At 36.3% G+C, this 70,173-nt stretch overlaps 2 protein-coding genes across 2 annotated transcripts; one reads left to right on the forward strand and one right to left on the reverse strand.

Moving 5' to 3' along the window:
* The first annotated feature begins 40,134 nt into the window (after positions 1–40,134).
* On the forward strand, positions 40,135–46,300 carry LOC141592042 (uncharacterized). Its single transcript, XM_074412596.1, has 8 exons — positions 40,135–40,582; positions 41,346–41,558; positions 41,646–41,846; positions 43,292–43,399; positions 43,504–43,641; positions 44,925–45,176; positions 45,530–45,850; positions 45,941–46,300. The coding sequence occupies exons 1-8, from the start codon at positions 40,235–40,237 to the stop codon at positions 46,103–46,105; spliced, it is 1,746 nt and encodes a 581-aa protein (XP_074268697.1). The 5' UTR covers positions 40,135–40,234; the 3' UTR covers positions 46,106–46,300.
* Positions 46,301–46,832: 532 nt separating this feature from the next.
* LOC141592043 (uncharacterized) lies at positions 46,833–60,571 on the reverse strand. The gene is made up of 19 exons (XM_074412597.1): positions 60,362–60,571; positions 59,300–59,957; positions 57,680–57,880; positions 57,000–57,083; positions 56,470–56,529; positions 55,914–55,958; positions 55,539–55,738; positions 54,836–55,321; positions 54,298–54,388; positions 54,011–54,205; positions 53,844–53,933; positions 52,706–52,768; positions 51,761–51,835; positions 50,206–50,256; positions 49,698–49,775; positions 48,492–48,626; positions 47,761–47,868; positions 47,615–47,680; positions 46,833–47,240 (listed from the first exon to the last, which is right to left on the reverse strand). Exons 2-19 carry the CDS (start codon positions 59,627–59,629, stop codon positions 47,166–47,168), a joined length of 2,433 nt encoding a protein of 810 aa, XP_074268698.1. The 5' UTR covers positions 59,630–59,957; positions 60,362–60,571; the 3' UTR covers positions 46,833–47,165.
* Between the last annotated feature and the right edge of the window lie 9,602 nt (positions 60,572–70,173).

Genomic DNA, 70,173 nt, shown 5'->3' on the forward strand with positions numbered 1-70,173 from the left:
GCCCAATACCGTCACAATTCACAAAAGTGGGAGCATATTGTTGATAGTTTCTTGGAGGAGAGCTTGGTTGAGAGTAGGTCCTTGGTGGTGACCTAGGCTTTTAAACATAGTAGACCTTGGGGTTATTTGGTCTTTCTTCATGATAAGCATTTTTATGCTTCCTCTCCACCAAAAAGCTATCAAATTTCTTTGACAATTCATCCAACTTGGCTTTGCTTTCCAATTCTAGCTTTGAAGGTCCTTCACTCGTGGACTCATTTTCTCCCCCATAGTCACCTTCTCTACCTCCATAGCTAATTTTCATGTCGAAAATATTTTGAATCAACTCTGTGATTTGGTCATTTTTCATCTTGTCAAAGTTGCCACCAGAGGCTGCCACAATCATATCCTTAAACCTTTGCTCAAGGATTTTAAAGAAGATTTGGGTTGTCATCCATTTTGGGATTTCATTATGTGGGTAAGAGGTAAAAAGATCTCTAAATCTTTCCCATGCTTCACTCAATGTTGTAAGATTATGTTGCTTAAAGGTTTGGATTTCATGTCCCATTCTAGCGGTTTTTGAAGGAGGGTAGTATTTGTTGATAAAGGCTTTTGACAAGTTTTTCCAAGTAGTAAAAGTACCCGGTTCATGTGAATTCAACCATTTTCTATCATTGTCCTTCAAGGAAAGAGGAAAGAGCATAAGGAGAATTTGCTCTTCCGTGATGCCATCATACTTGATCATACCCGCTTTTTCCTTGAATAAGACAAGATGTTGATGAGCATCTTCACTTTTCAAGCCATGAAAAATATCTTGTAGAATAAAGGAGATTGTATGATGGCGGAGATCAAAAGTATTAGGATCAAGAACTCCATAATTAATTGTCGAATAAGATCGATTATGATCCGGTCAATGGTAATAACCCATTGGTTCGTCCATTATCTCTTTGTCAATGAAGTTGGTTCTTGGTGTATTTGGTGGGCTAGGTGAGTTTGAATGTTGTGAATTGGTGGGTGAGTAATTTGGAGAGTGGTTTGGTGAATGGTTTGGTTGAAGGGTGCAGATCTCCTTAGAGCTGATAGTGCTAACCATCTTCTTACCCGGAAAGACTTCTCAATCTCTCGATCAAGACGGGAAACAGGACCGGTGTTGTACCTATACATACACTAAAAAAGAGATCAAATGGTCCTAATGCAAAGAATGAACTAGGACAAGGATGTACAAACAAACAAATAAACAAACTAAGCCTAGAAACAAATAATCAATCTAATCCAATACCGCCGTCCCTGGCAACGACGCCATTTTGATACCGAGTTTGTCGTACTCCTCGGTACACAAACAATATTTGTAAAACTCAATACCAAACTAATGAATGTAGTAGGGTAAGGAGGTCGATCCACGAAGACGGGATTATGGTTCTTAAATTGATCGTGTTTGTTTCCTAGTTTAGATCTTGCAATAGTTGAATGATTAATAAACTAACTACCAAAACTAGCTACAACTAAAAAAAGTGAATTAAATAGGCAATTACTAATGCGAATAGAATGACGAGTAAAGAGACTAAGGTGTCAGGTTTACTTATGTAGACAGTGGTTCAAGTAGTGGCATAGATTAACAAGTAATTAGCGTAATTTCAAAGGCAAATCTTCACCTCTCGATGTGAGATTAACCCGAGGCTAGGCATAATCAAACTCTCGCTCTAATTACCCATAACCCACAAATCATTATGAATTATGTAGGTATAAGTCAAGATCTCACCCAACAAGTTCTAGGATAGTGAAATTGACTCGAATTCTCATTGAGATATTTCCACAAACACTTTGTATGCATGACAATTAGAGGAGAAATTACCCATGACATGACACCAACGGACATGCCTCCATGAAATTACCTAAATGATCATTTATCTTCTGGGTAGTTCAGTTTCAAAGACTATTAACTAAAGATCGTATGGTTCAGATGGGATTTGGGCAGGATACTGTATGTTTCCTATGTACTGGAGTAGATGAGTCATTCTCATTTGTTCTACCAATGTTAGTTCAGTACCAGGTGTAACAATGCTTTGTAGGATCAGTTGGGAGTGAAAATTCACGACATTAATCTATGTCAATGGGCCTCAAGTGGAAGGGATAGGAGTCAGCTACAAAGGAAGATTATTTGTGCCTGTCATTTAGGTGTTACTTATGTTATATGGCATGCTAGGAACAAAGCCAGATTGGAGTCCTATGTAATACTACCTAAGATCATTGCCATGAAGGTCATTAAAGATGTAAGTGCTAGATTTTGGGCAAGAAATACCAAACCAATTGCGAGTAGAGAAGTTAGTTGGATTAGTCAGATTTGCTCTTAAGGTTTTTTTTTCATGCAAAATTGTACATTTCTCGAACATTATGATGCAATTATTTTTTGATATTAATATACTTAACTTTTACCAAAAACAAATGTGAGGAGGAGAAAGAATAGAAGGAACACATGCGATTCACATCCCGATTAACGTTTTGCTTTATAATCGGCGTAAGTAATTTAATCATCGATCTTTATTTATGGGTTTGATATCAAATGTTACCATTAGACATAATTGTACCATAATCCTATAGTTATACCCTATAAATGAACCGAATAGGGGTTTAATTGTATTGTTGTGTAATCGATTGAATTATACCATTTAGGGCACCTCAAAAACCTTGACCCAAACCGTGTATGATGCCATGGCCAGGCCATGGTTAGGCCTTATGGGTGCACCGTAGGTGGTTGGGTGGTGATCGTTGTTGTTGTTGTTGTTGTTGTTGTTGTTGTTGTTGTTGTTGTTGTTGTTGTTGTTGTTGTTGTTGTTGTTGTTGTTGTTGTTGTTGTTGTTGTTGTTGTTATACCGTCTAGTTGTTGATTATATGTTATTGTGAATGCGTAATAGGTGGTACATTTGTAGAGGAATGGTTTTAGTCTGTGTTTGCTACCTTGCTTGCGATCTTGCGAAATATACTATCAAGGTAGGGATATACCTACTCAATCCTTCATTGATTATCATAGTATGTTGTAATAGAGATGGTTTATTGAGTTATTCTATTGATGATTGACATTGAGATAGTTGGTTGATGTTCTCTGTTTATATATTATTGTTGTTATTATAATTATTGTGATTGGGGCGCGGTGACCAGAGATATGCGTCAGTGAATGGTGTGTATGAGGTACGGTGACCATGGAGTTGTGTCATGGCGATGTAATGTGTGGGGATGAGACGGTACGATGACCAAGGAGATGTACCATGTGAATATGAGCACGGTGACCATGGAGTAGTGTCATATTATGTGTGGGGGTGAACGATTGGCCTGTGTTGACAAAAACCGTACACCTTGTGATTATATGATGTGGTATTATAAGTAATTCTACATTATTGATCATTTCATTGTTACTTAATGTTCTATTTTATCCCTAATTAACTTGCCAGGATAAGAAGAGAGGGCCACTTGGGTGAGACGGGTTGATACCAATGATTGACGTTTGTTTGTCTTGTGTCAAAATTTTCACCTAATTGTCACCTATTTTCAGGTGGTCTATGTTGATCCATTCAATGATTTCCGCTTGAATGTGGAGCAGTCAATTTAGCAGGTACTGATTAGTGGATGTTGTTGTGAGCTACGATGTGTTGGGAATGGACGAGTGATGACGAGATTATATGAGTCTAGCTATCACCATTTATTAGCTGATGTCAGATTGTCAATAGTTTAACTTTGTCATACATTATATCATTTCATTTATTTCGTATTTGGTTTGGGAGTTGTAAAGCCATTTTGGCTATTCATTTCATAACTATGTAAACTTATTTAAAGCATCTTTTGATTGTTCTACTTTGTTATTCACTGCCTCGGTTTACTGTGATGGTAACACATTCATTTAGTCGGGAATGCCTTGTTAAGGCTTCTTACTAAATGGAGGTGTTATAGAGGGTTTAAGTGTATACCCTTTGGTTCCCCTTTTCCTTTCCAACAACAACCACCACGACCTCAGGTATTTTTTTTCCCTTCCTCTTATTCAACTTTTCGGTCTAATTATGCGAGTCACTTGTCATATATTTGATTGTGATGGTATTTAACTGCATATAGGGCATGTAAATTAACCCTGTTATTCCAATATTTGAAATTATTAATACGAAGTAGGTTTTATTTCATGTGGCACTACACATTACATAATTGCAAATTCTCATTTGTGACGATTGTAAGTGACGACGAGATATATGTGAATATGTGATCATTCTATAATATGGTCGCTTTTTAATAAACCACAATTTTTGCTAAAAAAAAAATCTTTATGTTGATAAGGGTTTTCAAAGTTCGTACCTTGGGGCAGTTTGTATTATCAACTGGCTGCTAGAAGTTTACTCCTTATTCCCCGGTGAATACTTTACGTTTGCTTTATTTTGTGAGGGGTAATAAAGTAAAAGTAAACTATTGACTAGGACGGATGGAGTACAACATTAGGGCAGGTTTTATCATCAACTAACATTGGAGAATTTGATTGAAAAGAGTTTTTAGTTGGACAATGTTTTTTAATGAATGGGGCAGGGGCTAGATTTACAATGGCTGCACAATTGGCTCGTCAGTGGACTGGAATTCAGCAGTTCCCATCTGCTACTCAAAATAAGTTGTTTGAATTGTTGAAAAAATTAAAACAAGAGGTTAGTTGGTTTTAATCCCATATGAAAATTATTGTTAGGTGTTTTGGTGTGTCTTACTTAACACAAATCTTTGCATTCTACGCAAGGTAGAATTTGTATTCCTTGACCAGCCTTGTTTTGGGAAAAGACGGTGTTGGTAAATCGTCGACTGTTAACTCGATTATTGGTGAAAGATTGGCTGCTATTACTCCTCTTGGTGTTTTTCAGATGTGCTCTTCTTATCTTCTGCATTTTTTCCCTTTTTGTTTGAGGCAAGTCTTTATTTCTCATCTTTTTAAAAAAATTGTAACCCTAATTTTTATTTTGTGTAATTGTTCAGTTAGGGTTTCTTAATTTAGCTCATAATCTAGGATTTCGTGTAATTATGAGTAATTGTTCAATTAGGTTTATTTGATTTAGTTCATAATTAATTTGAGTAATTTGAATTCCGATAACTAAATAGGATGAGAAGGTTGCTGAGTGTTGATATGGGGGAACTTACCCTATAATTCCCAATATTTAAGTCCTGTTATATGATGTTTCAGTCAGCAATATAATTAAAGAATCCATTAGATTTCTCAGATAGGTCAGTGTAGAGCATGCTTATTCCCCATGATCTCCTGCAACTTATGCACACCGGGTGTAGTACAGACATGTTAGGTAAGCACTTGAGCATAAGTAAATAGTTTATACGTTTAATTCTTCAACCTCAAACTAATTGTATGTCAATCAAATAATTTTTCTGCAGCAAGCAACAATCAGTAATTCAGCAACTTCGTGCTCGCAAAGGCCTAATGGATCCTGTCATGTCATTGAAGTTCTTCTGATTGTGGACTGCCTTAAGCCTGTGATTAATGTGGTTCCATTGCAGGTAATTACTTCTCTATTTGATGTGAATAGTTTTGTGTTTTTCCCCTCTTCTTACACCATAGGTTTCGCTCCGGCTAATATCTTTTGTAGAAATTAGGATATAGGAATTTAGAGGGGAAAGGAAGGGAACATATGCATATTTTGGCCAATAAATAGGAGGGATCCATTTTTTCTCTATAATTGTAATATAACTCATTCAACAAAGAAATAATAAGGTAGCAAGTTTGTTATGGACACTTCGGGATGAAAATTAGTAAATTTATTCATTGACAGAGTGAGTTGCTGGTAACTTTAGAGTTTTGATGTTGGTTTGATAGATTTGAAATTCGAAGTTAGATGTCTTCTAATCTGTAAGCTTAATCCATTTGCATGCATATATATTTTAATTTTATTACTCTCTACAAAATAGTAATTACTCCCTAAGAGTTTACTCCGAATAGTAAAGAGCAAGGCCGGCCCAATGGGTTGTTTGGTGGGTTTATTGACAAGGGCCCAAGTGCAAAGGGGGCCAATCGTAAAAAAAGGTAAAAAAAGGAAAATACAAGTTACAAGTTACAGAGTAGTATGTATCGAGCAAAAGGGAAAAAAGGAAATTGAAAAAGTCCAACACTACTCTTTTCTTACTCCTGTTATATGTCAGAGTGTCACACTTTTAATTTTCCAATCCCCAAGTTACTTTTTCTTCAAAAATATTTTAATCTCTTCAAAAAAGCAACACTTAATCTCCAAAATTGAAATCCGATTAGTCTAGCTGTAAGCAATATATTCGTGTAAAGATATAGACGGGTCAAATATGTCACCACCTTCATAATAAAACAACCTTCATCATCCCACTTGTTGTTGTATCTTATTATAAAAGTGGTGACATATTTAATCCGTCTACAATTTTAGAGGATAATGTCCGTCTAAAGTGAGTTTTTGTGATTGAAAATATTGTAAACAAATATAAAAATATATAAATATTTGGCAGAAATCAGTGTTTTGGAAATAAGTAAAGGGCTTGCGTCGTTACCGTTCACCGACCTTCAAAGTGGACTGTTGTGGTGTCGTCGATCAAGGATGCAGGTGCATTATTTGAACTAAGATTTTCAACGAGACCCCGTTTTACTATTTCTTAATATCATGTTATAGAAAATGACATAAATTACTTAGACTACGAATTTTAAAGGGGCCCCAAATTAATATTTTGCCTAGGGCCTTAAAATATTCAGGACCGGCCCTGGTAAAGAGCATTTGTAATTTGCAGAAGCTACGACACATACACCTAAGTGAGACAGTAGTGCATGTTGGGATATGGGTTAAATCAGGCTGTAACCAAGGAATCTCGTGAAACTAATTAAACTCAAAAATCAGATCAATGATAGCCCTTAATGAGTTGTGCTTGCATTTGAGGAGTCTTATTAATGCATGCTCTTAAAATACTCACTATGAGTCTGTGATATGTTATTTCTAATTTGGTGACTAAAATACAGTTGCCAACATTTTGTTCCTGGATGCTCCTGTTAGAGTTGGGTATTCATATTCCAACACTTCATTTGATTTGCTAACTAATGGGGATAAAAGGGCATGCATTTAATAACAACTTGTAAAACATAAAAACTTAAATAAGACCGTCTCACATGTGAGACCAACCTATTAATCCCAAAGAATTCAGATTAGTCATATGTGAGACCACCTTAGACAAGATTCACCTTTGTAGACAGGTTTACGCTAAACTGCTAAAGAACTACTCTTAATATTGCAGTTAAGGACTCTTTAAAGTTTTTGCTAGCATTGTTTGAGCGCTTCCCAGAATATAAAGGGAGGGATTTCTACATCGCCGAAGAGAGCTATGGAGGTTGATCTGATCTGATTGCTTCTTTCGCACCTTAAATTATACCTGCAACTTGTCTGATATTAGCGGTCAAAAATGGTTCCAATGGTTTACTTTTTGAATGCTTAGTATTTTTTACCATTATTGATATTGGTATTGTTAGTTTTTTCCGTCCCTCACATTATTCACGTCACCTACCAGAATTTGTGGTGTTTTGATGTGTTTTCAATTCAAATAGTGAGTGATTTTTCACTTTTAGAATACTTTTAAGCTTTTATTTTCTTATTTAATCCTGCATTTTTTCGCTTTCAAACGAGCGAGGTTTTCGAGGGAGAGATATTTATTGCTTGATCATCGTTCGATTTATTAGAACCCTTCCATTTTCTTGGGAAAAAGGTAGTTTTGGGTTGCTTTATTAGGTCAAATCATTGCTTACAGATCGATTGATTATAGCCTTTCAACATTGTTATTTAACTTTGGTGCTTATCTGTTGTTATATTGGTGCTAAAGGCCTACATGTTCAAGACTACAAGTATGGCAGTGTTCATGGTCAATGGAAGCACCCTGACATCAAGGTCAAGGATAAGAAAGCTATTCTCTTTGGTGAGAAGGATGTGACCGTTTTTTTGTAACAGACTAACAGGTGTTGTTCATGTTTTTGACTTAAATCTTGTTTCTATCTACTGTTTGAGATGGGCGTTCCCCTAGCTTGCTTTGTTAGGGCTTTCAATTGTTGTATGAAAGTATAAGGCTGCCTATATATGCTATTTCCGATGTTATTATCTATGGCTGAATTATGACAAATATATTTATTATCGATACATGAAGTTTAAGTGTTGTAGATGAATGATAATTTTGTATCTCATTCTTGTGTTTATGTTATGTATATGACAGATCCCATGGGGGCTAGATTGGAGTTGATTACGTTGTTGAGCCAACTGATGTTTTTACTGACAAGGACAAGACCGCTCCTCACTTGAAGGTACTTTGTAAGCCCTTCTCAGGTTGAAGATGTTACTCAATCTCATCCCTCTCGGGAGGAGGGGGTGGGTAGAGATCATGGGGTGACATTTTAATTTTGAGACTTATTTGCTTAGAACAACAACGCCGGAATCTTACCCAAAATGCTTTGGGGTCAGCTGACATGAATCATCATCTGAAACCTTCGAGGCATGCAGTTATTAGTTTATAGTTCTCTCCTTTTTAAAGAGAGAAGTTATTCAATTACTTGAGTTGTAGGGTCCTTTCTGAGGATAAATGGGTTAAGCATGATACTGATGTTAATTTATTATACCTCACAAGTGTACGAGGATATCGCAAGTACGTGAGGGTCGAACCCAAGAGACGGTTTATATGGCACTAGGATTGATTGTTAGACTACAAGTTTAGTTCAACTAAAGATGAAAGATGATTGATTTAATTAACTAAAGATGAATGCTAAACACGATGATTAAACAATTGCTATGGATGATCTTTGACAATAATTGGGAGGCTAGGATGTTGGGTTCACTCACATGGGCACATGGATGAGGGGAGACATGCAAAGGGTGGTGAATTCAAGAGTAAAAGCAAGACAAGACTCTATCTCTCGATACGATACTAATCCTTAAGCTAAATCGACTAAGTCCTCACCTAATCAACTCAACTACAATCTTATCATGCTAATCCTACTTACTAGCCAAGTTCTCACTTAACAAGCAAATATAAATAGTGAAAGTACTCAAATCCTCATTCAAGCATCAACACAAACACTTAGCATGCATAACAAGATTGAAAGCTTAAACTCAAGAATTACATCCATTCTATGATACACCCTCATGAACCCATATGAGATCCCCCTCCATCCTAGAAGAGTACTACTCACACATGGGGATGTAAACAAACACAAAAGATGAAGAATTTAACATAGACCAATAAAGGGAAAGCATGTTTGCATTACTACTAATTAAACTAGTCAAAATGTAAAGAAATGAAAGATGAACAATAGTAGAGAAGATTTATACCAAATATATAGGCAAAGTTGCAATCTTTGAATAGATGGAAGGACAATCTTCAACAAATTTCAAGTTACAACCCAATACTCAAATGTAAACAACCCAAATAAACTATTTCTAAACTATAATAACAAGTAATTGAAGAATTATTGAGGAAAGATTGGAGTTTTGATTAAGGGTTTGCATATGATTAGGAGACTAATAATAGATCTAGGGTATTGTGTACAATTGATTAAAGGAGGGGGTATTTATAGGTTGCACTCTGATTAGGGTAGAGTTACAAATGGGCTTTTAAAATGCGGAGATGCACTCCCAGCGTAAGGCCGGCTGGGAGACTTCTGGAAGATTTAATGCATTTTCATATCATCAGGTGGTCACAGCCGGGTGGCCGGCCGCCGGTGCCTGACCGGCTGGGACTGCGTTTGACTTCCTCTTCTTTTGTTGACCTTTAAGCTCTTAGGTGTACACCCAGCCAGGCAACCGGCTGCCGGCCTTATGGCCGGCTGGGATATTCCTGTAACTTTGCATCATTTCTTCACCTTATTTTTCTCCCAGCCGGTCAGCCGGCTGCCTGTCTTATGACCGGCTGGGAGTCTTCTGTAACTCCTTCACAAAGTCTCATTTGTATACATTTGGGGGCTCCCAGCCGGCTGACCGGCTGCCGGCTGGGAGTGCAGTTCAGCTTCTTTTCTTCCTTCTTCCATGCTTAGTCTAAACAACTCGTCTTCTTGCTTCAACTCTCCCGTTCCCGCCTCGATTCCTCCAAGGAGGGCACAATGTCATAGGCACGGGAATCGGGGCATGGATCGCAAGCAAGGACCTATAAAACCGACTCAAATGGAGTCGGAAAGCATGAAAATATAGGGGAAAAAGGGTGCAAATGAATCCTATATCAAACCTCCCCACACTTGAACGTTACTCGTCCCCGAGTAAGTTCTCTATCAATGTACAAGACACTACTATAACAAGTAATAAGAGTGAGTGCACAATATAAGCATCACTCAATCATTCTACTACATAAGTCGATCGAGTATTAGCGCACTCAACGCCCTTTCAACTCATGTAGTTGTGCTTATGAGGTAAGGCACGACTCATGAGGCAAGTGAGGTCTTGCAAGAAAAATGCGACGCACTCAAGCATGTAAGCACACAAACAAGAGGTAGAATGCATCAACAAAATGGCTCACTTCCTCATCAAAGTGGCCGAATTTTCAGCTTCAAAAACACGATTTCGGTCGAGAAATGCCGTCTCAGATTTCCAACGGAGGTGCCAACTAGGCCTGGGCAAAAAAACCCACACCGCTTTTTTAAACCGAACCCGAACCGAAATCCGAATTTAGGGACCCGAAAATTCGGGTTTTTTCCGGTCCGGCGCCCGAACCGCATTTTTTTGGAGTAAAAGAGGTTCGGTTTAGGGTCTGGAAAATAGAAAACCGGAACCCGTTTTTGAACCGGTTTAATTAATTAAAATAAAAATACGAAAAATGCAACTACAAAGACACTGAGTACTGAGTAGTAGAATACAGTGGCAATCAAACAAAATCTTAAAAGTTCAACATAACCCTAATTTTCTAAATCCTCACCGCCTCCTCACTCTCTCACTATTTCACTCCTTTTTTCTAAGATCTGTTCATCAAACATTAAGCTATCATCAACCAAACTTCAAGATATCACAAAGCAAGGATTATATTTATCCCCTATTTTATTTATACTGGTTTTCTCCTTTGTATTTATATATTTTTTCGTTTGTATTGATTCTATTTCTTTTTTTGTTATCGTATTTATTTTTTGTCGTTTTTATTGTTATTGTTGCGTTTTATTTATTTATTCATATGGGTTGTTGTAGTCATGGATTTGTGATGGATATTTAGGAGAATTTGCAGTAGGGATGGTTAACTAGTGAAAACTTTTAATCAACATATCGATTTGTATGTACTCATTACTCTTTGTCTTAATTGAATAGTAATTTCTTAACATTATTTGAACATTATTTTGTATGGATGTACGAGGACTATCAACTTTGGACAATGGATGACTTTTGTATGAAAGAATTTTCTCTCAAATTTGACAAAACAGAAAGTTCAAACTAATCTGGAACAAGAAGTTTAAACTCAGAACCGGGTTTGAAAACCGGGTCGGGTAACCGGTTTTCGGATCCAGGTTGGAAAACTGAAAAAAACCGGTTAACCGGATTCAAAGAGGTGCAGTTTAGGTTTACGAAATTTATGGTTTTTGAAACCGGGTGCCCGAACCGGTTTCCAAAATCGGGTCGGGTACCCGCTTTTGCTTAACCCTAGTACTGCCAACTCCCTAAGTGTCGCGTCAAGTGACCAAGTGTGACCACTGACCGCTAGAGCTCAAGAAACAAATTCAAGAGCGGGGAAAAAAGAAATAGAGCTGGCTCATCGAGTCCACGAACTAACACAAGATTCAATCAAGGCCCATGACTAAGAGGACCTAGGTCAACGACATCCTCACGATTTCACTCGTCACTCAATTAAGGACCGGGTGTTTTTGTACAAAAGGAACCAAAACACTCCCCTGCTCTAACTCGTGAGAACGTGCCCGCAAACTAATGTGTAAGACCGTCCTGTGTCCAAATAAGATGCAAAATGTAACAATGCACAAGCCATGAAATAAGGGTTGTAACGGGGCTAAGGAGTAGGACGAAAGGGGATTGGTGCAAGCACCGTTTGGACATGTGGAGTTCAAATCAAGAATTATCGACACATCACATCCCATTTCTTATTGCAACAAATGAGACACGTCTATGCCCTAACATAGAATGGATCACCAAAACTAGGGATGGCAGTGGGTCGGGGACCCGACCCAGACCCTTAGGGTCGGACCCTAATGGGTCGGGTCTGGGTCTCATTTTTTCAGACCCAATGGGTATGGGTCGGGTATGGGTCTTAGATAAATATTTCGGGTCCGGGTAAGGGTCTGATTTATGGGACCCGGACCCGACCCTTAGACCCTAATAATTTTTTTTTTAAAAAAAAAAAAAAACTTTTAACCTAACAAAAGACAGCCGTTCCTCACTTCCTCTCACACCCAATTATTTCCTCTTTTCTATTCTAACTTATAACCCTAAATTCACCTTCCATCAATCTCCATTAATTCACCTCCAAAACCACATCTAAAATGGTCACCTTCCATCAATCTCCATTAATTCACCTTCAAGTGTGTCGGCTCTATCAACAAGGATGTAGTTTTTGTCATACAGATAGTCATCATCTCCTCTCACATTTCTCTCGTTTTTCTGTATTGTTCCTTCATCTTCCTTAACTCTCAGGTCCTCAAATTCCTCTTTTCGTATGGTTATGTATCTTTTTCCTTATTGGCCCTTTTGCTCCTCTTTCTCTTACTACTGGAGATATAAGAGTTGGGCATGAACAAATAACTCATATTGAATTGATGATGATGAATGAACGAAAAAATTGATTAATAAAAAAAACAAATGTAAAAGATCTTTTATAAGGAATTTAATCTTTGAAATCTCACTGTTTAATCATGTATTTTTGGAATTTAATCATATATTTTTGGACTTTAATCTTTGAAATCTCACTGTTTGTGTTTGATTTCTAAAGTTAACATGGAGTTTTGAAGCCCCTGGTAGTATATTTACTTGGTACACCATTGAAATTACAAAGACACAATATTTACTCTAGACCCGCGGGTAGACCCGACTTGGACCCGGACCCATTGGGTATGGGTAAGGGTCTGATAATTTTAGACCCTATAGGGTCTGGGTCGGGTCCGGGTCCAGAGTTGGGGGTCCGGGTCCGGGTCCGGGTTTTACTGGACCCGACCCAGACCCGACCCATTGCCATCCCTAACCAAAACTATGCAAAAATTGCATAAACCCAACTCAAATTGGAAAAACTTGAAAGTACTCCTCTTATTTCAAAAAATGGTAACGTCTACACCCTAACAAAGACTCGGTTTCCCAAATCTTGCAAAAATTGTGTAAACCCAACTCTTTTTGGAAAAATATCAAATCGCCCCTTTATTAAGCAACGGCTTTTTCTACCCCTTTAAATGATGAGTAGAGGTGTTGCTTACCTTTTTCTTTTCTTGACAATATATATACACAACACAAGTAACTCATTTTTTTGGATTTTTTAGAACTTTTTCACTTTTCTATTTTATTTTTCATTTCTTTTTCAAAACCTCTTATTTATATACAATGCCAAATGCATACCAAATTCCGATCCAAGTGGATATGTATACTATCCACCACTATGACCCAAATCACCTCCTACAACACTACTACAAAACCGACCAATTCTTGATCAATGAAGAGTGGTTATGGAATGTAGCTATTTTAGTGGGTTTGCTAAATGAAAAGGCTAAGGCTCAAGGGGGTGAATAAAAAAGGGGATAATGGAAGAGACAAAACAAGGCAATTTGGCTATGTGAGGTTCATATTCATGTGAAAACAAATTTTATTTCATAACTTGTGCACAAAAAATGAAATGCAAATCATGGCCTAAGGACGGAACGGCACACTTATGCGTCTAGACATAACACGTCTCGCGAGGAGACCTACTCACAATCCTAAATAAGGGTCGGGTAGGAATGTACCGACCCCGTGGAGGCTCTAATCCTCACCTTTGAGTAGCTAAGTCGAGACTTAAGCCTAGTCTATGGCCTTTAATCTCACAAGGTAGTCAAGACTCAATAAATGGACTTCATTCCTTATGGCTAACCAAACGGTCACGGGCACGAGCCACGGAGAGGGAGAAGGCACAATCGGAGCATAATCATCCTATGGGCATTTGATCCCTTCCTAGACCATGTTCTTTCTTTAAAACCTTTATTTACAAACCGATGCAAAACTTGAATTTGAAAACATGTATATACACGAACACATGCATGCAAAATTTGAACATGACAAGAATAGAAACATGCAACAAGTTGACTAGACCTAACAGCACATCAACACTAACAATCCAATAGTTCCCCAAAGGAACATCCAAGGCACAAAAATCCCGTCCTCCTCCATATTATACAACAATATAAAAAGAGAGAGAATGGAAAAAGGAGAAAGAGATAAGAACGTGTATACCAAGCGGTCTTCTAGTCTCCTTTTTGTCTCAAACGGTCAATGCATATGCCAAATGTTAGCCAACATAAACAACAAATATATACAATGCAATGTTTTTGTGATTTTTTTGAAAGTTTTTCTATTTTTTTTTTTTTTTGAATTTTTTGAAATTTTGCCAAATTTACAAGCTATTCACAATTTATTTACAAATATATACGAAGTAGATATTTTCCTCCTCACACTTAAGACTTTCATCGTCCTCGATGGAACGAAATGTAGGGAGGAAATAGGAAAAAGGAAAGACATATTTTTGTATTTTTGCCATTTTTTCTCAAAATGAAATAACGTGTTTTTGGTTTTTTTTTATTTTTTTTTGGGGGGGGGGGGGGGCTCCTCCCCACACGTGTTATATACAATACCCGGTGACAGGGAAGTGTGGGTGGGAGGCAAAGAGAATGAAAAGAACGTGTTTTTGTGTTTTTTGTTGATTTTTTTTTAAAAATAAAGAACATGTTTTTTTTGAAGTTTTTTTTGGTGAATATATAGAATATCCTCCCCACACTTATCTATGTACATAATGTATGGAGGAGATTCGGAAATTAAAATGCGTGTTTTTGTAAAATTTTCAATTTTTTTCAATTTTTTTGTGTTTTTATTTGGGGATGCAATGCTTGAACTAAGCTAAATGCAATATTGAAATAACAATGCAACTATGCTAAATGAATGCAATTTCTATATGTGACAATATATTACAAAATTTAAATCTAATGCAAGCTTAAATGAATGCAACTACATGATTCTATTCTACATATTATACAACTAACTAAATGCATACGAAATTGAAATATGAATGAGAAATTTGGATTGTAGGGAAACATACTTGCCATTTGGATTGAAAGGGACATAGTAGAGCCCTCATCACTAGGCCTACTTAAAGTCGGTATCATCACCCTCTTCATTATCATCACCATCATCATTGCCGGCTCCAAACTCGGACTCATGAATAAAATCATCCGTGTTCATTGGAGCATCCGAGCCAAACTCTCCCGTCATGTCAATAAATGCCCCTTGGCTCCCTCCAGCACCACTAGAACCCTCCTCTCCAAAGATGGAAGGGGAACCCCCAAACCACCGAGTATCATGTCCCTCTCCTTGGGTGGAAGGCGGGGTAGGGAAGACCGGTGCACTATAATAGTCGGGACGGAGGTTAATATCGCCATAGAGGATCCTCCCGTCTTCCGGATGTCCACCATCCGGGGCCAAATAGTAAGAGGGGTGTAGGTTGGAGGGGTGTTTGTCTTGCCTCCTCATCATGTCGTCGTAGACCGGGAATTGACCAAGAGAGTGGTCGTAGTAAATACGGTCCATGCGTTGTTGGAGACCGAGGCTCTCACTAGCGGCGGAGGCCGTGCTAATCCTCATCTCATCCATGAAAGAGATAAGGTCACTATGGAGGGGCGGAGGTTGTTGCGGTTGTTGACTAGAAGAACCTTCCCCTTGTTGGAAAGGTCCGGCACCGAAAGGGGAGGAAGGTGTAGCATACCGTAAAGTGGGTGTTGCAGGGATGATAGGCCGATCACGGGTGTAGAGAAGGTTGGGGTTTTGGGTTTGGGGAATGGTGGGATCCTTGGGGTCCTCAATTTCAAGCAAGTAATATGGTGAATTAGGCACCACTTTCATTTTCTCGGGGTTGGGAAGGGCAATGGAATTTCTATCAATACCATCCACTCGGATTTTCCAATAGTCTTGATTGTCATTCGGGTTGGTTTTTAGCCAATTGAGGTTGTGGTGGATGTAGTTCTTGAACAACATGGTGTCCCCTATAATGTACCGCATCCCACCCAAATTCACCCTCCGGTTGAGTCGCTTGGCTAGGGGAGTGATGAGTCCACCCACCACAATGGACATCTTTTGGCCCAGGGAATTGTTAAGACGATGAAGGTTTAGGGCCATGTGATGAGCAATGTCGATTTTAAAGGTAGTGGGGTTGGAGCGAAGGTAAGACCCAAGAATTTCCAACTCCTCCGTGCGGAAGTTGTGATTCTCCTCTCGGCCAAAAACGGTCCACCCCTTGTACCGGTGCCAAACCCGAATGGCCGTATTATGGACCGTATTAGCCGCTCTCTTGAAATGAGGGTTATCATCTAAACCGGTAATAGCCTTCCATATGGCCCCATGGTCAAAAGTTTCGAGGGCCTTGTGAGGAGTACTAGTGTCTAACCCAAAATGAGCGACGAAGGTCGGCAAGGTCAAGGAATAGTCCTTGTTCATCAATTGAAAATGCAAGAAAGCAACCTTTTCGCTTTGGCGGTGTTTATCAATTCTAAGCGAGCTCAAGAATTCCCATGTGAGACGGGCATAAGTTTTCTCATGAATACCATACATGTACCTCATTCTTACTCCTTCAAACAAATCTAAAGTTACTTGGTCTATCCCTAAGTCCCCCATGCATTGTCTAACAATGAAACGGGTCGGGGTAAGGGGACGTTGTTTGAAGAGAACAAATTTACCTTTCATGGTTATGGATGAGAACCTGAGGTCCGGGAATGCCGGATCGGAACTCATGTCGTGAGCCGCGGCCGCCACCATCTCGGTTTGTTGTAAAGCCAAGTCTCCCTTCCTCACTCTCTTTTTTGGTGCCATTTGTGGTGTTTGAAAGAGGGTTAATGAAGGGGAAGGTTATTGTGGTGGTTTGCTGGTGGTAGAATGGGTGTTGGAGGTGGTGGGAGGTGGTGGGTGGTGATTTTGAGGAAGGAATTTAGGGTTTAGAGGGAGGAATGAGAGAAGAAGAGGGTCGAAATTTGTGAAAACTTGGATGGTTTTTTGTGTTTTAATTCACGACAGAACACTCCCAGCCGGTCAGAACACCGGCCGCCGGTCACCCGGCTGGGAGAACATACCCTTTTCGAAAATTTTCAAAATTTCACAGAACACTCCCAGCCGGTCAGAAGACCGGCCGCCGGTCACCCGGCTGGGAGAACGTCCAACACTTCATTTCTTCACATTTGCATTCCCAGCCGGCTGCCGGCCTGCCGGCTAGGACTCCTCTTTTGCCTTTTTTCACCAATTCCACGTGTAAATGCATTCCTAGCCGGTGGACCGGCTGTCGGCCGACCGGCTGGGACTCCCTTCAACTCTCAAATTTTCAACAAATTTTCCAGGAACTTCCCATCCGGTCAAAATACCGGCCGCCGGTCACCCGGCTGGGAATTCCCTCTTCTTTGAAACTTCAAATTTTCACAAAATTTTTCAGAAACTTCCCAGCCGGTCAGAAAACCGGTGGCCGGGCACCCGGCTGGGAATACGCTCAAGCCCATTGTCTTCATTATACCCCTAGTTTCACATAATCACATCCAATCATCAATTGGCCTTAGTTTGCGTGTTTTCGTCTTTCAAAGCCGATTCATCATGTCGGGAAAAGGCCAATTGATGATCATACACTTGTTCTTGATCCAAAATCCCAATTTCTTCAAGATGACAACCACCATCAACCCAAAATGTCAAGTATTATCGATCCAAAAATTCTCATAAACTATCTAAATGCATGCTATTTACAAACGGTGGTTCTTGTGGGACTCCACCAAACTAATGTTTGTTCAATCTTGAAATTAGTCGTCCCCCAAGGATGGGGGATCTTCTAAATCAACCTCATTTCGGGTCTCGATGGGTTGACCCTCATAGAAGTACTTAACTCGATGATCATTCACTTTGAAACACTCTCCCTTGTCATTCTTCAACTCAAAGGAACCATAAGGAAACACGGTGACTACCTCAAAGGGTCCCGACCACCGAGACCTCAACTTCCTGGGAAATAGTTGAAAACGGGAGTTAAAGAGTAATACCTTGTCTCCCACAATGATCTCCTTCCTTGTAATTTTTGAGTCATGTCATTGCTTGGTCCTTTCCTTGTAAAGTTTTGCACTTTCATAGACATCCATCCTCAACTCGTCAAGTTCATTGAGTTGAAGAAACCTCTTGTTTCCCACGAAATCTAAATCATAGTTGGGCTCTTTGAGAGCCCATCTTGATTTGTGTTCCAACTCAAGAGGTAGGTGTCAAGACTTGTCATAGACCAACCGGTAAAGAGTAGTGCTGATTGGGGTCTTGTATGCAGTTCCTAGAGCCCACAACACATCATTGAGCTTAGCACTCTAATCTTTCCTAGACTTATTCACAACCCGCTCCAAAATAGCCTTGATTTGTCTATTTGAAACTTCCACTTGCCCATTGGTTTGGGGTGGTATGCAAGATCTACCTTATGCCGGACACCGTACTTCTTGAGGATAGTGTAGATGGTGCGGTTGATGAAATGTGACCCACCATCACTTATAACGGCCCGGGGTACTCCAAAGCGGGGGGAAAATGTAGTATTTGAAAAGTTTGGAGACTACCTTGGAGTCATTGGTAGGGGCGGTGATTGCTTCGATCCACTTGGACACATAGTCCACCGCAACTAATATATATTGGTTGCCAAATGAAGATGGAAATGGTCCCATGAAATCCACCCCCCATACATCGAAAAGCTCAACTTCCAAAATGTTGTTCAATGGCATCTCATCTCTTCTCCCAATGTTACCTCTTCTTTGACAAGAATCACAAGAGTGTACCATGACATATGCATCTTTGAACAAGGAGGGCTAATAGAAGCCACAATGAAGAACTCGGGCTTGGGTCCTAGAAGTGGACAAGTGCCCTCCATAAGTGGTAGCATGGCAAGCTTGAAGAATTGCTCGACCTTCTTCTTGAGAAACACATCTCCGGTAAATGCCATCATTACATCTTCTATAGAGGTAAGGATCCTCCCACACATATCTCCTTGATTCATATCTCAACTTCTTCCTAACTTGGTTATCAAGTTCTTCAGGGATAAAGCTAGAGCTCAAGTAACTAGCTATATCCACATACCAAGGGTCGGAGTGCGTGATAGCTAAGATAGAATCATCGGGCAGCCACTCATCAATGGGGATACCATCATCTTCATCCCCTCGGAATTCTCTAGTTAACCTTGATAAATGATCCGCAGCAAGATTCTCGGACCCCCGACTTATCCTTGATAATAACATCAAATTCTTGCAACAACAAAACCCAACGAATCAACCGTGGTTTAGCATCCTTATTAAGCATGAGTTGCTTGATGGCGGTGTGATCCATGTAGACAATGACTTGAGAACACAAGAGATAAGACCGGAATTTCTTAAAGGCATACACCACCGCCAACATTTCCTTTTCCGTGGTGGTGTAGTTGCATTGTGCATTATCAAGAGTCTTGCTTATGTAAGCTATCACATGGAGCTTGTTATCATGTTTTTGCCTCAAGACCGCTCCTAGGGCGAAATCACTCGCATCACACATTAGTTCAAATGGGAGATCCCAATTAGGCGGTTGCACTATTGGAGCCGAAACCAATGCTTGTTTAAGCCTACAAAAACTTTCAAGTCAAGCATTATCAAATACGAAGGGAGTGTCTTTAGCCAAAAGGGAGGTAAGGGGTTTAGCGATTTTCGCAAAGTCTTTGATAAAACGTCGATAGAACCCTGCGTGACCCAAGAAACTTCTCACACCCTTGACATTTGTGGGTGGGGGAAGTTTCTCAATCACCTCCACTTTTGCTTTATCCACTTGGATCCCCTCCTTAGAAATTACATGACCCAAAACAACACCTTTTTGTACCATGAAATAGCACATCTCCCAATTCAATTTCAAGTTATATCGAATGCATGTTTGGAGAACAAGAGATAGATTCTTTAAGCAATCCTCAAAGGAGGTGTCATGGACACTAAAGTCATCCATGAACACCTCCATAGACTTCTCTATAAACTCGGAAAATATAGACATCATCGCCCGTTGAAATTTTCTGGGAGCATTGCACAACCCAAACGGCATTCTTCGATACGCGAAGACACCGTAGGGGCAAGAAAAAGTAGTTTTTGCTTGGTCATCCGGGTGAATGGGTATTTGAAAAAACCCGGAATAACCGTCAAGAAAGCAAAAATACTCATGGTTTGCAAGTCTCTCGAGCATTTGGTCAATAAATGGTAAGGGAAAATGATCTTTGATTAAAGCGGAATTAAGATTCCTATAATCAATGCACATTCTCCATCCCATGACCGGTCGGGTGGAGATGAGTTCACCATCCTCATTCTCAACCACGCTCATACCGCCCTTTTTGGGGACGATTTGAACCGGGCTAACCCAATTGCTCCCGGAGATGGAGTAGATAATTCTGACCTCAAGCAAATTATCAACTTTCTTTCTTACCACCTCCTTCAATTTGTCATTTAACCTTCTCATAGGTTGGGCGGAAGGTTTGAATCCATCCTCAAGCGTGATACGGTGCATACACACTCGGGGATAGATTCCCATGAGATCATCAAGGCTATACCCAATGGCTTTCTTGTTTTTCTTAAGAACTTTCAAGAGTTTTTCTTATTGAGAAGTCGTTAGGTCCGCATTGATGATCACGGGGAAGGAGTGTGCCTCATCAAGGTAGGAATATTCAAGGGATGGGGGCAAAGGTTTAAGGTCTACCTTAGGAGGGCTTGGGCCCTCAACTTCATCCAAGATAGGTGGCAAGACTTCATAATCTTCCTCTAAATGCTCCCCCGAGCACTTATCTTTAACTTCTTCAATTGCTTCTTCCAATATATCTATAGAATAGACAGTCTCAAACATTGGTTGTGATATGGCCCCGGTCAAAGAGAATTCAACAAGATTCCCTCCGACCTTGAAGGTGAGCTTCCCCTCTTTGACACTAATATTGGCATCCCCGGTTGCTAGGAAGGGCCTTACTAGAATGATTTGTGTTTGTTGATCCTCTGGAATGTCAAGTACAACAAAGTCCACCGGGATAAAGAAGTTACCAACCTCGACCGGTACATCCTCAATCACACCCATCGGTCTTTGAACCAATCTATCCCCGAGTTGTAGTGTCATTGAGGTGGGAATCATGTCATTCAACCCAATCTTCTTGGCAATGGGAAGAGGTAGAATGCTAACACTAGCACCAAGATCACAAAGTGCCTTTTTGATACTCACATTACCCACCGTGCATGGGATGGAAAAACTACCCGGATCTTGTAGTTTTTCCGGCATGGGGTTGAGTAATACCGCACTACATTCTCCTCTAAGAGAGACTAGACTATTTCCTACAATGCTTCTCTTCTTGGTTAACACATCCTTCAAGAATTTTTTGTAGAGTGGCATTTGTGTCACTACCTCGGTGAAAGGCAATGAAACTTCAAGCTTCTTCAACATATCCAAGAATTTGGAGAATTTCCTCTCCTCATTCATTGCTCTACCTCTATTAGGAAATGGGATTGGAGAGTTAATGGTCTTTTTGGGAGGTGAGACTTGCTTGGTGTTAGCTCCCTCACTTACTTCTTTACCTTTCCCTTGGTTTCTTTCAACCACTTCTTCTTGGTTTCTCTCAACCACTATCTCTTCCAATACAAAGTTTTCATCATCCAAAACATAGTCATTCACTTTCCCTTTCTTGGTATGATCAACCCGACTTGATGGTGAGGGAGGTGGACTTTCCTCACCATCTCTCATTACATCCCTCTTCCTCTTAGCTTCACAATCTTTGTAAGAATCCTCCAAATCTTTACCGCTCCTCAAAATCACCACGTGAGCTTGTTGGTGTGGTGGCGGTCCATCTCTAGGATGGGAGCCTTGAGGAGGCAAGGAATGGGGGGCTCTTTGGGAAGAAGAGGGGTTTCGGTTAGCCATGTAAGAGTTAAAAGTCCTTTGGTGAGCTTGGACGTTTGACAACTTGGTTTTCAAGGTTTTGAATTGGTTGTCTACCTTAGCATCCATATCCCTTAACAATTTTTCAATAGATGCATTGGGGTTGGGTGGATCTATGCATAGTTGGTTTTGAGGAGCTTGGTTGAGGTTTTGTTGTTGATACCCTTGTTGGTATACTTGTTGGTAGTATGGTTGATGGGAATGTTGGTTTGATTGGTAGTTTTAGTGTTGATATGAAGGGTTTTGATTTTGATTACGGAAGTTATCTCGTTGATGTGGTGGAATGTAATTTGGGTTGTCGCATTGTCGTTGGCTTCGGTAATTGAAACCTTGGCCTTGGTAGTTGGAACATTGGCCTTGGTTTTGATGATATTGCCTAGAGTGGTCGGGTTTAGGTGGGGCATGTATTGGGGTTGTTGATACTTGGGATCTAAGGGTTGTCTCGCGTATGAGAGCTTAGGATCTTGATTAGGGAAGGCACGGTATAGGGCCTCATGCCGTTGGTAAGAAACCCTAGGTGCACCTTGACCTTGAAGAGCAAAGAACTGTTGTAGGTCCTCTTGAGAGATAGACGAACAATAGTCAATTGTATTCCCCATACCGCCACAATAGTCACAAATCATTTGAGGAGGAAAGTGAGAAGGTGGAGACCTTGGTTCTTGGACATAATAGACCTTGGAGTGGCTAGGTCCACCTTCAATAGCATGCTTTGATTCTCCTTGCTTCTTAGCCAACTTGAACTCTTCAAATTCCTTTGTCAAGTTATCCAACTTTGCCTTGTACTCCAACTCTACCTTGGAAGGTCCTTAACTCTTGTAGTCCACATCTCTAGCATAACTACTCTCCATCTCGGAAATGTTTTGAATCATTTCCGTGATTTGAGCATTGTTCATTCCATCAAAATTTCCACCCGATGCCGCCACAATCATGTCCCGGAACCTTTGCTCAAGAGTTTGGAAAAAGGTTTGGGTGGTCATCCATTTTGGAATGCCATGGTGTAGACAAGATGATAGAAGGTCTGGAAAACGCTCCCAAGCCTCACTTAGATTCTCCATTGGTCTTTGTTTAAAGGTTTGAATCTCATGGCGAATTCTTGCGGTCTTAGAAGGTGGGTAGAATTTGTTGATGAAGGCCTTGGATAGAGCTTCCCAAGTAGTGAACGTGCCCGGCTCATGGGAGTTCAACCATTTCTTAGCATTGTCTTTCAATGTGATGGGGAAGAGCATCAGCTCCTCCGTCACACCGTTATGCTTGATGGATCCCGCTTTCTCTTTGAAGGTGGTAAGATGTTGGTGTGCATCCTCACTCTTCATGCCATGGAAAGTGTCTTGTTGCATGTAGTTGATCACATGGTGCCGGTGTTCAAATGTGTTGGGAGCAAGGGCTTCATAGTTAATAGCTGAACATGCCCGGTTGGGGTCCGGTCTATTATAATATCCCATGGGTTGGTCCGCCATGTCTTCGTTTATGAGATTGTTTTGTGGAGATTCGGGGTCGTTTGTGTGGTTAGAATGTTGTGAGTGACTTGGTGAATTTTGTGGTGTCTCGATGGGAGAGTTATGAGGTGGAGAATTATGTGGTGGAGGGTTGTGTGTAATGTGAAGGGGTGATAGGGTGGAATAAGAGGGTGGTTGGTCTAGGTTATCAATTGTGGAAATTGGAGTAATCGGTGGGTTAAGAAGGAGTGGAGATCCTCGAATTGCCGAGAGAGCCAATCTTCTTAATCTTCTTCTTGCCCGAAATGTTTTCTCGGATCTCTTGATCAAGTGGGTAGAGAGGTCCAATGTAGCACCTATTCATGCACTCAACAAAAGATCAAATAGTCCTAATGCAAGAGTTGTACTAGGACAAGGGGAGAAAACAACAAGCAAACAACAAAATAAATGAACTAAGCCTAGATGTAAACAACTAATCCTATCCAATGTTGTCGTCCCCGGAAACGGCGCCAAAAACTTGATGTTTAATTTATTATACCTCACAAGTGTACGAGGATGTCGCAAGTACGTGAGGGTCGAACCCAAGAGACGGTTTCTATGGCACTAGGATTGATTGTTAGACTACTAGTTTAGTTCAACTAAAGATGAAAGATGATTGATTTAATTAACTAAAGAGGAATGCTAAACACGATGCTATGGATGATGATTGACAATAATTGGGAGGCTAGGATGTTGGGTTCACTCACATGGGCACGTGGGTGAGGGGAGACACGCAAAGGGTGGTGAATTCAAGAGCAAAAGCAAGACAAGACTCTATCTCTCGATATGAGACTAATCCTTAAGCTAAATCGACTAAGTCCTCACCTAATCAACTCAACTACAATCTTATCATGCTTATCCTACTTACTAGTCAAGTTCTCACTTAACAAGCAAATATAAATAGTGAAAGTACTCAAATCCTCATTCAAGCATTAACACAAACACTTATCATGCATAACAAGATTGAAAGCTTAAACTCAAGAATTACATCCATTCAATGCTACAATTCACCCTCATGAACCCATATGAGATCCCCTTCCATCCTAGAAGAGTACTACTCACACATGGTTATGTAAACAAACACAAAAGATGAAGAATTTAACATAGAACAATAAAGGGAAAGCATGTTTGAAATTACTACTAATTAAACTAGTCAAAATGTAAAGAAATGAAAGATGAACAATAGTAGAGAAGATTTATACCAAATATATAGGCAAAGTTGCAATCTTTGAATAGATGGAAGAACAATCTTCAACAAATTCCAAGTTACAACCCAATATTTAAATGTAAATAACCCAACTAAACTATTTCTAACTATAATAACAAGTAATTGAAGAATTATTGAGGAAAGATTGAAGTTTTGATTAAGGGTTTGCATATGATTAGGAGACTAATAATAGATCTAGGGTATTGTGTACAATTGATTAAGGAAGGAGGTATTTATAGGTTGCACTCTGATTAGGGTAGAGTTACAAATGGGCTTTTAAAATGCGGAGATGCACTCCCAGGCAGGCAACCGGCTACCGTCCTTAAGGCCGGCCGGGAGTCTTCTGGAAGATTTAATGCATTTTCATATCATCAGGTGGTCACAGCCGGGTGGCCGGCCACCGGTGCCTGACCGGCTGGGACTGCGTTTGACTTCCTCTTCTTTTGTTGACTTTTAAGCTCTTAGGTGTGCTCCCAGCCGGGAAACCGGCTGTCGGTCTTATGACCGGCTGGGAGATTCTTGTAACTTTACATCATTTCTTCACCTTGTTGTTCTCCCAGCCGGTCAGCCGGCTGCCGGTCTTATGACCGGCCGGGAGTCTTCTGTAACTCCTTCACAAAGTCTCATTTGTATATATTTGGGGGCTCCCAGCCGGCTGCCGGCCTACCGGCTGGGAGTGCAGTTCAGCTTCTTTTCTTCCTTCTTCCATGCTTAGTCTAATCAACCCGTCTTCTTGCTTCAACTCTCCCGTTCCCGCCTCAATTCCTGCAAGGAGAGCACAATGTCATAGGCACAAGAATCGGGGCATGGATCGCAAGCAAGGACCTATAAAACCGACTCAAATGGAGTCGAAAAGCATGAAAATAGAGGGGAAAAAGGGTGCAAATGAATCCTATATCAGATACTAGCAGCCTTGACTAGCAACTGATAATACATGATCTCGTTACAGTTAATTGACTATCAACACTGTTCCGACTTTGTAATATCTGTCTTTATTTAGATATTCACGGTGCTAGACAATATGTCATTAGATTTGGAAGTTCGGATTCTGCATTGAATCTGACCCTGGTAAAGAGGTAAACATGTCATACTCCTTTGAAAAATAAAGAACAAACACAATATGTGACCAAGACATCCGTCATTTATACTTCTGGTACCACCAATTCATATTTGCAGGTTGAGGAGTTAGAAATTGCTCGCCCACTGGCCTTTTTAAAGAGAGTTGTTGTGTTAGCTTTAGCGGTGTCGCTGGATAATGACTATTTCTGAAGACATGGGAGTTGGTAAGCTGATATGTTAATTTAGTTGTTGCTTTTTACATGGTACTTGTTTAAGCCTATATGATTATCCCAACTTAGGGTGTCTTTCTTAAGGGAAGAGCGTGAGCAGAGGGCAATCAGTTGGCCGATGTAATAGCAGTGAAAGAGAAATGAATAACACGTCTTGACCTTCACACTGTGACACATGCCACCCTTGTTAGTGTTTTCTTCGCATTTTGGTAGATATGTGACTCTATATACAATTTTATATTAACCCTAAATCCAGGATGGAAAAATATTCTCAAATTGCAATCTAAATAATGAAAGGCCCTTTAAATAATGAAAAAACATCTTCAAATTACTTCGAATATTGCACCCGAAAATATTTTGATGTGAGTCTTGGGGAAGATAAAATTCAAGTTTCTTTGTCGAAGTTGTTTTTTTTCGTATACTGCAATCAATGTTTGGAATGGACTGGAATTCTCATATAAAAAAGTCAGATGAAAGGAGAGAGGAAAACTAAAAGGAAATGAGGAAAAAAGGGGGAAGAAAGTAGTGAATGAGTTGTAGCTTCTGGGTATCGAGATAACTATACTAATACTCCCTCCTGCCCAATCACTTATTTACGTTTGAGGTTTGTTGGTTATCTATGATTGAGACGGAGGGTGTATAAGCTTTTGTGTATTGATATATGTTGACTATTATTAATTTTTAGAAAGTTTAAGTTTTATTGGTTATGTTGAAAGTTAGATCCTAAATGAATCAACTTATTTTCTTACCTAAGATGATCACTAGGATGTAGGTTTCTCCTTATTTGAATGTTTTCGGTTAAGATTTAATGTAGTATGCCTTATAAAAGTATTTTATGCAAACTATCACTACTACAGATACAGGCTATAACAACGGTTAAAAACCGTTGTTATATAAAAAAGCGGACGTTGTTAAAGCGTCCGTTGTTAAAAGTTTTAACAACGGTTGGTTTTCCTAAGAAACCCGTTGTTAAAACTATTAACAACGGTTTTAAGTATAAAAAACCGTTGTGGAAAGGGTGACTAAATTTTGGTGGGAAAGTTATAACAACGGTTACAGTATAAAAAACCGTTGTTATAACTAAAGACAACGGTTTTTTTTAAATAACCGTTGTTTATTTTTAAAAAAAAAAATTAAACTAAATATTACTAGATGCATGCATAATTACGGCCCGTTATAATTCCGATGCATGCATTATTACTGTCAATCCTGCATATGAATGGACAATATATGGAATGAGAAGGGTTATAAGATTTGAAGCAGAGATATGATGGCACAACTTCCTAAACATATATTAATTAAAAAACAACTCAAACAACACATTACTTAGTATAAATACATGCATTATCTCAACCACCATTCCATTATTATCTCACTATTTCATCCAAACCCTAATTGCTAAAACAAACTCCAAACCCTAAATCTTTCAAACAAACTCCAAACTTCATCAACAATGAATGATACCATCCGTAAGACTGTTACTATGACCGAGCACAACAAGAGTTTCATCCGCCGGTTGCTCGACATCGAGGACAGGTTCAGGAGCTACCTTGTTGAAGCTCGATCCGCACTCAAGGACGCCAAAAAAAATGGTTTGACAGAGCAGCAGTTGTTGCAGCTATATGACGATATAGCAACTGCTGAACGAAACCTCCAAATAGCTAAGGAGGAGAGGATGGATATCATAGAAGAGAATAAGACTCTCTATGCATATCTAAGAATTGCATTTTTATCAATGTAATTCGTTTTTTAATTTATGTATATATATATATATATATATATATATATATATATATATATATATATATATATATATATATATATATATATATATATATATAGAAATTGCATCAAGTGAGTCTAGGTATCTTAGGTGAGTCTAGCATTTTAATCTCATCCATTAGATCTACTCCTAATCAACGGCTGAGATTAAATCTCGTAAATTAAAACTAACCTACATAAACCTCGTTTCACGCTTCTATCCTCATAATTCAATATCACTTTCTCTCTCTTTATTTATTCTCTCTCTACGAATTCCCCTCTTTTCCCTATCTTCGTTCTCCCGTAAAACAAATATCCCAAATATACAAACCTAATTTTAATTTTCAATTCTGGAATCAATTAATTCAAGAATTCAATCAACTCCTGCCATACGATTCAATTTATTCAACTTAATTTTGATTTTCAATTTGATTTCCAATTTCCTCCGCTTATTCGATTCCTTTTTTCCATGTGTTTTTCGATTTATCGTTGCTACTATAGATGCAGATTCTACAGACATCAACATGCGTGCAGTAATTTTATTGATCCTTTATCTTTCAGTTAAATTGATGTCGATTTACGCTTTTAACGATGATTTTTTTCCTCCTATTTAAATTTTCGTTATCACTAATTTAATTCAAGCAACGACATTAATTTCGATTTCATTCATCAATTGATTTTCGGATCTCAAACATTTAGCTTATCCTTCAGGTGAATCATCTTCACTATTTCTTCATGTTTAGTTTCCTCTTGATTTTCCTATGTATTTTTTATTTTCTCAACGATTTTTCATCTCAAGTAAACACCTGGATGTTAAACCCTAGTTTTCGTGTGTTTTAGAGTTCATGAACATAGTATTTTACGCCACTATTATGATTCGATTTTAATTCCAGATTTGTTGACTTTTAATTGATGTGTGTTGGATCTTTAATTAGAATGCAAACGAAAAAAGAAATTTAAGATTGATAATAGAATTTTTGTGGTTGATTAAATTGAATATTTAATTTTCTAGATCTCGTGGTTAACTAGAGCATGATTCTAATTCCATTTTTGTTGACTTTTAATTGATGTTTCGTGTTATAACACCATCTTCACATTGTTTACGGTCTACTATATGTGTTTTTAATGTTTGTCAAAAAATTAGGATTATGACATAGTAAAATTTATAACTGGATTTGTTTTCATGAAAATTGTGATAACTGTAGGAATTATATTAGGTTTCGTAAAATAATCGACGCATGTTATCAGAATAAATAACGTTACTATAACATTAAAATTGCAGAACAAAGCTGAACTTGAAATAATTGTAATACAGTGTTATTGTGTGAGTGTGTTACAGTAACAGTGAAATTGTGTTCTAATATCTTTATAATTGTATAACTAGTTTTGTACCCGCGAAAATCGCGGACTTGTTCTATTTGTTCCATTTATTTGCTTTTGTTGACGTCCATCTTTAACTAAAATATAAAATATTTTTTTAATCGCGAATAAGCTATAAACCGAACATTTGTAAATATTTACTTCTTTTACATTATTTTTCATGATCATAGTAATATAGATAGAAGTTTTAATTTGAATTTTATTTCCATATATTTTAATACATGTTAATATTATTCATGAATATTTTGTAGTTAACAATTTAATGTAACTAATTTTATAACTATAAATGTTTGTTTAAATTTTTTACAAATTTGTTATTTTTATATAATTATGATGTACGTCACAAATAATTAAGCTAAAAACGGCTGCGTCGTTAAATCGATAAACAAAGAACTCCAAGATCGCAGTTACATATCTAATAGGTTTTTTTAAGTAAGTTAAATGGATACTATTAATTTACTTTTCCTCAAAATCTATACTTTTTTTATCAAAAATATACATGTAAAATAGAGAATCTCGCCGATAATGAATGGTGATACTTTGTAAGCCAACTAAAAGAGTAAAAAATATGTTTTCGTTTTTCACATTTAGATCCAAACATGTAATCTCCACTTTTTAATAGCCTCCTCACAACCAATAATCTGCTAATTGAGATAGTTAAAATTAAAATTAAAATTAAAATTAAAATTAAATAAGCATCATCTTAATTACAAAACTAACTATACAACTTATTTAACGTTTAAAATTTTAAAATCTTAAAAGATAGAAATATGGAATACTTTAAGAAGACTATGAACATTTGAATCACATGCACATATACACCTTATTTTTCACTTTTTCGTAAGTGTGCTAATTACAATATTTAATAAGATGGTTTTGAAATAAATCAAAAGTAACAATATGAGAAATTGTGAACCTTTATAATCCAAGATATATTGGATTTTTCATTTACCACATATAAGACCTTTTAGCTACTATTTTTATTACTAATGAGGAATTATATGGATAAATTTTACGATTTAAATTTTAATAATGAGAGTAAATTCTTAATTTATTTTTGTAATTTAGTACATGATCTTCTGGTTTCCACTAAAAAATATTATTAGTAACTTTATAATCCAAATTATTAGACTTTTTATTTACTACATATAAGACCTTTTAACTACTATCTCTATGGTTAATGAAGAGTTAGATGGATAAATTGTACGATTTAAATGATAAGAGTAAATTGTTAATTCATTTTTATAATTTAAATCATGATCGGTATTATGATTTCCATCAAAAAATATTAATAAATCTTATGAAGAATTTTAATAAATAAGTCTGATGTAACCTTAATATTAACCAATACTATAAAAATGACATGTGAATTAAAATTAGATGTTTTAAGTAGCCTTTTAACTATATTGTATTTTTTTTTTTTTTACAAAAACAGAGTTATATAAAAAACAATTTACTAAGATTCTCTAAATTCGAATTAAAAACTAAAAATGTTTGGTTTTTATATCAAGTGAGACAATTACGTACCAAATAAGTTTTAATATCATTAGAACATGGCTCAAGGACGGATATCAAGTTTTTGTTCAACTAAATCCTTCTGTTGTCTACACATTTCCATGTAGTTTTTTTAACACACTATGTTAATATTATGAGAAGACAAAGGAAACATCACCTACAAAAATGGAATAAGAAACAAACATACATTTAACGATAATTCAATTAATCTTTTAAGAGGGTTTACATAAAGATAGTATAAAATAAATCTATCACAAAGCGATATTAGTGGATAAATTACAAAGAACTGTGCATTTTACAATAAGTTTATATAAATTACACAAACAAAACTCGTAGAACATACCTTATGTATAACGTAATTAACTGCACAATCCAACTTTTCAATAATAAAAAAAATTGTACCATTCCATCTGCAAAAATAAATCAAGGTGAGAAATACAAATTGACATCAATAAAAGTTATTTAAACAATACCAAATAAAACACAAATCTTATGTATGATATAACTTTATTTTTTTCACAAATGCAAATGATTAATAAAAATTATATGTAATGGAAAGTTTCAATAACATATGAATATGCCAAATGCTTAGAAAAAAGGGTAAAAAATAAAAGTGCTTATTTTAAAGACTTTACTTATATTAACTTAGCTTCAAATAAGGAGTTAAATTTTAGGGGGAGAAAAGAATCATCAAAAAGAAAAAGGAAGAGCTAAAGAGAAAATGAAGAGTTAGAGATGAATAAGGGGTCATAAACGTGATAATAAGTATTCTATCTTAATTCTATGAATGAATATTATTAATTAGTCACACATTATCAAATGAAATTTTCTTAGTAATTCTACGCTATCGCATGTCTTATACATATGCTCAAGGTAGCCTATTTATATTATTGTATAGATATGACATGTAGATTATGATAGGTAATTTAGCATGCCTTTAAGTTAGATATATAGATTTTGTATTTAGATTATAGAGTTATTGATTTTACATACATAAATATGGAGCAAGGAGAAATGTAATGTAAAAGGTTTGCATGAGAATGGTTTAAAAATTATCTTATGAAATTAAAATAAGACATATAGTTGATGGTTGATAGTTTAGCTTACTTTTTAATTATATTTATAGATTATTATTATTATTAAATCCACTTTGCATGAGAGTGATTTAAAAATTATACTATGACATTAAAATTATTTAAATTTAGTTTTTTACTATTAATTATGAGAGTAACTTTTAAATGTGGAATTGATATTTTTTTTTCATGTGTAATACTATGCTAGTATTTCCACGTGGACTATATTTTGCCACGTCACAATTAATTATTGCCATGTCACATTTGTCTACGTGGCGTTTAATGTCTAGCCTTTTAATAATATTTATAGATGTTATATTTAGCACCTTCTTTTGATGAAGTTGTTTCATTATATTATTATCATTTATTATCGATAAACATTAGAAAAGTGATTTGTTGTTTCAGTGCTTGCATCTATGCCATATAAAAAAGAGTAGCCCCTGATTTTTAGGTTTTTTTTTTCTAGATCTACACCTTTATAGTTGCTTTTAAATTTTTATTCAATTACAGCAACTCGATTTGGTTATTGAATTTTTAATTTTCGTAACTGATGTTCAACTTATAATTTTTACGATACGTTTTTTTTTTCATCGGATTTTATGTTCATTAGTTGTATGGATCGTAAGAATATGTGTACAGATAATTTTGTTACTCCTTTGCATCTGAGTTTTTTTTTGTTTGGCGATTTTCTTTTTATTTCATCAATGTCATACGATGTTGATATTTTATTGTCACATTGTTACAGTAATACTAGGTCTCCATAACAGTAAAACATAACTTGTGTTTTCAATATTTACAGTAACAATAACATTGTTACTGTAATACGAGTCTTTCATAATAATAGCAATATAGTTTTATATTAACCGTTGTCAATGTTTTTCATGCTCAGAGGTGAATCAATTTACCAAGGATTGACTGTTATATCATATTTATACCGAAGAAGGGGCTGTAATATTAGTGAATTCGATGAGGCTCATAATCATCGGTCATCCTCTGTTAATGATCAAGACCTCCGAACATTTTCGAGTGATTTTTTCTTCTTTTCATAAGCAGATTTTTGCGGACCACCATTCAAAAGTTTACATCGACGCTACAAAGAGGTTCAACATAATGGAGTTTACGAGCTTTTAATGTTTCGTTTGTAATACAATAACGACTTTCATTCATGTATTTATTTTTCATAAGCAAGGCTGATTATTATTATAGTAACATTTTTGTTGTTGCATAATTTATTTATCAAGGTAACATTGGACAATATTAAGAGAAATATTATTTAGTTCGGTACATTAACACTTATACAACCAATCCTCATCCTGCTACTTTAAAGTGATAATGTTACTGTAACATCTTTTAATTTACTTCATCAAAGGGAGATCAATGTTACAGTAACACGATTACTGTAAGAAATCATTACAGTAACACGAGAACAACGATAGAGTAATAATATCTTGTTCATCTACTATATAACAGAGTGTATAAATTAATTTAAAAATGTGAAGGTAGAGATTAGTCTTTAATTATTATTGTATTAGTATTACTGTAACATCATTACAATGACGCTACTACAATATTTCTGTTATTGTAACATAATTGATTCATGAAAGTAATACTGTAACAATATTTAAGTTTCAACTTGAATTCATTTCAATGACAAAAGGCAAGGTTAACCTGTTACATAATACCACAAAACACCAATGTTAAAGTTTACATCATAATCCCACGCCAAAATCTCACAACAATGTTAAAAGTCTATACTAGCATTTCAACTTCAATAACGTTGTCATCTTCACGTATATCTTCATGTTGGTGTCTTACTCTTTGTTTGTATGTACCATCTTTTTGCGCAACTCGACTTTTTGTGTTGCTTAATCAAACTTTCTTCTTCGAATTTCCTGAAATTTAAAACAGCATTTGACCATTATTAGTGTTCAACATCACTCTTTTGAGTTTATAACAATGCTATACCATTAAATTTAATTGGACAAAAGCACACAATATTATTTTATGATGTTACAACATCCAATATATAATGTTATAATAATATTGCAAGTTCGATTAAAAAAATATTGACCTTTGCTCAATAATAACTGCATTATCTTGTGTAGTAATAATTTTACAGTAACAATGTTACAGTGTCAATTTTACTGTAACAATGTTACTGTAACAATGATACTGTAACATGCGTCAAATATCTTATGAAAATTTAATCCCCAAATTTACCCCAATTTACCCCAATTTTCATGAAAATTTAATAATAATAAAACATATGCAAAAGCAGGTGGTCCATCATTAGTAAAGAACATTATTTATGAGTATAAGGTTATACCATCAAATTTAATTGAGTTAAATCACATCATATCAAATATACAATGTTTTAACAATAATTCAAGTTTAGTTCAATAATAATTATTGACCATTCCTCAATACTAACTACATTATGTCACGTAGTAACAATATTACGGTAACATTGTTACAGTAACAATACTACAATAACAATATTACAGTAACAATGTTATTACAGTAACAATATTACAATAAAATTTGCCGCAAATTTTACAAAAGCTAATTTAATCGTCAGAGTTTAGCCCCAATTTTCATGAAAACAAATCCAGTTATGAATTTCACAATGTCAAAACCTTAAAGTTTTGACAAATACTATGAATACATAGAATCGATAACGAACGCTACAAAAATGATATTATAACATGATTTAACAATTCATAATATCACATATTATTATATGATTAAATCGTAAATTCGCAAAGCACAAATTAGGCCCGGTACAAGTTGATAAAACAGGCCCAAATCACCGTGAAGCAAGACGGAAGCAAGAAGCAAGGAAAGCACATTTTTGGCATAAAGAAGATTTCCATCATTATTGGTTGATTTCTCAATCCTTCTTCTTCAAATATTCTGATATTCAAAACAAAATATTCGACCATTAATAACTAAAACTTATGCGAAGCTTGTGGTCCATCATTATTGATAATTTTACAGTAACAATATTACAACAACAATATTACAGTAACATTATTTGTGAGTTTATGACAATTGTTATACCATCAAATTTAATGAGAAAAAACCAATAACATCAAATATACAATGTTATAACAGTATTTCAAGTTCAGTTTTTGTCATGCGAGTAAGTAATGTTACTAAACGCTATTACAAAGAATAAGAGTTTAGTATTTTATGAAATCGTTCTGATTCTGTCATGCAATAGTAATATTACAGTAACACTATTACAGTAATCAATACCACGCAAACACAAAAGCGTGCATTAATTACTCAGTTTTTATAAATCGTTAACCCTAATTTTTAGGCGAAAACTAGAACATAAAATATCACAGAATTTAATAACTAGGAAAACAAAAACTAGAATTAATTTCTCAATTTCTATGTTCGAAAAAGTGATTATATAATCAATTGACAGTTTATTTATATAATTCAAGAATAACAAAAGCAACATGCAAATTAAACCTAATTTTTTGGCGAAAAATCAATTACTCAGTTCGAGCAAAACATTAACCTAAATCAATTAATAATTTCTTCATATCATCAATATAATCAACAACAACCACAAAAACAATAACAATTATCATCATCATCATCAACAACAACAACAACAACAACCTGAAATAACAAAAATCACAACGAAATTTTTGTAAAATATAACGAAAATTGAGAGCGATTTATACCTCTTCTTTATGCGATAAACCGATCTAATATAATCTTAACTAGACTTTTTTGAAGATCTTCGCTTGATTTTAATGAAAATTTCGTTTGATTTTTAAAGTTTTTTGGAAAAAGAGGCGGTTCAAGGAATAGATCGTCTGTTTTTTTGTTGAATAATTGATGACTGGTGTTTAGAGAGAGGGGGAGAGAATACTTGTAGAGAGATAAAATTTATGACAATAATGAGACGTGAAAGAGGCAGTGTTTAATTTTATAATTTTGCAGATTGATAGGGGGTGACGTGGAAGAGTGAGGGTTGTTGGATCTTGTTGATCCAATGGTCCTTATTGATATGCTAGACTCATCTAAGATGCTAGACTCATGGGATGCTCACTCTCTCTCTCTCTCTCTCTCTCTCTCTCTCTCTATATATATATATATATATATATATATATATATATATATATATATATATTAATTAAGTTTATCATGCATTCCTCTCTATCATCTTACTTCTTCTTTGTTTTATTTTATTTAATTTGTTTTACAAGCTAATAAACGCAAAAACACAACAGTGACAAAACTAATTAAGCGAATAATACTTAGAGAAAAAACATAATGATCGATAAAAACACATGCAAATGAAATAATTACAGAAAGAAAATAATGACTGAGATGACAAAACCTAAATTAAACATGCATATTTACCTGATAATTAGAGAAAGTAAGAGACGGTGAAACCAACAGTGCGTGACGGCGAGATGATAAAGCGACGATGAGAAAGAGAGAAAGAGACGATGAGAAAGTGTGCGTGTGTTTGTGTTTGTGTTATTGTGTTTGTGTTTGTGTTTGTGTTGGTGTTAGGTTTGTGTTTTGTGGCTGTAGCTGATCTGTGTTTGTGTGGTTTATAATATGGAAAGTATTGACAACGGTTGTTAAACAAAAATCCTTTGTCATTACAGAATATATTAACAACGGGTCCATAGTAAACCGTTGTTAAAAAATATTAACAACGGGTTTATAAATAACCGTTGTAATTACTTTTCACTAACTTTGCGCCAAATTATTAACAACGGTTGTGGATGTTTGACCCGTTGTTAAAACCTATAACAACGGTTATATAACCATAACCGTTGTAATTAATTTTAGTAAAATTTGCGCCATCCGTTCTACAACGTCTTATGGTGATTTTCGTGAATAAGCGTTGTTAAAGGAGCGTTGTAGTTGCCTGAATTTGTGGTAGTGTATGTTTCAAAGATTGTCATGAAAATTAACAGATTTGGGAGTTTTGCTTAGTTTGAAGAGAGAGGGTTGGAGGGAGGTAGAGAAACTCTTTGTTTCATTTTGTTCAGAGAGGAAGGGAGCATTGCGGGGAGTAGGAGGGAATGAAAGAATATGTGCTTTTTTTTTTTAGATTAAGAGAAATGAGGGTTAGGTCGTTAAAGTTAGGTTGGGTTTCAGATTAAGAGAAAGGGAGGGTTAGGCCGTTGGAGAGATATTACTACAATGAATGACAAATTGCAAATGTTATAAGGTTTATTATCATAAATTTTCCAAATGAATATGATCTTTACAATTATTCTTCTTTTATGTGGAAACCCTTTAGTATATGTCTTTGATGTGTTTATATAAGACACATGTTTTGTATTCCTGTAAAATGGTAGTGTGTCATACTCGTGAACAAACACGTGTTTCGATTTTTGGTTGTAGAAACATCTTCTCAAAATTTTAATTGTTAGGGCAATGGAAGAGAGGTGATAGGAAGAGAGGGACATGGAAAAAGGATGAAGGAAAAAATATTTTTGTTTGGGTTTGCTCAGATAATTAGTTTTTTTACAATAAATGACAAATTGCAAATGTGAGGTTTATTGTCATAAACTTTTGAAATGAATATGATCTTATTGTACTGGAACGAATTTTGCCTACAATTTAACCAAATCCTCAACTGCAGGGCAGCTTTTATAATTACATTCGTTCTTTTCATTGATCATGAATTCTGGTTACACGCCCATCTTATATCACAAGAACTTATGTAGATAGGGTCTTATATTGCAAAGCTTTTGATTTTATTCGACCTATTAAGTTAATAGTAAGATACTAAAAGCAAAAAGAGAGGGAGAGGGAGAAGAGTAGGGATATGAGAGGAAGAGATGAAAATGAGGAAGAAAGATAAAACGATAATGAAACGAAGGAGATAGAGAGGGGGGAAGGAAAAAGAAATGAGTGTAATAAGTGAACAAGAGGGAAATAGAGTCTTAACAAAAGTGAAAGGAGATGGATAAATAGGGAGGAATAGGAAATAATTGAATATATGGCGAAAAAGAGGAAGAGATGGAAGCATTGGAAAGGTGAGAGGAAGGGAAATGGAAAAGGGGCGCGGGAGAAAAAAAAAGGAAATGGGTGAATATGTATAGGGGAGGGGGGAGAGGGGGGAGAGGGGGGAGGGAGGTGAAAGGGAGGTGAAAGGGATAGAAATGAAGAAGGAAAAGGAAATGAGTTAATATGTGAACAAAAGCTAGGATGAGAGAGAGTGAGTATGGACAAATAACCGAGGATATGGAGAGGGAGCGAGGAAGGAATGGAAATGAGTCAATATGTGAACAAAAGGGAAGAGAGATGGAGGGAGGGAGGATGAATATGTGAACAAATAAGAAGATAAGGAGAGGAAGGACGAGATAGATAAAACGATGAATAAGTGAGCAAAAGTTAAGGAAATGGAGATGGAGTGGCGAGGTAGGTAAAGGAAATGGTTAAATATGTGAACAAAAATGAAAGAGAGAGCTAGAGATATGAAAAGCTGATTTTAATGTGATTGAATTTTGTGAAGCAGATTATTAATGTGTCTTTTTCAAGTAACAATGCATGAATAATGGCTACTCATTCCATGCTCTCTCTGGAGACAATATAGAGCTCCAATTTGGACAAACCACCTAGGTATGGGGATACAAGCAAGTGCCCTGAGCATGAAGTGTAGAAAATGTATACTAATTGTGGAGGTTGTTTTTATGTTGCATGGCAGACTTTAACATGAAACATGCCCTGAACATTTTTATCTTCTTCTTAAAGTTAATTCTATTATATAACATGTCCTTTTTCTTCTGACATATCTGCAGTTGAATACCACGAAAAAATAAGTTCGTGAAGGCGATGGAGGGGGAAGGATTGCCACCATTTCATCAAAAACTCGGGACTTATGGACGGACAAGCGGATTCCTGTAGGTGAATGGAAGTCCTTGTGAAATAGGATGAAATATAGTCCGTGCATCTGTGACTAAGAAGTTAGAAGCAATATTGAGTTTGAGCTTGTTGGATAAATTCATTGGCTGATTTGTTTATCAGATTTGGATGATTGTGTGGTTCTCCAAGTTCTTGTGCTAATAGGAAAAGATGAAAAGCTACCTATTCTTTTTATGAACTTTGGTGGACATGAATTTAGCTTATATATGCAATTCTAGTGTGTAATAATATAGATGTTTGCTTTGTCTTCTAAGTCTCTTACTTGAGCATCTATCATTTCAACTCTCGGTTGGTCATAGAGGCGGTTATTATGTTTCATCGCGTTAGCTTGGGAAAAGAGGATATCAAAATATAACTATTGAGATATAGAATATAACAACCATAAAAAAAAGCTAGTGTTGCTATAGACGTATATATCCGTCTATAGCTAAAGACGGGTCAAATAGCTTGAAAGTGGTAACATTTTTGGTTCCTACCACCCCACTTGTTGCCTGTCCCATTAGGATATATGCGGTCTATAATGAGATTTTGTGGAAAAAAATTAACAACCATAGATTCGAGAAAAAAGATTACGCATCTGAGGTAGTATCTCAGACCTTGTATTTTCTGAGCATATACACATTTTTTCTGAGCATATTATCATTTGTAAATATAGTTTTTGAGTAATATTATATTTTTCTAGTGTAATGTTTTAGTAAATGTGCTCAAAAACTTTATACTAAAGCACAATTAAAAAACTTTAAAATAAAACTCAAAAAATAAACAATAAGAGTTAGTCTAAGCTACACTCAATATGTACCTAAAAAAAAAAAACGCTAACACGCACATGAAAATATAAACGATCAAAATATTTTGAAGGACAGTGTGAAATCGGGAAAACCGGGGGATACCTAGGGGTGCTAACGAGTCGAGCCGAGCCCGAGCTTGGCCTTGCTCGGCTTGTGCTCAAGAACTAAAACTCGATCTCGAGCCGATCTCGAGCTTACCCGAGCTTGTAGAAAATGTGCTCGATATCAAGCTTGCGAGCTTTAACGCGAGCTCGAGTCAAACTCGAGCTCAATCGAGCCTATATATAATGGTTAGTTTGTTTTTTCTTCCGATATTTTCAATAAAAAGGCTCGAAGGTTAAATTTAAAATATTTGACAAATCAGTGAGACATTTGATACGTGATACAAAAATATAATCATGATAAAATATTTTTATAAAATATGAGCAATATCTTATATAACCACACAAGTTCGAAAGCCATTCACGAGCTTTTCTTTCGAAGCGTTCTTTCGCTTTTTAACTCGCGTTAATTTCTCGAATGAAGTCCAACTCGGCCGATCTCAAGATTCTTTCGCTTGAAATTGCCTCGTCTCATTAGGGATACCATGACAAAATGAGAAAATAGAAGTGTATTACGTATAAAATCCTTTTTTTTTTTTCGTTTTTTTTAAAACCATTTTTGGATTGAGCAATTTATCACTTCCCCGACTCCCTCCATTAAAACTCACTCACTATCGACAATCTCCATTAATGGAGGACGAAGCAGAAAACCATGACGGAATACGAGCTCATTTCCCTTTATCATTCGGCAAACAATCCAAATCCCAAACCCCACTCGAAGTTATTCACAACACTACTCTTCGTTCCCAACCCCCTAATCTTAACCCTAACCCTAAAGATACTGATGATGATCTTGTTATCGGACCGCCGCCGCCGCCTCCATCGGCGGACGATGACGACGATGATGAGCCCCTGGTTGGACCGCCACCGCCGCCGCGTGTGGGAGCTGAGGTGACTGATGATGAGGACGATGACGAGGATGAGACTCCGTTTCGAATTCCTTTGAGCAATGAGATTGTTTTGAAGGGACATACTAAGGTATTATTAATTCACCTATTCTATTTCTATTAGTCTTTATTATTTGCGAGACGTATTTTAATTAAAGGTAAACAAATGATTAAGACGGGGTAGTTAATGTTAGATGTTTAGGGTTGAATTTGAAGTTCTGAGGGTATTTTGACTTTTGAGTGATTACTGTTTTATTATCTTCAAGCGGTAGTATTTGGATCCGTTTTACCATTAAAACGAATATTGCGGTCTTAAGCAAGACCCTTTATATATTGTCCTTTATTTCGTTGTTTCGATGTTTTTAAGAAAAAATGACAATATAACAACTTTCTTCTTGAAGTTAAAGAAAATAAGGAGCTAGGAGCAACATTAGATGTTTACTATGATGATAATTTGGGATAAATTTAGAGGGGAAAATGGGAAAATATACTAAATAGGATGGAGGGAGTAGTTGTCTTGCGAAATTCATGTTGTGTTGATATTTGATTAGTGTAGGAGTGTAGTTCAAAAGGGTGATAAGTAGTTTGTGATTGTCGTGTTTGTGTTCAATTGTGGTAAGTGATTGGCAAAGTAGAAGAAATGATCCTACTGTGATTAGAATGACGCCGACTATGTTGTTGATGATGATTTCATTGATTTGTATGTGGCTTACTGGCTCGGGTCAGTCAGCAGTCAGCCAGTAAGCAGTTTAAAAAGCAAGTGGTACTTGTGTCGGACATATTGGTGGGTTATATGTGTGTTCATGATTGAATAAATAGTGATTTGGACTGAAACAATTTGAACTTGTTGACAGGTTGTTTCGGCTTTAGCAGTTGATCCCACAGGGTCAAGAGTTCTTTCTGGTAGTTATGACTATACTGTTCGAATGTATGATTTTCAAGGAATGAAACGAGATTTGTCTTCATTTAGACAATTAGAGCCTTTTGAAGGGCACCAAGTTCGGGCTCTTAGTTGGAGTCCTACGGCTGGGTTCTTTTTGTGCGTCACTGGCTCCGCTCAAGCTAAGGTACTGCTTTCGTCTCCTTTTATTCACCCTCTATTCATTTTGTAGAACATGTTGGTGAAACTGACTGAATATTATGCATCATATCAGATTTTTGATCGTGATGGCCTCACCATTGGCGAGTTTGTGAAGGGGGATATGTATATTCGTGATTTAAAGAACACAAAGGGTCACATAACTGGTTTGACTTGTGGAGAGTGGCACCCAAATAAAAAGGAGACCATCTTGACGTCATCTGAAGATGGTTCACTTCGGATTTGGGATGTAAATGACTTCAATAGCCAAAAACAGGTACCCATCTCCACATCTATTCTCACAGTATTTGCTGAGTTAACGATTGGGCCATGTTTTTTTTCCTCTTTGCATGGATATTCTGTCTAAATTTCCCTAGTTTATGTGCATTTAATTCTGTTAGCAAACGTCTTGTGTTAGGTTTGTACCTTGTCTGTCAAATCTTCAGCCAATAATGATATAAAACTGTTAGTTAACAGCTAGAGTGGGTCAGGTCATAGGGTATTAGAGAGATGGAGAGAGGAAGACAGGGAAAAAGCACGCGCGCATATTTGTAGGACACGTTGCATGGAGTTGGGGACGAGAGCTAATTGGGTACTGGGATCGGGAAACAAGAATTTGTCATGCACAGGCACGCAGCACCGCGTGGGAAGAACCGGGAACTTCATAATTTAAATTTTGTGCGATGTACAAGTGTTGAAGTAGATTGATCGGGCATTTTTCCATCATGATTTGAGTGTTATTGGATAGCAATTGTGACCCTGACCTATGGGGTCTCAAACTCTGCTCAGTTTTTTTAGGGTTTGGGTGGAAGATATGTGCATAACTGTTGCGGTATATAATTTTATATTCAGTTAGTTTATATTGCATATAAACTCAAGGAATTATATGCTACTGTATAACATAATTCCGGGGACTAAAAAGTAGAAAGTGTAAGCCATGGTCTTCTCCCTTTACCAATGGTTACTTAGCAACCGCGTATTATTGTTGAAACTTCAGCTGTTGATTTTTGTTTTTGACAAGTTCAATTTTTCGCTAGCTTTGTCATCTGTCTAAATTAGGACTTACAGTTTTATTTCAGACTTTGAACATAGACATTGCTTTTTTTTTTTTTTTTTTTAAACTGAACATAGACATTGCTTGAAAGCTTCTGTTAGATAGAAGTGCCACAAATGGTGATTTATTATTGTAGTGAACGGTTGTCTGCATGAGCTTTATTTTTTCTACTTGAGATTTATTTAGCTGTTAACAAGGGAGCAGGCCATTATTATCCTGATTCCTGGACAATAAAAATCAGGGAACCCTCCATACATCATTCTCTTTATTTTTCTTCTGTTTAGGGAGAGGAGTTTGGAGCTGTCTTCTGTCTTCTAAGGCGTTGATGATTGATAAATGTTTGTGTTGTAACTATATTTGTTTCCTTAATAAAGGGCACTTTAAAATAGGAGGCATCAATTTGGGTAATTTCAGATCTCAAGCCTCAGAATTGTCAACCTCCCTTGGCCTTTACAGATCTTATTGTAATATCGTGTGGTGATTTCATTGTCTTTCTAGGGAGGGTGGGTTTCTTATGTGAATGTAACCTTTTACATCTGTATGCTGTCTGCTTGAGCTCTCAATGGAAAATCTCCTGGCCTTTTTTTTGTTACCCTTAGCATTCTATTTGTTATTAGCCCTGCCTGTAGAATCTTTATCATCAATTCTAAAATCCTTGTGCTGGATAGGTAATAAAGCCAAAGCTTGCGAGGCCCGGAAGAGTTTCAGTCACAACATGCACTTGGCAACGTGAAGGAAAAAGCATTGCTGGTGGAATTGGAGACGGATCTATCCAGGTACATCTTTTCTGATGTTCGAAGATTTTAATTTTAAATTTTTTCTGTACCAACTTTGTATCGTCTAACCCCGTTAATGTGACGAATATCTTTCTATGATTCAGATCTGGAATATTAAGGCAGGATGGGGAAGCAGACCGGATATTCATCTACAAAGTGCACATACTGATGATATCACTGCTTTGAAGTTTTCAAATGATGGACGGCATCTGATATCAAGAAGTTTTGACTGCACATTGAAGGTAATACTACATTGGCCATTGGTGCACTGTACTCATCTGTATTATGATTATCAGGCTGTTGGGTTGGAGTAAGGAGACTAGTAGTTGGCATGGTGTTGCCTTTGGAAATCAATTATTTTGGTCCTTGTGACCTCTTTCAAGTGGAAAATAGAGAGTATTTTATTTTGGCACAATATTTGGTGCAGAGACCTCACTTTAAAAGCCCAATTTCTTAACCTCTTTGGAATCTCTTCTAAAAAAGAAGCCACAATTAAGGAAAGTTGTCTTATGGGAAAACAACGGTCATACCTTATATTTTGATCTTGAGATTTCTGAATGACTGGGAGGAACCCTTTTTGTCGAGGTTTTTCGGTGTGCTTTCTTCTGAATGACAAGGATGTGATAAGATAATTTGGAAGCACTATCATACATGATCTTTCTCTGTAAAAAAAAAATTCTGCAATCTTATAGAAAAGCCAACAATACATGATCTTTCTGTGTAAAAAAAAATTCTGCAATCTTATAGAAAAGCCAACAATTCACGACTTCCCAGCCATGGAGATTAGGAAGTATAGAGCTCCTACTAAAGCTTGTTTTATTTGCTTGGGCGATAACCTAGGGGACATACCTACAACAGGTATGTTCAGAAGGTGAAGTTTTAGCCTTGCTAGTCGATGTTCTCATTGTGATGAGAATTTATCAATTATCACTCTCTCAGTCTCTCTTTGGAGAAAGCAAGGTCTATCCTAGAACCGCGGATTATGTACTCTCTACTTGGAAGATAAGATTGGAAAAAGGCTGGATTGCTGAAATTTGGAAGATGGTTTTTTTGGCTATTTGGTGATGTAGTTGGATTGAATGGAACCATCGTATATTTGATGATGCTGCCTCTTCATATCAAGAGTTCATGTTTCAGTTTTTTGAAGCTATTATATATTTTTGAGTCATATGCTTCCCCAAGTGGAAACTTGCCTTTTTTTTTTTTAATTTTGTAGAGAAGATTACACATGATAGTTTGAGAGCGTAGTTATCCATCTCTCATTGTGAATATGGGTGCATTTAGGGTGTCTTTTTGTATATGATAGTCGCTCCCATTGTCTGATAGGCGTTGCTTCTATGATATCTTTTCTATATGGGCGTCACCTCCTTGGTGCCCTTGGAAGTATATCATAGTTATCAAAAAAATTATTTTTCTTTTATTGTTATGCATTTGACGAAAGTATCTTATATTTTAAGCAGAGAGTGTACTTTGCATATTGAGAATAAATTCTCTGAATGTAGGCTAATCATAAAATGTCTTTCAGGTTTGGGATTTGCGCCAAACGAAGCAGTCACTTAAGGTGTTTGAAGATCTACCAAACAATTATGCTCAAACAAATATTGCATTTAGTCCTGAGGAAGATCTGATATTGACTGGTACTTCGGTTGAAAGAGATAGCGCAGTTGGTGGTTTGTTGTGCTTCTATGATCGGGAAAAACTTGAACTAGTATCAAGGGTTGGCATCTCTCCAACACGCAGTGTCGTGCAGTGCGCTTGGCATTCAAAACTAAATCAGGTATTGTTTTTAGTTATTTTTTTCCATCAAACTTTTTGTCCAAATATTATTCAAACGCTGAATGCCATTTTTGGAGAACCAGTTAGTCTCCTGAGACAGTCTCGTATTAAAAACAACACTCATATGGCCATATGCACATTAACCAACTTCTGAAATTAAGGGCTAAGTATCCTACGGTCAAGTCATGATAATCTTATCATGGGCAACCGTCTTACCGTCTCATATACTGCGAAGGGAGGGCTGATATTCTAAATCAAGGCGTATATTCAGGACAGGAATCAGCTGACTTGGCTTGAGATTGACCTGGATAGAGTTATTCAGAGATGATGCTAATCCAATGTCTGTGCTTGTAGGTTTTTGCTACTGTCGGAGATAAACACCAAGGAGGAACACACATACTGTATGATCCAACCATGAGCGAGCGAGGGGCTCTTGTTTGCGTTGCTCGGGCACCAAGGACAAAGTCGGTCGATGACTTTGAGGTGCAGCCAGTTATACACAACCCACATGCGCTCCCCTTGTTTAGAGATCAGCCAAGTCGCAAACGGCAAAGGGATAAGATACTGAAGGACCCTATGAAATCCCACAAGCCTGAACTTCCCATGACTGGACCTGGCTGTGGTGGCAGAACTGGCACCTCTTCCGGAAGCTTGTTAACTCAATATCTTCTCAAGGTAATGTTGCTTTCTGGTGGTGTACGTTTTTTTATTCACGTGTTTTCTTTTTCTTTTCTTAAATAAAATTAATCTGAGGTTGCATTTCAGAAAGGAGGTATGTTGAAGGAGACATGGATGGACGAAGATCCAAGAGAAGCTATACTGAAGCATGCTGAGGCGGCAGAGAAGGATCCTAAGTTCATTGCGCCCGCTTATGCTGAGACCCAGCCTCAAACTGTCTTTGCCGATTCTGATTCTGAGGAGGAAAAGTAATGCAAATTTCCATAGTTGTCTAAATCCCGATGTAAATCGACCCAAAGTAAGGGAAACAATCTGGATCGTTGTAAGATAGTTTCAATTGTAGGATCATCGTAAACTAGTAGGGTCATACATGATCATGGGTAGGATACTTGGCAGGATTATTCAGGATTGTAAAGAAATATTTTTTATTCAGATTTTTTTTTCCCATGTATTTGCTTTTTTTTTTTTTTTTTTGACTATGTATTTGCAGTTGAAATGTGAATGTTGCAGATGGGGCAATTAACACAGTAATACTGTTTTCTATATACAATTATACATGTAGAGATCTTTCTCCTTTATATTAGTAAACATTTTATGCGGTTTGCTTATAAAACTTGTTTATTCAAACATTTCGTAGATTCTTACAATCGAGGTTCGTTCATGCCATCTTATACTTACTCCTATCCAAGTAATAGTAACCCAACCAATAGAGGATCCTCAGTGTCTTGAATTTGTTAGCCCTTAATTTTCCCATCACTGAGGGCTGAGGCAGTGTTATTTATTTTAACTGTTTTCGACAATTGACCGTGTACAGCATAATAATAATGACAATCGTTACTGTGTATTGCATAACAATAATTACTGGAGGGAAAGGTTGCAAATTTGCAATCTACAGAATTCTTACAGCTCTGCACATGTAGTCTAATGTGAACAAACAACAGGCTTTCTCTAGAAGTATTATTAAATAAATAAATAAAAATTAAAAGAAACAATTGTATTACATAAATTAACGGCATTTACAAGAGTTAGACCACAGGCTTCATGTTTTTTTTCTTCTATAAAATATCGGGATGACGATCAATCAGATCCTAATAACTGTGTATGCTATATTTATACTCAGGCTATGACATTATGTTACAAAACTCATAATTTACAAACCCAGATTGTAGTAGTAACTATTATGCAGATCATTCGCCTTCTGGTTTGTACAAACATCAACTGACATATGTAGTAGAATATGCGTGCCTGATATCGTACGATTAGACCATTATATGCATCATGGCTGTCTTTTCTCGCTGGAATTTCGATTAGATCACGACTTTTCGTGCTCAAACGTTGCCAAGCGAGAGTCGGATAAGACAGAAAACATCTGCGTGTCTACAAAAAGCTGCAAATGGGATAACCAAACAGCACAAACAATGAAGTCCTTCACAACAGCAAAAATAATTTAGACAGCTGACCATAATTTCAACTTTCAACTGTCAACGCAGTGACACAAAGTGATCGTGATGCAGACAAAGAGATCGTGATGCAGACGACCCTTGACGAAAATTGCATCAAATTTAGTCTACTTCACGAAAAAAACAACTATTTTAGGGTCATTTAATTCTATCATAATCCATAACCAAAAAATTGGGAATCTTTGATTCCCTTGAAACTGCAAAAACTTCTCGAACACCCAACCCCTGAAAGCATAAGTTGTCTTTAAAAATGTTTTGATTTTGATACAACAAGATGGAGCTAAAGCCATGGAAGACAAACCTTGATAAAAGATCGATCTCTGCCAGGGAAGGAATCAATAAAACTATCCTTCAGAAGTAGGGAGACCTACAATCAAGAAATAAGTGAGAAAATGAATTTCTCAAACTGTTTGTTCCCATTAGTAGCATCAAACTCTTTTCACTCACCCGATCATTGTTTGATTGTACACTGGTGATGGAATAAGACCTGAAATCCGCACATAGGGATTCCATGTATCTGTTCATTACGTCTATAAATTTTGTTGCAGCTTCAGCCTGTAAGTAAACATGCACGCTATTAAGATGAGGCTTGAAAACAATTAAGAGAAGATGAAACCATGGTATTAGATCTCCGTTTGGTACTTGATCTTGGAAACAGGCATCCAACCTGATCTCGGTCTTTGTGCCATAAATGTAGCCCATACCAACACAAAAGGTTATCGGAGTTGATCGAATGTGGACTCGAGCTGGGCTTAACATGGATTTTGTGGCTAACGAAAAAGCAGATTAACAGATTATGGACAATTAGCGGGGTAGGCATAACTTCTTTTGCAGGGGCGGATAAGTCAGGTCCAATGTGCGGTAGGACTCTGATTTAATTTAAATTTGAATAAGGTACATGGAGGAGACCTCTTGTTCCCAAACTACGGCACAGCACAGCTACATTTTACATTTTGGATGGTAATAATACGACGGAGATACAACGTGATGTCAAAACTCAAAGACGGATAGAACTTCCAAAACAACGATAAAAAACGTGGAGTCTTTTTTTTACTTGACAAGCTCTCTAGTTTTCATCATATTTCTATATAAATATTGGTTTCGTGTGTAAAACACATTTAAAAAAATTAAACGGGATAGAGGAAGTAGTATTTCTATAATGAGAAATACGTAATTACCTGCACTTCATTACACTTGTATACAGGATGCTTTTCAGCTACTCTGAATTGACTAGCCAATGCAGCGTGGATTGGACGGAGTTCGGAATAGAGCTCCTTGCGTCGAGGAAGTAATGGCAAGGAGCACGTCTTCACCTACAAGAATATAAATTTGCAGTTTCTCCATATTACAAGTCACACATGAAAACCAAGAAATTTAGTAAAATAGATTGCCATTTTGGGAGAATGGAAAGATATTGTGCCGCATCAGATTTTTGATCTCGTGAACAATTTTCCATATTAGTATCCTGGCAATCACTATTGGCCATCAATTGGGATGCAAGGGTAGGCGGCAAACATTACGAAAGAAGAGAGATCGTAGTAATCGTGAAACATTACGTTACTAGAGCCTTGAGGTAGATATGTTTAACAACAAATCCTTGGTCCTAATAGACGATGTGAACTACAATAATGGGAAAAAGGGAGAAAGGGGAAAGCAGAATGAAGGAAATGAAGCACGATAGACTAAACAAGTGTAAAAAGGGGAAAGGCACAAAATGAAGAGCATGTTCTCACAAACATAAGCAGATATTTATATGGGTGAAGTGCGTGCATGAAAAATCTAGGGAAAAAGTAATAAGGGAAGGATAGCTAAGAGATTAAGTACTAAAGTATAAATTTTTAGGTTGAATTTCAACGGAAACTAAAGCCAGAAAAAAAAAAGATGCAACGAGACAAAAAATGACGCCCAACTCCATTCTCGACGTAAATTCCTCCCTCCAATCAACCCACTTTAACACCAACTTTTCTTCAATCTTGCGTAGACCCATACTGCTTTCAGCCACCATTATCTATATTTTCTACCCCTCGCAAATCCCAATCTTTTCATTTTCTACACTTCAATCCTTCTAAACAGTGCACCACCTGGTCTGTCGCTAAAGAGCAAAACCATCTAAAGCGATTCGCCTCAGACCTCAGCTAATCTTTAAGAGATGCAACTCCTATATATTCAACGCCCCATTCCTCAACTCAATCTTTACATGTACAGCAAAACATCCACAATTGCATATAGTAGATTCATCGTCAATATTCATTCAGTAAACATGAAATCAGTGATCAATATCAGTTGATGACTGCACTAAGCGGAGCCTAAGCATTTTCGTTTCCTTGATCACATACTCCAAATAACAGTGTGTGGCATAATTATAGATATCCAAGAATGCATACCTGGTCTTTTCCCACATTGACATGGACAAGATTAGAAGTCTTCATCTTCAAGTCTTCTGGTTTATTCTGTATTCCAACCTGCAAGCGAAATCGTTACGGAAGCTATAAAATGATAACATTATAATGTACTAGAACATGAAGTTGCCTTGCCAATACTAAGAATGAAATAAATATGAATGTGAAGTGGCCAATGACAAAAAGACATGCTTTCACTATGACAAGAGCATAAAACAGGATGTCTTTGCTACACACAAATTACCCATATAAAGAGTCATTTTTGGCATTTTAAGCACATAAATCAGACATATCTTGATTTCTGGGTGCGACATTGACCATTGAAAACAGCTGCTTGGAAGGGGTGATGGAATGTCAGATTGTCAAAGGAGCCATCATAATTAACATCCTCTTCTTTTTCAAATTTGAGTACTCAACTGATTAGCTCGACCAATATGTACAGACCCAAATTAAAAGGTATCTACAATGCATGTGACAATTATTTAAAACTTACAATGTAAGGAACCGGAGCGTCAAGAAAATCAATCATCTTCTCTGGGAGAATCTGTAATAATTATTTAAAGCCCAATAACAAAAAGATCAGTGACAAAATAATTCCCAAATTGTGGGAAAATAATTACGGAATACCAGCAACCTCTAAGCCCGCCTACTTAGCGTTACAGCTCAAATTACCTTTACACCCTTTAGTATTTTCACATAAGTTACCCCTTACCCTTTCCAGCAACCTCTAACCCCACATACTTAGCGTTCTCAAAGGCAACAAGTAGGGGATGGGACGTGTGGGAAAGTTGATGTATGGGTGACACAAATGGTGTTTAGGCAGTGTGGCCGTGGAGAGAGGGGGTGAGGGACAGGTAAAGTACGGATTTCATGCTTAAAAATTTCAGAGAGAGTTTTAATGGAATCAAGCTGAGACGCCCCAATTTCATAATCAAGTTAGATTTATACCATAGTTGGGATTACCATTATACCTGACACATTATCCAATCCGAATAACCTGTCGTAAATACCCCAACCAAAACCCAAATAACCTGACATGACACAAATTTTGTCGGTTCCGATAGGACCCTAGCCGAAATTATCCAAAATGAATAATTTGAAATCACGCTTAGCATGCATTGATCCCGATTGAGCTTACTGGTAATGAAAATGGTCTGACGTCACTCTGACCTTAACTGACTCATACCCGAAATGAACCGATAAAAGCAAACCCGAAATTAACAGAAGCTAAATGACCCGCATGGCGGAACAGCCGTGTTTGACACTCCCTTAATGACCCACCCCAGAATCTACCACAATGACCCGTTACCCAGGTCCCATTACCACCCTCTCCTCTCTACTACAATGCACCATTCCCAAGTGAAATCAAATGCAAAGGAAAGAGTATTTCAACTTTGTTCACAACGGACGGAGGTAAATTTACTTGCTGACGTAATAAGTAGAAGTTCTTATGGTACTAATTGCACTTCAACTGAAAAACTTATGCAACAATTTTCCCACACTCTGTTGCAAGCTGTGAAAAGTGGCTTTTAACAATGTTGATTTAACCTTATCAAAGCAGCTTAACACTGCGGTAGTTATATACTTCCTCCGCTCCATTTGTTTCTTTACGTTTGCTTTTTCGGCACTATTCATTAGTAAGGAGATTCTCCAATACAACTTATAATATATAACATAAAAGATAGTCATGTGAGATCTTGTTTAGATCGTCTCACCGAATGGAGTATGAAAAGCAAACTTCTATAATTTTTAGTAACATGTAGATGAAGATATGAAAGAAAACGTGCATTGACATATGCGTATAAAGCAAACGTAAAGAATTAAATGGAACGGAGGAAGTACGAGATAAGAAATACTGATCTAGCAGCAAGCAAATATTGATTATAAAGTGGGCACCCCGAGACTGTGATAGACTAGATAGCAGACAACATGTAAAAGCAACGCAATAATATCATACAGGTGTACGAAACAATGATGGAGTAGTGAATAACAAAAAATGAAGCAGAAGAGGCCAGTGCGTCAATGATGTGAAAATAATATCAACTCACCGGTAAAAGGAGACTCTGCCATTCAAATGGACAGATCATGGGGATGAGCGACAGCACCACAGCAGAGAGAATACCCTGTAGAAGACAAAGTAACCAAGGAGAACACAGCAGTTATACTCAAATCCAGCAAAAGAAATAGAACAGATTTCTTTGCATCTCGAAGTTTAATGCACCTACATACGGTCACAAATAGAATTGCCAAACAGTCATTTATGTCGGGGTCCAATTAGGTCACTGCCGGTGTATTATCATCAGGTTATTATGGGTTCAGGTCACTTTGGGTGTGCTTTAATGGGTCGTTCTGTTTCCGGGTCAGTGTTTACTGGTCATGTCAGTAAAGCCATTTTTGAGTCGCTTCAAATTCTGGCTGCTAAAGTTCTTTTTCTCAAAGTAGTCACTTTGCGTCATTTAGTCACAAATAACTTTTGTAATAGTATTTTAGTTAGCTGCAAAATTTCCATTTCGGTTTCATCATTAAACTCCCTAAGATTTTTACTATTAACGGTTCATTCAACAACATAGTCCTGAACGTTCTCCCTGCAACAGCCTGTAACGTCCTCATTGCAATAGCATAAACGTCCCCAATAAACAAATATATTTCTTTGTCAGTCTTCTCCAGTTCCAATTCAGACTTGGTGGCTCATCAATTTCGTCAAAACATCTATTCTCTCATCATGCAAGCCAAATTTGAAATAAAATAACAGGATCACCCCGATAAGTTTGCATCATATTGTATTATTAGAGAAAAACCTTGATAGGTGACAATCAAAGTTGATCTATCACTAAGATGCACAATTTTTCAGCTCAAGGCAGCAAAAAATAACACTAAGACCTTACGGACTTAAGCCCTAACAAAACCAAACATGCACTACAAATCAATCATAAGTTTCTCGCAAAACATCTGAAGACAATCGTAGAGTTTCTTTGCAGAAAAGAATAACTGACCAGATTAGGGCATACAACAATGACCTGTTTCTCCAGCAACACTCCTGTGAGCAAAGCTAAAATCTGGAAAACAGAAAATGTGATGTGGTCATACTAAATATTAATAGTAGGTCTTCAAATTACCGACTAGTTCAAAAGTATATAGAGTGTATATCAATTTGTACAGTTGCAGTTAAATATCTAAATAAAAAGAAAATTAGGAAGGAGCAAAGCATTTGAAAAAATTACTTCAAAAAATTGTAAACTAGGGGTTGGAAAACTTTAGACCCTACGATCAATGAATACCCACAGATACAAACATTTCAGTACAAATTAACATTGTTATGTACTTATGTATAAAAAAATAATGTACACATAAAAAGCTATTGCATCGGCCCAATTCAAGAAGTGCATCTTTATGAAGTCATGTACAATACAAAAAGGTACTACTATTTTCTTCCAAGAAAGAGTAATTTCTCCAACATGCTAACTATCTTATTACGACTATGACTACTATACATCATCATCACCACCACCACCACCACTACCACCACCAATAACAACAGAAATAGGGCCTTAATCCCAAATTGATTTGGGGTTGGCTAACACGAATGATGATGAATCATTTGAAATCGTCAATGACACGTAAAATGAAGAAAGAAAAAGTAAAGGAAAATACGACTGGTTCTCAATACACATGTAGCTAACAAAGTCAACAAGATGTAGGAAACTTCTTTTACAAAAATAAGAAAGTTGAAAAAAAAATACTCCCTCCTATTCTCAATAACTCTCCCCCTTTCCTTGTTCATCTATTCACAATAATCTCCCTATTTCCTTTTTTGGTAAACTTTTATACTTATTTTAATCACTTCACCCCACAACAATACCCACACTTTATCTTATTTTAATCACCTTACCCCACAACAATACTTATTTTAATTACCTCACCCCACAATAATACCACACAATACCTTCCCTCTCTCCAATCTACTACCTCCACTACAATACTTTACCATATAATACTCCCTTCCTTAATTCTTATGCCCTCCATGAATAGGGATGGTTATTGAGAATAGGAGGGAGTAACATAGTTTATGCAGAAACTTATGTAAGAGTTATGTATTAAGTCAACAACAATTAATATTCATAAGAGAATTACATTGTCAAGAGAAAGGGCACGGCAGAGGGTTGCAGTTGTCCAAACAGATAATTCGACAGCTTCCTCAGCAGCTGCTAACCTTGCATTAACCTGAAACTCAGAACCTTAGACACAACCCTGGCAAATGAGACACTTGTAGAAGATAATAAAGCCATGCAAAACCATACTTCTGCAGATTTCACAGGATCATGCACGTCTGTATCTAAGAAACTGTCAACTGATTCAAGATCAGAAACTGAACGGCGTGTGTATTGGATAGCTTGCAGGTGTTCAAGAGGCTGGAAAACCATCTCGCTCCCCCGTTCAGGAATAGGCATAGCTCCATAAGCAAAAACTATTTGTAGCAAATCGTTCTTATTATCCTGCAAGTGAAACCGCAACAAACTGAAGTGTAAACCACCACCTTCATACATCAATAGTAGCAACTTTCAATAAGAGGATTAAGATAACAAACCTTAGCCCATTCCATAGTCATGAAATCGCCAGAATAGTCACTTTCTTGGTTAGAGAAACAATCGTTATCTTCATCCACGCTTCTTACTGAACTGTCAGAACAGACAAGGATAACTGTAGGTTATATTACAAAAACTAATATGAGACTGTTGTATGCATTTGATGATCTTAATTCACGTTGAACCGGTTGTATGGACAAAGTAGTGAAAGCCAAGAAGTGCTCGTGGTTGTTGGTAGTAGGGGGGGAAGCTTACCCCTATGTTAGAATAGGCACAGAGGCTATTTCTAAGAGAGTTATAATGAAACTTGCATTGGGAGTTGTATCCTATGGCTTCTCTTCCAAAGTACAAGAAACACAAACCAGTTTAATAAGCCATTTTGCTTAATTGGAAATAGATAATATTGTTACCTCACTTGTTCTAAGAGAATTCATGTAAAAGGATAATTATGAGGCTACAGCCTTCAGGAACTGGGTACGTGGAAACATGTAAAAAACTAGGTTTCTGTAAAGTCAAAGATAGAAAATCTAACTGAACCACCTGTATAATGACAAAGAACTGTTGCTTCTCTCCATTTTCGGGTTATCCGAGTGAGATGACAAAGTGGCCTCAGGAGAATTTGCTCCATTTTCATAAAGTCCACCAAAACCGTTGGCACGACCTTCAGATACATCAGAAGAATGATCATCAGAATCTTGAGGGCTTGTCCGCCCATCTGCCTCTTTCGCAGGACTGAACTCTGAGATTTCACTAGTAGACCCACTTGATGGTGGAGACTCCAGGGTCTTTGGGGAAATTATTGGGGCCCCATCATCAGGAATAATACCAGCTGCGGCAGCCGTGAGGGCTACTGCACTATCAACAGGTATTGCTGATGACATCCAATCTCCAAGGCCTTCCCTCTTTGGTGAATCAAAATTCCCATGAAACTGATCCTGCTCTCTTGAAATGGAAGGGGAGTAATCATATAGAGTCATTTCAGTGACAAACTGGGTTATCCGATTCAGACGCTCTTGTGCAACAATACTGCCACAAAAAAAAAGTAATTTATAAATATTCAATAGAAAGATAATCAAACATGGCAAGGAATTTATTTATTTTTATTTTTTTGGTGTAAAAAAAGGTTCAAGCGCAGTCTTAATGCTAATGGATTTCAAACCAAGGTCATGAGTACCAACATGAAATAGCTGTACTTTATGAGATCATGATAGAAAAAGAGGGGAGAGGCAGGAAATAGGAAAACCTGTTAAGCATCTCATAATGAAGCTCAAAGAAAGGAACTCTAGTGATCAAACAATAGCAGCGAGGAGCAGAAACTAAAAACCGGCTGCCCCCCAGAGACGATTGAGACAGGGGTGATGAATAACCAAAGATAGCTGGTGGCCTCTGTACAATTTCTGGCACTTGTAGGCAAACACCATACATTGTTCCATTATTAGCAGCCTGGTCCACGAAAGGTAATGTCCAGTATCAAGTATCAACCATCACAAGAATTCATTTTTGCATGACAAAAATACAGAAAAACACTTCTATTTGCTTCTCCGAGGTTGCAAATTCTGTGTCACACTTGAACAAGAAATATCACTACACAGTCAGAAGGGAACATTTAGGGTCTCACCTTAAGTGAGAAAACAAAGGCCAAATCATCTCTTCCCATGTGCTCCTGTTTATTAATTCAGGGCAAAGACCAATAAAAAGATTAGCAGGTACAAATATGCAACCGATACATGACACTAGGCAAGTAATCTAACACGTGAACAAAGTAAGCAGAAAATCACTTCTAACTTTGATAGCTTTGCATGATACCAGAATAAAGGTTTCACTGAATAGTAGAACACAACATAACTCAACTACCACGTTAGTTATGCTAATCTCATCTTGGTTGTTTAATCCTACTCCACTAGTCCACTCAGTTGAGACTTGGCAATGCCGACGTCACAAACACGCGAGAATCACCTCTAATAATATCAAACATGCATATCTTAATCCTATCATGTATGCAATAAGAACCAAAAGAGATAAAGTACACCTCAAAATGATCAACCCTTCAGAGAAATTGATTCACCACACCCAATTTATACTCACATACATTAGGCAACAATTTCTCTGGACTAAAGAGTCACATATCTTATGCACATATGCGGATATGCCCATTAACTGAATAATGAATCTACCTGTCCATAAACAAGGGAGTTTAAGTCACTCAGGGATGGAGATCTCTCCATTAGCCGAGCCTGCAGTTTTACAAAGAAATATGCTGTAAGAGAAGATGCATAAAAATCATGCTAACTAAAGAAGAGTTCAGCATATGATATCAGCCACTATCAATGAAAAGATTTGGAAAGCATAAAAATGTGAAGACTGAAAAGGGCAGAGCCAAACAAATCATCCAAAATAGGAAAGACTACTAGAGTCTAGGCAAATTTATCCATACGACCAGTTACTTATTAGAGATGCCAAATAGCACACTTGAAGCGTAATATCAGGTATAGATCGAATAATACAAGAGCATATCAATTATAACTCAATTATAGAAATCTAAAGATAAGCCGACATAAAACTAATTGATCATGAGCATAGCACAAACATACTGTCTATAATACCAAACCTTCATGTAATATCACCCAAAACTATTTAGCTCTGGAGCAAACATAACAAGTCAACCAAATTATCAAAAATAATAATCTTGAGTGGAAACTGAGACCTTGACACCTCCAGGAAACGTAAATGCACATAAATCCTTCACGCGCATTGGCAATCTCTTCCCCGGTGGATACTTGAATAATACCTACAGTCAAGATGAGGACCCATTTTAAAGAGGACACGATTATAAAGTTTCAAGAAGGCCTTTAAAATTTCACAAATGAACTGGCATTGCTCTGTTGAAATAAATAAATAAATAAACAAAAATAACTACCGCCTGCAAAAAGTGCATGCCTTGCCGAGTCTCAAAAAATAATTAATCAAGGATCTTTCAATACAAAATCAACCTCCACTAAAAATGTCAACAGTAATTTCTTAGCAGATAAAAGCATAAATAACTCAGGCTCCTAAGAAATATAAGCCATATATGAATTTATAAGTTTCCTTATCAAAATAACTATAGTCAGCAGTCTCGGCACTTTTCATATGAAAGTTACATGTACAGTAAGCAGTTCGTATTACATAATATTCAAACGCTGCAAAGATAAAAATGATCACCCACCTCCGAATACAGGTCATATAGAACTAAATTGTATCCAACTGGAACTACACAATTCAAATATGTACAGCAACGAGTATGTGCATAATATTAGTGACATAATAAAAATATCTAAGCAATTTTCAGAAATAGGAATCAATATATCATGCATCTCGAGAAAACAAATCATTTAAGCTTCGAACCTGAGGATCCAATGAAGGAGGTGAAGGCTCACGATAATATGACGGTCTTCCATCCACTGCACTTGCTCGGATCATATCAGACTCCCACTTTTTCTTTCTAGCAAAGGCATCCTCAACAGCTTCAAGATTGGCATCTGGATGAAGACCCGTGACTATAAAGTGCTCAAATAGCGAAGTAGGCTCCTTGTATTTCGTACGGTCCTAGATAAGCAGTAACATATCCATTACTAATAGCAAAAGAAGTTATAGTTGATTTGAAATACATCCAAAAACTCTACTTCTACATAAGAAATTGATGATAAAAAATCAGTATCACGACAAGTCCCACCAGGTACCAACATATCCTTCCACCAGCGAGAGACCAGACTACTTGGAGATACAATGAAGTAGCAGCAGACATAAACTAATTCTGAGGACTGAAGAACTGCAAAGGAAGGCATAAGGGAAATGAACTTAAGCGGCACTATTTCTAAGCATTTTTTACGTCGGCCTTATTCAGGAGAGAGAAAATTTCTTGCAACACCACTAAGAGACAAAAATAGATTATTCAGAAGAAGAGTATATATACGGAGTATCATTTAGTTAAAAGCTATGAACCATACCAGAAGTATTTTGCCTAGCTCTAATGTAAACTTTGACATTAATTCAAGCAACCTTTTTTAATTTTGGACCAAATTGGTTCTTTCTTCATGTATGATCAAAGGCAATCAAAAAAGGTTTTGGCCAAGCTACAAGTTAACCACTAAGATAATGCCCTACAAACTGGTACAAATCGTTTTAGGGACGAGCTTCTTCATTAAAAACAGATAAATGAATGTCCTTTTTTCACCGCAACCACCTCAAAAAAATTCTTTAGTCAATGTAGATAATTAACCACCCATAGCCAATGCCTCTAATTCAGCCTCAGTGCAAGAAGGCTTAGCAGACTCAAACAAACAAGCCTTAGCCTCTTAAATTAAAATTAATTTCTCAGCCCCAGATAGAGATTGCAAAGAGCATACTGAGTTCAACCTGCTCGCAGCAAAACTTTTCAGAACTTTTACAAAGAGAACATCCCACTGTGAGACCGACTTAATAATCCATATGATTAAACGAGGAATATCAGTAATTATTACGTATTTGACTACTGAGTTGGTCTTCGAATGAAAGGGTCTCATACAAGATTAATTATATATTATATATTTGTATGTTCAACTGTTTTAAAATATAGCATTCATAGTAAATAGCAACACTTGACCATAAAAACTCCAAAGGCCTAATCAAGATGAACATTTATTTTCATGAAATTGATCAACTAGCAAGCAAGCTCGTACGTGTACACTCCTATATCCTTCCAAGATAGGAGGGCAGTTTGTATTCTTTCAAGCATTTTCTCCTACTCTACCTTCATCTTTGAGGATGTATGTAAGACCACTGCTCTTAATACTTTAGCAATAAGAATTCATCCAACATGCTAAAAAACATCTGTGACACGACATACATACAAACAACAAGAACTGCAAAAAACATGAATCATGCGCCCGGTTCCATACTTGGTAAATGTGAATCATCAGTTGGCGTATCTATTGGAAAACAATTAAAGGCAACAAAGGAATACAAATAGTCAATACACGAAAATACCTGGGTGTGAAGCTGATACCACTGTCGTTTCTGATTTGCCAGAACCTCCGGATTAAAATTGAACTTCCGGTTCTCATACTGGGAATTTCCACCCCATCGCCAAGCCTTAGATAACGAAGTCTTCAAATTCTGAAAGCTATTACTACGTCGGTGTGATTGGCTTACTATTTCACTCTGAGTTTTCCTATGTCCCGTCCAAACTGGTGACGTGTTCGCGCTACCTAAATACTCACTTGCCACCCTGACTGCCTCCTCGGAAATCTGGTGTAAAACCCATAACGGCGAAGCTGGTCTTTCTACATGCAAATCACCATCCTCCTTTAAGTCCATCTTCCTACAATCTTAGCTCACTCTTCATCTTCCAAGCACTAGTTCATTCATTAATACCATTACCGAAACACTAACCCAATATTCCAATTCCAATCCCAATATTGGATGACTTGCCAATTTACAAAAACCAAAACTAATTAATGTCAACAATTTGATTCTATGACTACGAGATATGGCAAACTTTCTAAAATTACACAAACCCAACAACCATAAAATTCAATCAATACTTTTCCAATATCTCAATTAATCCCCCAATCAAAGAATACATACACCTTGAATAAGAAGTGGAGCAAAGATGTTGTCTTTCTCAACTTATACAATCAATTACCTGTTTACAGAACATCGAAAACGACATTTAAATAAGTTGTCTCAGTCAAATGCAACGTAGCACAACAACAAACCCTACATAAAATATCAATTAAACCATTCACAACCCATGTCATATTTTCAATCAGTCGGTCTTGCTTAAGACCGTCTTAAGATTCTATTTTTGCCTTATTTAAATCGGTTGTGAGTGTTGTCTTAACTTAGGACGGTCTTAACCACGAATTTGTGATTCTCAATACCCTTTATCATAAAGTTCAGAACTTTAAGCTACCCATAACCAAAAAATTGTAAATTTTCAACATATGTACAGATCAAGGAACATAAAACAACCAAAAAAGGGAAAAGGGAAACTAACCCATCAAAATAATTAACAGAAATTAACTTTAGAAGGTTAAAAATTCATACCTTAACATCAAATTAGTATGATTATTGTTGTTATTAGTTATTATATGAGGATGAGGGTGATGATGATTTCCACAGTTGTACAAAGAAACCCAGAAAAAAATGGAAAGATGGAAGAAAAAGAAAAGGAAAAAAAGTGACCAAAAATAGAAGGAAGGTGAAAATGTAAAGGAAAGGTCAAGAGTTTCAACACAAGCAAGTGGCAAGAACACCATCAAATCATGGCAATAAATATTTTAATATTTAATTAAATTTTAATTAATACAGGTGTCTCCGTCCTAAACTTACAACGAATAAAATAAGACGGAAGGAGAACTAAAGGTTTGTCTTAAAAATACTCAAATGGGATATTATTATCATAGCTGTTTTAATGTTAAGACGGATACTCTGTCTTAAACGATAATATATATATTTTGTTATTAAATAGATATTTTAATAATAAATAAATAATTTAACAATCGGTCTCTCTTCAAACGGGTTATTTTGGTCTGAAATAATAAGATGAGATTTTGCAACTATTTTACAGCCAAATATGATCATTATTGGAAAAACAAAAACAAGTTAACAAAAGTTGTAACATTGATTATACCGTTATACTTATATTTTACCGTAAAATTGTCACATATGTCCTTTGATGACCCGTACATTTAATATATGAAAGAGGACCCACAAAGATCAAAGTGCATGGTCACTTGGAAATGTGGTCAACGTGGAAAATGAATCAAAGCAATTAAAAGTAGGAATATCTACTTGTAAAAGTTGCCGTTTGAGAATATATATTTGTTGTTGAATGAATGATGGAAGTTAATGGGTAGATGAAACTGTTGTGCTTACTAATTTTGGCTTTATTTTCTGGTATTTATTTGTTAGATTTAGGTGAATGCTAAATTAACGCAGTAGGTGAATTATATATCTGATGTATTACCACTAATTTATTAGTTTTTGAGCATTATAACAAAAAATTTGAGTTTTGTTTTAAAAATTCTGAGTTTTACTATAAAGTTTCTGATTTTATTCATTTAAACATTAAGCTCTAGAAAATTACAATAAACTCAAAAACATTACATATAAATTTAGTAAAATTCGAGTTTTGAAGGAAAAAAATTTAAATCTAACTTAAAAAATTTAATAAGCTCAAAAAAAATATACATATGCTCAAAAACAAATAAAGTTTGAGGTAATAAGCTCAAAAAATATACATATATGCTCAAAAACAAAAAGGTTGGCTTATGCGTGACATCATAATGGAGAGCGATTGCCAAGTCTTGATCAAGGCGTTGAGGACGAAGGAACATGGCCGCAGCGATTACCATCTCATTTTAGACGATATTTTTTTTTGCTTGTAGCTCTTTTAATTCAGTGCAATGGTCGTTTGTTGGTAGGGAGTCGAATAAGGTTGCTCATGAGATTGCTCGATTGGCACCTTGGACTGTAGGGAAGCGGGAATGGTCGAATGGCTTTCCGGTTAACATTATGGCTTATGTTTCTGATGATTTATTAATGAAAGTTTAACCTCTACGGAGGGATTTCAAAGAAAACAAAAAAAAGGTTGGAGGTAGTACATCCGATGTATGTTCCTTTTTCTCAAATTAACAGCACCTTGCTCAAAATCCAAATTTTTCAATGGAAATAATAAATACAAGCCTAAGGGGAGGTATTAATTAATTAAGTATACTAATTGAAGATTTTATAATGTATTGGTTAAGTTGGAGGTATTTTATAAAGTATGGGTAGCCGATTTGAGTTATGTTGACAGAGCCATAATTTACAGTTAGGGTTTTAGAGGGCAAGACATTTCATCGTGGACGAAAGAGTAATGTCATAGGTCATCTCGAGAAGAAAATGAAAGTTTTAACTAAAATTTCCAATCCTGCAGTGAGATACACGCTCCTAGCTAAACCCTCATTTGCTTGTAACTCGCTCATTTGACAAAAAATAATTCATAATTATCTTAACTTATGCATTCAATTCCTTTTGAAAATGCGATATATTTTAAGTGCATCACCAACATTAATTTGTTTGTTTGGAGGGAGCCAAGGAAGGACAAGTTGCTCTTCAAATTTCTTATTCGAAAGACAAATTCAGTAATAAAAAGTATACCAGATAAACCAAAAATAAATTTAATAATAGAGACTAAAGATGACTTTCAATATTATAACAATGAAACTATAATATAAATATGTACTCCCTCCGCCATGGTCATTTGTTATTTTATTTATCTATTCTATTTTTGGGCGTTTCACTTAATTGTTTACCTTTCTATTTTAGTAATGCCTTTGATTGACAATTTGGTCTTTCACACTCAATTTAGTCTATCCAATAATTAACCCTTCCTCTTTTCTCAAGTGGTAAAACCAAAAGTAAACTCAACGGAGGGAATAATGTATTCCACCGATCATAACCTAATGTACTTGTTAGTTTCTTATGTGATTTTTGATAGTAATACTGTTAAACAAAGGATAAAATAAAATGAACAAATGAAAAAGTAATAATCATAACGCTTTTTACACAAGAATTTGTGGTGTGCACATAAACAAAGGTTAATAAAAAAATAATTTTACGTTAAAGGTCCCGGGTTCGACTACCAGTAGGGGCGATGATCACTTGCCCACTGCAGTCCCCGAAGGGGTGGCTTACATGGTCCATATGATGGTGCGGGAATGCATGGGCCTGGGGAATTCAACCCCCTCCTCATAAAAAAAAAAAAAAATTGTAAATCGTCTATCAAAAACATGATATACACTCTAAGCTCTTATCAAGGAACCATGGTGGTTGGTGAAGTTATTTTAATGGGGTTGTTTAAGTAAAATTCGCGTAAAACAATTTTACGCAATAATTTATGATACTGTATATAAAAGAGCATGATCGTTTCTACTCGTAGATAGGTGATTTTCAATTAGATGTAAACATAAATTGGAAATCATTCTATATACTTTATTTTTATTTAGTTTCATTAATCTTAGACTTTGTACTCCGTATTTGCTAATGTAAATAATATGCATGGCTCCATTTACGTGGAAAATTTATACGAGTACTACTAACAAATACTACATATGCTCAGATGGTACTCCATTTATCTCAATCATTTATTTGTCTTTTTTATTCTTTGTAGAAAATATTTTAATTAATTAAAAGCAAATAAATAAATGAGACAAATAAAATACTAACGGTACTAAATTAGGCAGATATATAAGGGATCATACAAGGAACTTTGACAAAATAGTTGATGGGAAAAAACATTATCAAAGCATGACCATTGACAAATGACAGAAGCTTCAATAAACATGATAACAAGTACGTCCAAAATAGCAACCGACGATATTTGAACACACGACACATCAAAGAAGTTAGCTCCCATAAACATGATAGATACGTAGATACATAGCCAATTCAACAAGTTTATAAGAATGGCCGACGTTTTTAAATACTTGAATCAATGTTTAAGAGTCATTATTGTGATTTGTGAATGTAATAAGTTTGCGATAACATGTAAGATTGTCTTGCAAAGAGAAGCTAAGGCACAAGGGACGATAATTGTAAAAGATCAGGAATAATATAAAATATTGTTAAGGTGAAAGAGTCCACTCATCATAAATGTCACATGTGAGATTTCATGTTGAGAAAATAGGAGAAATGTTTAATAAGTACTATATAAACTTAAAACTTAAATAAAACTGATAAAGTAGACTTTATCTCCTCTATACAAAACGCCTGGTCAGGGGGCAACCAGCCCAATCAGAATCACATGCATCATCCCGGAACAAGATCATACTCATATCAGAACAAAGAGGAAGGCCCTGACTAGGATTACCTTTCAAATAACAGTCCGCAGAACAGCGTCAGATGCTCTTGACGTAGAGTCCTTCGAAATTGGGACAAGACACGGACGACATAAGACACCTCGGGTTGGCCAAAGCATAAATTAGTATCGAAAGCTTTTTGGTATCTACGAAAACGGAGTCGCAAATTTAGTCACAAAAGGTCAAGTAGGAAGATTACGGCGAAAATGGTATATTATTTCTAGATAGTTCCATAGAAGACAATTTCTTACTGAGCTTTTGAGATATGATCCTTTTTATATGATATAGGTCAAATGTAAAAAAAAAAACGATCTTTTATTATGTATTAGTATCGAACATCCAAAATAAGGGTTGATTTTGTGTTTAGTGAGTTGCCCCTTACATTAAGGAATTTTTAGGTGCCAACGGTACTTCGTTATGATTTTCACAATCGAGTCATCAAAATCCAACCGAAACAACATGATGGATTCATTTTTTTTTTGGCAGCAATAAAGAAAGTTTTCTTACAAAGTATCTACCCGATTCGCCGAGCCGGACTTTATTAATACATTATTTGAAAAGGAAATTAAACTAAAAATAGGGTTGACAAATAGAAGAGGCTTCTTGAGGGGACGATTTGAACTTGGCAAATAAGCGAAAACTTCTTTTCTCTTCTTTGTCAATTGGGCTTCAGAGGAGTACCTGCAACAAGACACACTTATGCCTCGAGGACGTAGAAATTTACGGGGGAAAGATCTACTTGTAGAGCAAGTAGATACATTGTGTCTCGGAGATTCATCCACTTGGTTATGATTCTTCTTGTAGTTAGTAATTCTCTCTTTCTCACTCACTTGACTATTAGAAGGGTACCTGCAAAGCCTACGTGTAGTCCAGACACGTGACAGTTTACCAAATGAAGAAATATTACCCGTCTTAAGACTAGCTGAAAAAAAACGACTGATGTTCATTCATCCACTTACCTATTTCTTTGGCGAATGACACGGTCGGAACATGATGGATTCAATTACCTATTATCCTGTAATGAGTTTTAGTCTCCACGACGCGTAACTTAAAATATCACACATTTGTTGCAAAAGAGCAACATCTACAAAATCGACTTGTTTCAACTGTCTTACATACATGACACTTAAACCATACTCTGGGCATTTACAATGAACCATTTTATTATTGTTGATCTTGATCCAAAAGTACTATTTAATTTCGTAACTCTTTTCATTAAGTAAGGGTAATCATTTAATCATGATGTATTACTCGTTTTATTACATATGGTGCCATCTATCTATAAATATTATTAAAAGGTATCCTAAAAAATGTCAACTAGACAAAGCCACGTAGGATGTAGAAAAGCCATATAATATGTGGAAAAGCCACATAGACATTCACATTGACAACTTGGTTAAGATTGACACACCCCTACCCAACCATTCTCTACGCAGACATATTTTAATTGAATATTTTGTAATAAAACATGTTAATGAATTGATTAAAGTTCTTCATAGTTTTTCTTTTTTTTTTTAATTTATTTTCATATGATGAAATATTGGTAAAAAATGTTGTATATTTTTTTAGGTAAAATGTTAAACTTAACTTTCCTGAAATTGTACTACTTAAAATTTACACCTACATCTATTTATCTAAGATCGTTATATAAACCCTTTTAATAAAAAAAAATAATTGTGAAATTTATTAATATTCTTAAAAGTAAATGTATGACATTTTATTTCAATTACTATTTAAGATCAATAATAATAATAGTAATTTTCATTAACATTTTTTCCTATTTGTTTTACCTCTTGAGCTCCTCACTAATGAATTATCTTATTTAATAATACTCATAATTAAAAAATAAATGAAAAGGTAAATTAAAAGATGGGAATCAATAGTTTATAATGGCTATTAAACCTACAATAGTTTTCATTCACTAATCCTCCATTTAAGAACTATTACTCATGAACTTCCAAATTACAAACTATATTTCATGGTTAAATTAAAAAAATTCAAAAAAAAAAAAAAGATGTAACTTACCAAAATTCACATCAAAATTTCTTAATTTACAATTAAAATTCTCATTTTACAATAAAAAAAATGTTAGTGAATCGATTAACAGTTTTCATAGTAATATAGCTCATAAAAGTTATACATTTATTTATTTATTTAAAATTACACAAACTTGAAAACCAAAACAAATGAATAGCTTAATAATATTCTTAAACGTAAAATTATGGCATTTTATATTTAACCCTTATTTAAGTTCAACCCACGATAATTTTCACATAAGTCCAATGATTTTCTTAAAGGCATCGTCGAATTTTCTCATAAGTCTCTTCTAATTCCCTACCCTAGCCTAACCGTTACTCCATTTAACTCTCATACTAATTTTGCAATAATTCCTACCACCATAAAGATTATATAAAGTAACCCATTATATACAACCTTTGAATGCTTTTGTTTTTTTTCCTAATTAATATTTATGTCATTTAAAGTTTGTGAACATTAATTTTAGTGTACATCATTTAACTTCTAAATTAGCATTATTTAGCCTCCCCTATTTAAGATCGTCTCATTTGTTTTCCTCCAAAACAATCATTTGAGGTGGTAAAAAATTGCAGTATTTTTTTTAACTTGAATTTGGAATGACGAATTACTAATTCTTGTATTGTTTTTTGTTTTACTTTTGTTTCGTAGGCGGTACGAAAGGAAGACCTTATGGTGAAGTCGTTTGGTTAGCGGCTAACTTTTTTTTTTTTTTTGTAAAAGGTTAATTCTCATTAATCAAATAAACCAATTACAAAGCAAAGCCAATACATCATCACTCTTAGCTAAAAAAAAGAACTCATCATCTCCTCACTAGGCATCTCATTTTGCCAAGCATACATCCTTAAAGCACACTCTACAGGTAAATTCACTTTTTTTTTATACAATTAACAATTTCAATATTTCAATTTGGTTTTAAAGTTTTCTAATTCGTACATAATCAAATTCTAAAATTTATGAATTTTTATTAGATGATGATCAAAATTAAAGAATATGAATATGTATCAATGATGAAATAGATTCCAATTTTATTTGATATTAAAAAAAAATCAACTATCTAAATTTTAAATTTTCTAGAGATAACCCGTGATTTTCACGGGTAACAAAACTAGTTTTTCCTTTAAATTGTAAATTAATCTCACAATAAGTTTACATAATTGATTTTCAATTCGCAGTATGCTTTTTTCCAGTGTTGTACTTTTTGGCCTTACTTTCCATTTCCATAACCTTGGATTAAAACAAACCATAAACTTAATTCTCTTAAATCATAAGTAGTTTTTGTACCCGTTAGTAAACTACACAACTAGTTGTATATCGTATAGATTTGAAGCTTTATAATAAAGGATTTGAGCTTATATGTACATTTTACACAACCAGTTGTATACAACGCATCTTGGGCTTCGCATGAGACATAAGACGGACAAAAATGGGCTCGAAGGAAATCGCAGGCTGCGGTCCATGTTGGAATTATGTCCCAGAGCAATCGTTAATGAAACGTTTTTGAACAAATTTCATACAGTGTAATTATTAATGGAGATTAATAATTAGATGGCATTTTTCTTATTATCTTATTAAGGTATTAATATGATGATAAGTCCTTGATTAAACTGGTATATTTGACATCATAATGGAGATTATGATAATGAGAGTCAAGTATTATAGAGTTTAGTCTAAAAGTGTTCTTGGTCGTGTGATTATCAGAACGGGATTATGATCATCCGGATAGACCAATATATTGATAACGTTACTCATAGGATGAGTATTAATGGATCTCATTCATTAAGTTATAATATAAATAATGCATATGGAGATATGGTTATTGAACGTGATCAACAATGAGATTTCCCAAATGGTTATTATTACCTATGTTGTCAATGTGGAAATTCTCTTAAGGAGTAGTTGTATATTTTATCCTTTGACCTGAGATCATCATTGTAGTTAATAGACTACTTATTGTACTTAGATACCGGACACCTAGTGTGTAAAAATGCTAGTTGAATGGTCATTGGGTATAATTGAGTACCTATGCAATTAGTGGTGAGTCAAAATGGAATCCCTGAGAATGTTGTTGCAGATCACTTGTCTAGATTGAGATTTGCAGGAAGAGAGATTTTGCCTATTGATGACTCTTTTCCAGATGACCATCTTCTAGCTGTAGCTGCAAACACTCCATGGTTTGCAGATTACGCCAATTACTTGGTAGGAGGTATTCTTCCTCTTGACTTGTCTTATCAGCAGAAGAAGAGATTTATGCATGATGTGAAGTGGTATTTCTGGGATGATCCATATTTGTTCCGGGAGTGCGCAAATGGTATTTACAGACGGTGTATTCCAGAGGGTGAGGTATGTGCCATCCTTTATCATTGTCACTCTTTTTCTTATGGTGGTCATCATGGTCCTTCTAGGACATTTGCTAAGGTAATGCAATCGGGTTTCTTTTGGCCTACTATCTTAAAAGACGCTACTACTTTTGTCCGTTCTTGTGATGCATGTCAAAGAACAAGTAATATTTCGTAAAGGCATGAGATGCCTTAAACTGGAATCTTAGAGGTGGAGATTTTTGATGTTTGGGGCATTGATTACCAAGGGCCATTCCCTACTTCTCATGGGAATCAATATATATTAGTAGCTGTAGATTATGTTTCTAAATGGGTGGAGGTAATTGCCACCCCCACTTGTGATGCTAAGTCTGTTGTTAAGTTGTTTAGAATATCATCTTTCCACGGTTTGGAGTGCCTCGCGCAGTGATTAGTGATGGAGGAAAGCATTTCAATGAGCGTCATCTTAATTCTTTATTGAAGAAATATGGCGTTACGCACCGTAGATGATTGGCATATCATCCTCAAACCAGTGGACAAGTTGAGATTTCCAACAGAGTTGAAACAAATATTGGATATCAAAACCTTGGCCAGAGTAGTCGAATGATTTAAGAAAGGAGTTTCTTAAAGTCATTTCCGACCAATAATGATAGACATGTAACATAGTGGTCGTCTAGTGGGGGTTGACAGTCAAACCATACCCTAGGACGATCCGGAGTTGGAACGACGGAGGGAAATAAATACAGTGTCCTTTACCGGGTTCGAGTACAGTGAATATTGGTATTCACGCTATCTGGCCGTCGGGGAGTGTTGTTAGACGCCAACCTCGATTAATAATTAATGAGATTAATTGTTACCGGTTTAGCGATGAACCTATGTGGTCACACACTTACGGTGTGATATTTAACGTTTACGGTTATTTAATTTATTATGAGATAATTAATTAAATAATCTCGACGACATATTTTTATATTGCTCGCTAACACGGGAATATAGTTAATATCGGAAAAACAGTTGTATGAGAGATCGAGACGGAAATGTGGATAGGTCTTGGAGGCCTCCACGTTGGCATGTATATCCATGTAATGATAATTATAACATTACATGTTGGTTCACAGCTACGTGCCATTCATTTAAGGGTTTTCTTAGCAAAGTTTGATTTTGTATGTGTACGTGCACCAATGAGGGCAATGACATTACTTGAGGGCTAAGTTATCTTTTGGCTGTAAATAGTGCATGTTCGTGTATTTTTTTTTAAGGAATACACAACAGTAACAAGTTCGGATATCGTCTACTCTCATACTTACAATAAAAGTGAGAAAGTGATTCTCTATATTATTCCGAGGTCGTCTCAAGGGTTGAGAACGTTAGTCTATCTACCGGTGTGGATATACTAGAGACTCCGTATTTTCGGGGTTAGACCAATTTATTATCTACGCATAAAGTATGTGTCCCTTTACCCAGTTTTAAAAGTTTTTTAAATGCAATAGGTCTCAGGAGGACCGCGTTTCTGTCTTCCGCTGCTACATGTGATGTGCCGCGGTCCCTTCAATTGGTATCAGAGCTAATTTTGCATTTACATTTTGTAAATTCGGGTCTCGCGAGAATAGTTCTCGTAATTCGTTGAGTAACGAATCTATTACATGCATGCGTAAATAGCTTT

The sequence above is a fragment of the Silene latifolia genome, chromosome 7 (genome assembly GCF_048544455.1).
Source record: "Silene latifolia isolate original U9 population chromosome 7, ASM4854445v1, whole genome shotgun sequence".
Classification (NCBI taxonomy): Eukaryota; Viridiplantae; Streptophyta; class Magnoliopsida; order Caryophyllales; family Caryophyllaceae; genus Silene; species Silene latifolia.

Coding starts and splice junctions, on each gene's coding strand:
- LOC141592042 (XM_074412596.1), top strand. CDS start 40,235: ATGGAGGACGAAGCAGAAAACCATGACGGAATACGAGCTCATTTCCCT. Junction 41,847..43,291: donor ACTTCAATAGCCAAAAACAG/GTACCCATCTCC, acceptor TGTGCTGGATAG/GTAATAAAGCCAAAGCTTGC. Junction 43,400..43,503: donor TTGGAGACGGATCTATCCAG/GTACATCTTTTC, acceptor TCTATGATTCAG/ATCTGGAATATTAAGGCAGG.
- LOC141592043 (XM_074412597.1), bottom strand. CDS start 59,629: ATGGACTTAAAGGAGGATGGTGATTTGCATGTAGAAAGACCAGCTTCG. Junction 55,322..55,538: donor CATTATGAGATGCTTAACAG/GTTTTCCTATTT, acceptor TTTTTGTGGCAG/TATTGTTGCACAAGAGCGTC. Junction 54,389..54,835: donor AGTTCTTTGTCATTATACAG/GTGGTTCAGTTA, acceptor CTGTTCTGACAG/TTCAGTAAGAAGCGTGGATG.